At 32.1% G+C, this 72,089-nt stretch overlaps 4 protein-coding genes, 1 long non-coding RNA gene and 2 pseudogenes across 10 annotated transcripts; 3 read left to right on the forward strand and 4 right to left on the reverse strand.

Annotated features, from left to right (window-relative positions):
• Positions 1–11,963: 11,963 nt before the first annotated feature.
• On the reverse strand, positions 11,964–14,096 carry LOC146950415 (chromatin assembly factor 1 subunit FAS1-like). Of its 3 annotated transcripts, none has more exons than XM_085746338.1 (4): positions 13,968–14,096; positions 13,515–13,582; positions 12,677–12,999; positions 11,964–12,423 (listed from the first exon to the last, which is right to left on the reverse strand). In XM_085746338.1, the coding sequence occupies exons 2-4, from the start codon at positions 13,565–13,567 to the stop codon at positions 12,362–12,364; spliced, it is 438 nt and encodes a 145-aa protein (XP_085602464.1). In that variant the 5' UTR covers positions 13,568–13,582; positions 13,968–14,096; the 3' UTR covers positions 11,964–12,361. The 3 variants fall into 3 exon arrangements, with proteins under 3 accessions (XP_085602464.1, XP_085602463.1, XP_085602462.1); XM_085746337.1 differs by having other exon boundaries at positions 13,515–13,664; XM_085746336.1 differs by having other exon boundaries at positions 13,515–14,096.
• A 3,794-nt stretch (positions 14,097–17,890) lies between these two features.
• Positions 17,891–19,035, forward strand: LOC146950416 (uncharacterized; annotated as a pseudogene).
• A 472-nt stretch (positions 19,036–19,507) lies between these two features.
• On the forward strand, positions 19,508–22,063 carry LOC146950417 (putative dehydration-responsive element-binding protein 2H). 2 transcript variants are annotated; one of them, XM_085746340.1, is made up of 2 exons: positions 19,508–19,646; positions 20,441–22,063. In XM_085746340.1, the coding sequence occupies exon 2, from the start codon at positions 21,218–21,220 to the stop codon at positions 21,815–21,817; it is 600 nt and encodes a 199-aa protein (XP_085602466.1). In that variant the 5' UTR covers positions 19,508–19,646; positions 20,441–21,217; the 3' UTR covers positions 21,818–22,063. The 2 variants fall into 2 exon arrangements, with proteins under 2 accessions (XP_085602466.1, XP_085602467.1); XM_085746341.1 differs by having other exon boundaries at positions 21,229–22,063.
• A 10,251-nt stretch (positions 22,064–32,314) lies between these two features.
• On the forward strand, positions 32,315–33,912 carry FLA21 (FASCICLIN-like arabinogalactan protein 21 precursor). The gene has a single exon (XM_085741565.1). It carries the CDS (start codon positions 32,629–32,631, stop codon positions 33,688–33,690), a length of 1,062 nt encoding a protein of 353 aa, XP_085597691.1. The 5' UTR covers positions 32,315–32,628; the 3' UTR covers positions 33,691–33,912.
• A 3,215-nt stretch (positions 33,913–37,127) lies between these two features.
• On the reverse strand, positions 37,128–37,804 carry LOC146950419 (calcium-binding protein KRP1 pseudogene; annotated as a pseudogene).
• A 13,243-nt stretch (positions 37,805–51,047) lies between these two features.
• LOC146950420 (G-type lectin S-receptor-like serine/threonine-protein kinase At4g03230) lies at positions 51,048–55,574 on the reverse strand. Of its 3 annotated transcripts, none has more exons than XM_085746344.1 (9): positions 54,263–55,574; positions 53,607–53,783; positions 53,313–53,474; positions 52,859–52,975; positions 52,553–52,755; positions 52,274–52,484; positions 51,893–52,130; positions 51,606–51,756; positions 51,048–51,516 (listed from the first exon to the last, which is right to left on the reverse strand). In XM_085746344.1, the coding sequence occupies exons 1-9, from the start codon at positions 55,539–55,541 to the stop codon at positions 51,217–51,219; spliced, it is 2,838 nt and encodes a 945-aa protein (XP_085602470.1). In that variant the 5' UTR covers positions 55,542–55,574; the 3' UTR covers positions 51,048–51,216. The 3 variants fall into 3 exon arrangements, with proteins under 3 accessions (XP_085602470.1, XP_085602469.1, XP_085602468.1); XM_085746343.1 differs by having other exon boundaries at positions 53,313–53,486; XM_085746342.1 differs by having other exon boundaries at positions 53,313–53,783.
• Positions 55,575–61,589: 6,015 nt separating this feature from the next.
• On the reverse strand, positions 61,590–63,084 carry LOC146950421 (uncharacterized). The gene is made up of 3 exons (XR_015027533.1): positions 62,663–63,084; positions 62,092–62,217; positions 61,590–61,994 (listed from the first exon to the last, which is right to left on the reverse strand). It is a non-coding gene; the product is annotated as an uncharacterized LOC146950421 (long non-coding RNA).
• Positions 63,085–72,089: the final 9,005 nt, after the last annotated feature.

The raw sequence follows: 72,089 nt of genomic DNA on the forward strand, positions 1-72,089 counted from the left end.
TTTTCTAATGTTTCTTCTTCTAACTTCTTTACAATTCATATGACACCGAAAATCAATTCCGTTTCTCATATCTCTTTTAAAAGAACATTGTTTTGTTATTATGATATAGGTTAATCTTCGTTTAACATTTGGCTGTCATTATTTTATAATTTTATATATCAATTTTTCAATTTCTCAAGGAATCTTTATTTTTAGGGGTCAATGAATCGTTTTTTGTTATCTATAAAATATTTTTTTGAAGGAGTTATCTATAAAATATTGAAATGTGTATTCCTCAAGGAATCGTATTTTTAAATTTTTTTGGTTTTATTTTTTTAGATCTTTTTTGATATAGTAGATAGTTTGTTTGTCTGCTTTTTATTTTACTATTTATTTGTCTCAATCAAATATTACATCCAATGAATTCGTTCCCGATATCTCTCATTCGGAGAAAGAATTTCGGAGTATCATTATTGTTCGAATCATGTGCTTAATATTTTTTAGATTTTTTTTATTTAGTTTCTTATTTCTTGGTTAATCAAATATGACAATAACTAATTGAATTTGTTTTCGATATGTTTGTAAGTCAATGTGAAGACGTTACAATGCTATGATGTGCTATGATGTCAAATTAAATGTGGTTGTTTTACCAAATTAATCAGTGAAAAAACCTATAAAATAGACCTATAGTTTAGCAAATTTTTCACATCAATGATAGCTCCTCCATTTGTTTTTCTATTTGTTTAGTTTTTCTAATGTTTCTTCTTCTAACTTCTTTAAAATTCATATGGCACCAAAAAGCAATTTCATTTCTCATATTTTTCTTTTAAAAGAACATTGTTTTGTTATTATGATATACCTTAATCTTTGTTTAACTTTTGGCTGTCATTATTTTACAATTTTATATATCAATTTTCAATTTCTCAAGGAATCTTTTTAATTCTTCGAAATTTTATATATATGGTAGTTTTTTTTTTTCTCTTTTGATTCAATTTCATTGATTTGTTATATATTTTTTAAGTCGAATTTTATAAATATGGTAGTTTTTTTTTTCCTTTTGATTCAATTTCATTGATTTGTTCTATTTTTTTTAATTCATATATATTCATTCAAAGATAAAAGCAGGAAACTTCAAGAATTGAAATTAGATACTAGGGTGATTTCTCATAAGAAGAAAAAAAAAAGTGTACAGTTGTATATCCTTACATTTGTAGAGTTGTATATGTATTAATGTACGAGATATGTATTAATTCAAATTATTATCATTTTATGTAGTCAATCACCTTCAAATCAACATAAAAACAATTCTCTTTTCTTTTTACTAACATAAAATACATACATTTAATTACATTAAACGTAACAAAGAAATTAGAATATTTGCCATGCGCCAATCAAGACTATCTTAAAAAAATCATGATATGCTTTAAATAATATATAGTAAGTTTTCCTTTTTTTTCATAGTCAATCAGTAATCACCCTTGAATAACATTTAAACCATCATAAAAAATATCTCTTTAATTTTTTCAAAATAAAACTCAAAAATTAATTGCATTAAAGGTAAACAAATTGTAGAAACTTTGAAATGCTTAAGTCACAAAAAACAAATTCACGGAATATTTAAATTACTCAAGAATATATAGTTAGGTCTCATTATCTTATTTGTGTCTTATTACTCTTGATCCTCATGTCATCCATTAGGATTAGTTTTACATTGTTTAGTAGGCCAAATTCCAGGATCTTATATATATATGGAGTTAGGATCCGTTGACACCAGGTGTCAAACTTTATATTGACACCAAAATCTAGCCCTTCATTTAAGTTTAATCAAAGGCTCTCATATCTCATAATCTCCTTAGTTTTGATTCCCATCACATATTAATTTTACCCTTTTTTTCATTTATTGTTGATGAATCGAGAATCACATCACATATTAATTTTACCCTTTTTCATTTATTGTTGATGAATCGAGAATCACGTTGACCATATCCTTTCCTACCTTTCTCAATGATTCCTCTCTATCATTATCTCCTCCTCAATGTATAATATTTTTTTTGTTATGCTTGATAAAAATTTAAACCCAGAATGCCGGAAGCACCCGATTTTGTTCTTTGCTCAAGGATTTAAAAAAACTAGCAAGCATTTTCTGGGTGAACAAAATTAAATCGGCATGCACTAATTCTAAAGATAAAAGTTCATATTTTTCCATATTAATGGATGAAAATTTCCAAAAACTTTGTAAATAAAACTTTGAATAAAAAGTGTTGACTTTATCTATCCCTAATCAGTACTTATTTTATCTATTTTTATGATCAAATGGAAATTCAACATCATTTTGCCATTGATCATGTTTTCAACAAGAATTCTTTTATTTATTCATAATAAAATAACTATCATGAAGATGAATTTTACTAACACCAGTTCTTAGCATCCATTTAGATTTCTGTTTAGAGGAGCATGCATTTAGATATCGATAAAGTTAACCTCCATTGTTGACCATGATAATTTTTTATGTGTTTGAAATAATTCTTTTTCAGCACTTGAGTAATATAATTAAAGAACAAGATTTGTTTACCATAAAAGAAATAAAAGAGCGAGATTCACCTACACCAAAAGAATTGCAGATTTCTTGAGGCCTTAAATGAGTAGTTATAAGCCTTTGATTAAACTTAAATGGATGGTTGAGATTTGGTGTCAATATAAAGTTTGACACCTGGTGTGAACGGATCTTATCTCACACACACACACACACACACACACACACACACACACACACACACACGTTAATTGAATTATAAACTATTTATGATTGAAGAAAAAACAGTTATTTGTTGTTCAATTAGATCTCATCATTTGTAGCTATTTTTCATGTTTCTACAATGACTCGCTACATGTACATGTGTTCATCACATTCTTTAATTAAGGTTTCTACTATTCTTTGATAACCAATAAATAATCAAACCATCTTTAAAATAAAATCATCAAACCAAGCAAGTTCTAGATAACCAAGAACATAAATCAAAGTTTCTTCACAAAAAAAAAAGAATAAATCAAAGTATGGACAAATAACTTTTTGATATCATGTGGTTGCTAATTTAAAATTGAATTGGAAAAAAGCATATAGTCAACCTCAAATCAACAATATAGCATGTCATTGTTTTTTAATGAAACGAAAAAGTTCCATTTACGAGGGGAATATAATCAATCAACAATAACTGACCAATAATACTAAAAATAGAATCATTCAATTGAAATATACTAAAAATATAGCATGAAAGCTCATTGCTGCAAGAGTTGAAGTTTGACTACAAAGATTTGCAGAGTTCCTCTAAAAAAACAAAGAATTTGTAGAGTTGTAATTTTTTTTACACGAGTTGTGTATTTTAATCAAGTTTTACATTTGTAAAGTTGTATATATATTAAAAATTTGATTAAAGTGTCTAATGTTATGTGGATTATAAGTAGTTTTGTTCGTGTTGAGATTTTAAAAATGCAGCAGTAATATTGTAATTGTTGCAAGTGTCTAACTAATGACACTAATGATGAGTTATGAGTGTTTAAATCTACCGATTCAAAATAAAATATTATTGCATATGTTTGAATGTTCTTTTGTGAAACCTATCGGATTAGATCATATTTTGATTTGATTATTCGATAAGTTTTTATCTTAAAATTGATCGAAACCGCATCATGAACACCCATATGACGAGCCACTGTTTTTTTCTTAAATGAATATGTATGAGTATAGATTTGACTAAGTTTGGTGGTTACTTTTCAATTTCAATGAAATTTGGGTATCAGAAGGTAAAGCTTTCAACGACAAAAAATAAAAAATAATTCTCATCATTTTCCTCTTCTACTTTACACTTACACATTGTATCTTTTGAAAATACTTTGTAAAGTCCAATCATTGGCCTCTCATTGCTTCTCATGTTTTTGCTTACATAGGTTACCCTCATAAAGTCACTCAAATTCAAATAAATCAGACACTTTATTATGCAATCAATGTTGATGATATGCATTAATTTAAATATTTATTATTTGCTATAGTCAATCACCTTTAAATCAACATAAAAAATCATCTTTTAATTTAAATCATTCAACAATAACTTATGTATCTGATCTATACAGTGTTGTCAGATAGATCGATTATTTAATGAATCTAAAAAATAACATTTTTTTCTACTTATAATGGTGATCGAGGGAAGTATATAGTTATGTCTCACTCTCTAATTTGTTTCTTACTCATGATCCTCATCACATCTATTTGGATTAATTTTACGATGTTGAACAACCCAAAATCAAGTAGCATAATTTTTTATTTTTTTTTGCAAATTTTTATAATTTTTTCTGTTTTATTTTGTTTATAATTGAAGAAATAACAATGATTTGTGTTCAATTAGTTCTCTCATCATTTGTAACATTGTTTCATGACTCGCTGCATGTGTGTCAAAATAAGCATGTTATGGACTTTTAGTGCAAATGTTTTAAAAAATTGTTTGTGGTTGTTTATCTGTGTCAAAATAAGTACCGTCAAGCACACAACTGATAGATGAGATCTCTAGAAAAAAAGTTGTTAACTTAACGTAAATTTTCACACAAAAGCGCACACACACTTAGTCAAGAAGAAATGCATCAAATTTTAGGAAATACCAACGCTAAATTAGAGCAGTTTTTAACTTCATAGGAAATTAAGCCTCAATAAAAATCATGGGATTGACTTTCTACCGTGTTTGATAAATCATTGCTCTTCACCTCATGTATCTTTCTTGGTTTTTTAAAGTTGAAATTTTTGGGTTGTCTTGATCATATATATAGCATCTATACTCACACAATAAAATATTGAAACATGAGTACATGACATAATTTCATTATTATTTACATATGTCATGCGTTATTAGTATATGCTTGGGTCTTTGATTTTAATCCCTCCGTCCATGTATGTAAGCACCCTTTGCATTTTTCATATTTCTTAAGAAAAGCTGCAACGAAGTATGTCAACCAAAATCTTTTACAAAAGAATCAATCAAAGTATGGACTTCATAATGAAAGTAAATGTCTTTTTTGTACATTATGTCTTTTAATAACATAATAATGCACTTAAATGTATTTTAATACAAAAATAAATTAATGATCATTGAACCATAATGATTCTTGAGGTGTGACTTTTAATGTCATTATTAAAAAAAAATAAAAGTCCCGGTAATTTTTTTATGGTAAAAAAAAGTTACGATGATTGAATTTAATTTTGCACCACGTAGAAAAGATCTTAGAGATAAAAAAACACTCAGTGTAATATTTTCATTACCTATCCCCAAGGGTACTTGAATGGCTCACAACCTGTAACCTCTAAATCTACAGTATGTATTTTTACTACTAGACTAAACCCTTTGAGTTAGAGAATTGCAAAGAACTAGAAAATGAATTACTATTTCAAATTATAATCACGACAAATGACATACTTCTTATACCCGAACCATATTTCATCTTATTTTTTTATTAAAAGCAGTTATTGGTTGGTTTAATTGTTCTTGCTGATTGGGATTGCTTAGTCAAACACATTTGTTGGTAATTTAATGGGTTTGTTGAAGGAATAGAAAATTTTGGATAATTAATTTACCATGACAATAAAGTGAGTTGTTGGTAATTTTATGATTTTGTTGAAAGAGATAGAGTTTTTTTGGTAATTATTTTACCAAAAAATTAGACTCAATTAAAAACCAATATTTTTAAAATGTCTCATAAGCATATATTTCGTCAACTTAGAAAAACACACCTGCATTTCAACCAATGACCATATGTATGTAGGAATTTGAAATGATATAGGTTGACTTAAAAGGGCATGAAAGTGAATAACATCCAAAAACTAAATTTTAAGATAAATAATTTAAAAATGACATCCAAAAAGTAACAAAATAGGTCGTTAATAGTTCAGAGAGGAGCATATACTGGGTTTGATCATCAAATTAATCTAAAATCAACCACACCAGTGAGATTGATACCACATCTTCACTTAAAATGTCTAATAAGCATGTATTTTGTTAACTCCACATATCACATCTATATTTTGTCATTGTCAGATGTCACTGAAGACCATATAAGAAGGAAAGTGAAATAATGGAGGTTGGATTAAAAAATAGAATCAAAGCGAATGACATCTAAAAACTAGATTTTAAGATAAAAAATTAAGTAAATGACATAAAAAAGTTCATCATAACGTTGGGACTTCCAAAGGGGCATAAACAGGGTTGGATAATCACATTAGGTTAAGAGCAACCACAAAAGTGAGGTTAATACCACATCCAAATTGTTAAGGTACTAGGTATCTGGGTCATCTCATTTATATGTTTCATCGCTTAAGTTTGATACTATCTGCATCTATGATCTGGTAGCATAGCTAAATAAGACCAGGGAAGGTGTAACATGGTAAAAAAAGTGGGTTGGTGTTGAGTTGATTTAATGGAGGAAATTTTTTGTTCCTTTCATACGAAGATAAAAAGAATTTGAAATGAGAGAAATGATAAGGAATAAAGGGGTTTATGCTTTTTGATAGTGAGAATATAGAGAATAAAGTTAGTTGATGGTAATTTTACACGTTTGTTGAAGGAGTTGCAGTTTTTTGGGTAAATGCTTTACCAAAAATTTAAAATAAAAAAGAAGTTACGTTATTTTAAAAATTCTAATAAACATGTATTTTGTTAACTAAGCATAATATGTATCCAATTTTCCATTGTCAAATTCCAACAAAGATCAAAAGTGAAGGATTTTGAAACAATAGAAGTTGAATAAAAAATATAGCATGAAAGTCAATGATATCCAATAAATAAAATTCGAGATAAAGAAGAAAAAAAATTACTCCCAAAAACTAACAAAATAGTTTATCATAATGTTGCGATAATATTAGGACTTCTTGGTGAGCCTACACTAAAATGGATATTAATATTAGGTCAATATGAACCGTACAAGTGAGATTGAAACCACATCTTAACACAAAACCTTAGGGCATTGGGTACATGGAACATCTCATTATATGTTGTTGAAAATTTTCTCTTCCATCCAATGTAGAATGTCAACTCACACTTGACACATTAACATCTCTTAATGAAGTGAGCAAACATTTGTGCCTGTAATTATATGGCATGGTCAAATAAAGTCAAATAGAGGAACAACATGTTCAAGAAGGTGGGCTAAAAGCGGTTTCATAGAGGGAGATTTATGTTCATTTCTTTCATAATAATAGATAAAAGAAGTTATAAAGAAAAAAATTAATATGAAAAAGGATTTTTTCTGTTACATATGTAAAAGGATTTCAAAGATGAAAGAAACAATAAAGGAGAAATATATGTAGTGTGTTTTATTCGTGAGAGTATATTAAATAAACTAAGCTGTCGATAATTTTGGGTTTGTTGAAAGAGTTGAAGATTTTTGAATAATTATTTTACCAAAAAATTAGGCTTGATTAAAAAAATGTCACGTCATTTTAAAAAAAAAATCACATTGTTTTAAAATAATGTAAGACATGCAGATTTTTCCATTGTCAGATCACACCAAAAACCAAATGTGAAGGAATTTGAAATAATAGAGGTTGAATAAAAAATAACATGAAAACAATGACATACACAGATTAATTTTTAAGATAAATTTTTTTAAACAAATGACATCCAAACACTAACAAAGTAGTTTATCATAATGTTAAGACAATAGGGATCCTACATTGGATTGGATCACCATATTAGACCAAGAGCAATCACACATGTGAACTTAGCATCAAATCTTCACTCAAAATGTTCAATGAGCGTGTGTTTTGTCAACTCAACATAATACAATTATAATTTTTTTAGTGCGATCCCACCAAAGATCAAAAGAAAGAAATTTGATATATTTGAGGTTAGACAAACAAATTGTATGAAAGTGAATGACATCTAAAAACTTATATTTAATATAACAAAATTAGCAAATGAGATATCAGAACTAAAAAAAATAGTTTATCATAGTGCTTGAATTTCTGAGGTAGTCTGTAATGAATTTGATTGTCAAATTTAACTAAGAGAAACCTCACAAGTAAGATTGACACCACATTTTCACCTGAAATCTTAAGACGTTAGGTATATTGGTTATGTCACATATATGTTGGTTAGTGTGTGTATGTGTGTGTACACACACACACACACACTTGCATCAAATGTAGAAGTTTAACTCACACATGAAACATTAACATCTCTCTCTTAAATATTAGACTCCATGTGTTTGTGATTTTGTGAGATAGTCAGATAAAGGCAGAGACACATCATGGTAAAAAATGTGGGTTGATAGCGGTTTCATCGATGAATGTTTTTGTTCCTTTCTTTTAGATAAGAGAGAAAGTAAATTAGAAAAACAAAGAAAAGAAACATGAATTTAAACATGAGAGAAATTATAAGGAGAAGAAAGTAAGGAGTTTGTTTTATCTGTGTCAGTATAGGGAAAAGAGTGAATTGAAGGTAATTTTATAGATTTGTTGAAGGTGTTGGAGATTACTGGGTAATTATGTCACCAAACTATTAGATTCATTAAAAAAATGTCACATCAATTTAAAATGTCTAATAAGCATGTATTTTATCAACTCACCAAAACACATCTATGTTTTTCCATTGTCGGATCCCACCAAAGACCAAGAAGAAAATAATTTGAAATAACAGATGTTGGATAATTGTTTTTACATGAAAGTGAATGACGTTTAAAAACTAAAATTTAAGATTAAAAACATTAAACAAATGACACCTACAAACTACATTGGATTGTATAATCACATTAGGCTAATAGCAACCACACAAGCGAGATTGATATCACATTTTCATGTCCTTATATGTTGCTGAACATATACTCTTACATAAAATTTGAAACTTTAACTCACACTTGACACATTAACATCACTCTGTTCGCCCCAAAATGTTGAACTAGGATATCATGCCACTGTTGGGCCTTCTAAGGGAGCCAACACCGGTGTGGATAGTGTCAAACTTTATGTGCCCGTGATCGACCACCAAGAACCACTCCGTTCCCCCCAAAATGTTGAACTGGGATATCATGCCACTGTTGGGCCTTCTAAGGGAGCCAACACTGGTGTGGATCCACACATTTTAAAAAGAGTAACCACATAAGTTAGAATGATATCATCTTCATCCAAAATTTTAAGCCTTAAGTATATGAGTTATTTTTTTTACTTATAAGTTGTTCAACTTACACTCTTTTATTCAATGTTGAACTTTAACAATACCAACTTTCTCCCTCAAGTATGACGAAATTCTAGCCCGTGCTTGGTACGGAATTTCTTAATGGTATTAAGAGCTCTGGCATTCCAAATCACCGGTTGAAACTAAGGGTGGGATGTCCAGTTATGCTGATGAGAAACATCGATCAGGCCAATGGACTGTGTAATGGTACGAGGCTGACAGTTACACATCTAGGAAAGAGCACGATAACTGCTACCGTAATTACGGGAAAAAGGGCAGGTACCAAGGTATTCATTCCCAGGATAAATCTTATTCCGAGTGATCCAGGACTACCCTTCAAATTCAGGCGTAGGCAATTTCCATTGACGCTTTGTTTTGCAATGACAATAAATAAAAGTCAGGGTCAATCTTTATCTCGAGTGGGAGATTATCTTCCTAAGCCCGTGTTCACGCATGGACAACTCTATGTCGCTATCTCTCGAGTTACTTCTAGAAAAGGTTTGAAGCTGCTCATGTTGGATGAAGATAATAATGTTTGGAAGGAGACCACAAATGTTGTGTATCGTGAAGTTTTTCAAAAAGTATGATCATTGGTTATGTTTTAGAATTGTTGTTGCTATAATTTAGAAAACCAAAGTTGCGTATTGTTTGGAAGTCGTTTTTTTTTAATTTCTTTGTAAGGCGTACTGGTCATTACAGGACATGCAATTTCTATATAAGCAGGTCCTCCTGCCATTGACTTTTAATTGATGCACTTTTCAAGTATAACAATACGCGAAACATTTTTTTTACATTATTGTTACCCTAAAATACAATAGTACATTAGACCATTCTTTTTGTAAAAAATAAAAACAAATAACAGTCGGCGTTTCTGTAGCCCAAACTATATTTATACACACCTATAAAAAATTTAATGTTTGCATTCACAGACGCTGACTATTATATAAAAAAATACAATTTTTTTAGTTTTTGTGATTAATAAAATACATTATGTCAACAAATAATAATATACAGTACGTCAGCGTATTTTTGCAAAAATATTACATATGCTAAGTTATGTGCAATGTTTAGATATTTCAAAATATATACAAAATTAACAAAATTAAAATGATATTTTTTTCCATATCAAATTTAAATTATAACCACACTTATAACTTTAAGATAACATAATATAAAATCTATACATTTGATCAAAAAAGTTTTTTATTTCCCCGTGCTTGGCACGGGTCACTATACTAGTATATATGAATTTAGCTTCTAAAATAGAATGAGAACAGGTTTCACGAAAAAAAAAAAGATGGGAACAATAAAAAGGAAATAAATTTAAACACAATTATTGGCTTATATATATGAATTTAGCTTCTAAAATAGAATGAGAACAGGTTTCACGAAAAAAAAAAAGATGGGAACAATAAAAAGGAAATAAATTTAAACACAATTATGAATTATTTTGCAACTGCGTATAGTATTAATTTTAGATTTATTTATCAACAGAGAAGAAAGAAATGTCAATTTTTACACTTGATTTTTTTTTTTTTTTGGAACAATTTTTTCACTTGTTTGATGAGTCGAAAAATGTTATGCTAGCAACCAATAACATCAACACAGAGGATTAGATGCAAGACAAATATAGATAAACATAAAAGTGATAGGTTTATTTTATTGTCATTTGAATTTAATAGTTTAATATGATTAAATCAATTCATATTTTTTTGTTGTTGAAATAAGCTAGATGTTGATCTTAACAAACGTTGTACTTGCCATTCAGAAAAAACAAACGTTGCATTATATATTTATGTGGAATTTGTTGTGGCAAATTATGAATTCATCCAATTTACACACCAAGTAGTTGAAAGAAAAAAGAGGTAGAACCTAATAAATATGGAGACTTGCATTATTTTGTAACGGCAAACAAATGTATTTATTTAATTGGATAAAGTATTAGTATAAGTGGTACTAGATCCTTCACTAGAGATTTAAAATAAACATATACAAGCTATCCACGCATACATTTTAATGGATTTGCAAACCATTCCATGGACATCCCTTCACAAGAGACTTGTATTGAGTTTTCTTCATCACAACAACACTAGTCTTAGTCTCTTAGGGGAATTAGGGTTCGAGTAGTTGTGTGCCTTGAGAGTTTGCAATTTTTTTGTGCAAACATTGTGATTGAGGTTTGCAATTTTGTGTGAAAATTGCAATTGTTTGGGAGTTTATTGGTTGAGTAATAAAATGTTATTGAGTTTTTTTTTTAGAGATAAGAGCAAATGATTCGATCAAGGAAGGAAGAGAAGAAAAGGAGTGTCACACTATCACTACAAGAATTTTCCTTATTACTGGTGGAAATAATCCCCCAGTAATGCAAAAAATCCCTCAGTAATACGCATTACTGGCGGATTCGAGTCCCTCAGTAATATGAGCGTCAGAAATGTTACTGGCGGAATTTTCCCTCAGTAATGGGGAGTTAGTTTTGACAAAGCATTACTGAGGGATTATTCCGCCAGTAATTACTCACGGATTGCAATCCGTCAGTAATTACTGGCGGAATAATCCCTCAGTAATGCTTTGTCAAGACTACCTCTCCATTACTGAGGGAAAATTCCGCCAGTAATGTTTATACAGATTTGCATTAGTGACGAAAAATTCCGCCAGTAATGTAATGGACCTTTTTTTTTGTGATCCCTTCCTACTTTTTAATTCTAATTAAAGAAATAAAATTAATTCAACACAAATAAATAAAAGAAATAAAATTTTAATTTAATAAGACGCAAATTAATTAATCAATATATCATAATATTTGTACAATCCTTAAATAGTTTTCGTAAAAAATCATAAATATTTAAATAATATTCATACAACCTATAAAACTAACATAATAAGCTAATGATCATAATATTCAAACAAATTTGTTCCTGGTTTTGCTGAGATACAATCTGCTACCACCAGAGCATCAGTTTGGATTTCCAATTTTTGAAGACCTTGATCACGCGCCAATTGAAGACACCACCTAACACCAAGCGCTTCTGCCATACAAGGATCAGTCACAATACTTTCTTTCTTGCACACAGCCATCGAAATGTCACCAGAATTGTTTTTAAACACACAACCCCCAAGTAGTGTAGCCATCCGAAAAACATCCAGCATCCACTTGAGCAATACACACATCAGTATCAGCAATGCTTCCGTCCTGGTTTTGCTGCAATCTTCTTGTACTTTCTCTCTTTGGATTGGCCTGGTTGAATTCAAAAAGGGGAAAATACAAATCTCTTTGTTAATTATATCTAAAAGGGGAAAATCAAAACCATAAGTCATTTATATATTCTGCATTTAATTTAACTAAGCAGTGAACCTTTATAAGTAGTGACTAAACATTTGCATAACTAGAGGAGACAAACAGAATAGTTGATTTTTGTAGTTTCCATTTTTTAAATAGACATAGCCTACTAAAAGTCAATATGAAATACATTCATGAAGCATGATCTAACCTTTTAACGGGCCAAAAACCATAAAAGGCTGGTCTAGGGGTATTATCAAACTGCAATAATTGCCTTCCTCGATGGTGTACTTCTTGGCATCAAGATGGGCACTGTCTGCATTCATTGAGCATGAATTACCATCTGGACTACTTTCTCCTAATCGGTCTGCATCCTTTTCGGTGCCTAACTCATCCTCATGAATTGCAGATTTAGTATCTGTGAGCTTAGGTTTGTTAAAAGCTTCAGTCTTGGGATTCTGTCGTAAACCCCATCTCTGTTTTCTGTTTGAGCGAATTGATTGTCCTAAAGAGCGCCATGTATGAAAGTGTGACCTGCAAAGTCAAGCATTTTTCATAAAATCTAGAACAGCATGAGATGAAAGAGAAAGGTAAAACCTAATGTGTGGATATGTTGAAAATAAGGAAACCTTTTTTAAAGTATAACATTCAAAAAAATCAAACAGACAAGAGTCATAAATTTTACAAAAAATATAATTAAGAAATATAAATGCAGAATCAAGAAAATTATAATAGGAAGATAATATTTACAAAAGAGGAGTCGGAAAATGTTATCTATGTAGTACAAAAGGGGGAAAGAATAATACCCGTAAAACAGGGAAAAACATACATTATAAAAGTAAAGGTATCAACATCACCAAAAAAAATAATTAGAAAATGCTAATTATATTATTTTGTAGTAAAAAACATATATTTACTCAAAAAGTAATCAAATTATGTACCCAAATCCAATTTTTTATTTTAAAAATTAATTTTGGTACCATGTATATGTACAGGGCACAAGATTGATTTTGGAGTACCCATGCTAAAGAGGGTAAAACGGTACTTACTTGCGAAGATCCTCAGGCTTAATATCACTACTTGATGCAAGAACACTATCCATTGATGAGGGACACAGCTGCTAAATGAACATAGCACAGCTGCTAAATGAACATAGCAGAACCACAAAATAGCAGCAAGAAAACCTGCTGCACCAAAACCTACAAAATAGCAGCAAGCAGAACCACAATCCCCAAAGGAAAAACTCTAAAACTCTAAAACTGATATTACACATTCAAGATTGGTCCATATGGAGACACTAAACGTAAGACCAATTGAAACTATTGAAACCCTAAAACTCTATTGAAACTAAACGTAACACATTCAAGATTTTAACATTCAAGATTGGTCCACATTCACCTATTGAAACTCTAAAACTCTAAAACCATAAAAAAATCCCAATTCAAAACCCTAAAATAAGAAATTGGAGAATGAATGAGAAATTAGAGAATCGGTTGGCTTACCGTGGCTTAAGGAGATTGAGAACTGAGAGAAAGAATCAGAGGCGGCGAACTGAGGAGAAGCTTCAGCGGCGGCGAACTGAGCGATTTGTTTGTGAGAGGGGAGAGAACAGAGAAACACGATTTGTTTGTGAGAGGGGAGAGAACTGAGCGATTTGGTTTTTTTAATAAGTGTTATGTCAATACTGGCGGATTTGGTTACAATACTGGCGGATTTTTAATCAGAGGCATCCGACCATTACTGGCGGATAAGGGAGACTACTGGCGGATTGTATGCTTTAATTACTGGCGGATTTTATTCGTTACTGACGGAATATTAAATGACAGTATTACTGGCGGATACTTTGCATTACTGGCGGACTATTTAATCCGTTATAAAATTACTGACGGATATATATCCCTCAGTAAAACAAAGTCATGTTGTTTACATTATTGGCGGAACATTTCCGCCAGTAATAATTCGATGGTTCTTTATTGACGGATTTATCCGTCAGTAATGTAAGTCATGGAATTATTGAGGGTTTTTTCCGTCAGTAACTTTACTGAGGGTTTTTTTTATGTTATTGGAGGTTTATTCCGCCAGTAATTACTGAGGGTCTGAATCCCCCAATAATGCAATTTTGAATTGGCTAGTATATTGAGGAATTCTTGTAGTGTATTTAATTGAAAAGAAGTTAATTATCATCTTATTCGTGTTTTTTTAAAAAGTGTTACGATTACTTTGAAGTTGAATGTTCCTTTATTTGATGGGAATGCACAATCCAAGACTATTCAGTGAAACAGGATCTTGATTGTTCTTTCGAAAAAGAAAAATCAAGTGAGGTGAAACAGGATCTTGATTGTGCTCCATAAATAAAAGTGACCGTGTTGAAAGAAACTTGTCCAAAAATACAGGGGGACAATACCAAAGATGAAGAGCAAGTGTTATTTTTGTTGGCTTCACTGCCCAAATCTTTTAAGTCGCTAATGCAGTCAATGTTAGGAAAAAATAGTATACCACCACTAAACGGGGTATGAGAGCATTGAAGGAGAGTAAGCAAATAATGGATGTAGATGGATCTTCATATGGCAATCAAATACTAGTAACTAAAGGTGGTAAAAAAAAGTATTGTGGGGATTAAAGTGCTTGTTATATGTACACAGTGAGTGGTTGCTCAATAAATCCTTCAAATTACTTAATAATTCTTTTTTTTTTTTTTACAAAAAATTACTTAATAAGTCTTAATAAGTTGTTTAAATTGTTTAATCTATTGGGTCATAACTTTCGATTGACATTTTTTATGAGTAAAACCTGGCCATATTGTAACTTTCAAGTGATTTATTTTAAAATTGTTAGCAATTTAAGGGATTTATTGAGCAACAATAACCTAGTCATATCTCATTAAGTGGGATCAACTACATAGATCAAATTACGCCATAATTGTTTTTTTAAAACTCGGTATCCGATCCAAGAATAGACTAATCCGAAGGGACCAATCCCACCACCCACTTGCGGGGGACCCGTTTAAAGCCAAGCAAGCTCTGTATGGACTTTGCCCACCAAAATTGGCACCAGAGGGAATCGAACCTGAGACCTTTGGAGGAGCAAACAAATTACGCCATAATATTTTATCATAAATCATATTTTGGTTCAACTCATCAATCTCCAAGTCTTTCGTAATAGTTTCTCTTATAATTTTTTTAGATCTTTATCTGCCTTTAATGATATGACTATCCTCCACTTGATCTTTCTCTCCATTGCTCAAATTACCTAAACATATTTTCCACCATTTTTCTATTATAGATGTTACTTCAACTCTCTTTCAAATAGTTTCATCGTATCCCGGGGATCACCTAAAAACATTAAAATTTTAGATCTTTCATACCATATGGATTCTCAATTTTTTTTTGACGGTATGGACTCTAAAACTTCACCTATAAGTCCAATGTACACAAACTCCTTCAATTGGGCCCATGCTAAAAATTCAACATTCTTTGTATATCTCTTAGAAAATTGCTCTTCTCTCAAAGGGAATTGCTCATTCTCATAGAAAATACCCAAACTACCCTTACGTGACTTAAGTCATGCTCGGTCAGCGTGACTTAAGTCACATTGAGACAACGTGAGTTAACTCACGCTCGGTACATACCATTACTAGATATATTATCCTTATAACAACATTTCTTTTTGAAAGATTGCAACATCTTTTATTATTATGTTATCTATCTTTCTTATTTGTTACATGTAAAAACCACTCTTCCAACCTTGCTACTACTTTGTTGCCGCCAATTGCTGCTTCGTACCTCCTCCAACGTGAAATGTGAGTAATTCATTATCTCATTGTCTACATCTTGTTGTTATCGATTACATCGTTATTGTTTTGTCTGTCTATAAAATCGTAAAAACAAGCATTTCGTATATTTAATTAAGTTTAAGAATAAAACAGTAAATTAATTTTAAAATCCCTCCCTTTTCCTCGTGAACCAAACACATTTTTAATTAAAATATCTCGCTTTCCCTTCCATCCCCTCCGTTAAAATCCCTCCCCCTCCCATTCTATGAACCAAACGGACCTTTATGCGTGAGATCCACATCAATATCATCCAACAAGAAAATAGTGTTGGAAATAAAATGTGAATTTTTTTTTTGTGCCCTACTTTATTCCCAAAAATACAAAAATACCCTACTTTTTTGAAAAATTGCAAAAACGCCCTACATTTCAGTACCTCGCAACTCCAAGTTGCAAGGTACCTAAAATTTTCTATACCTCGCAACTCCAAGTTGCAAGGTAGTTTCTTATTTATTTTTTTTTGAATTTTTTAAATACCAAGCAAGATGGACTTGCGAGGTATTATTGAGTTTTTTTTTTTTTTTAAAAATTAAATACCCCACAACTTGGGGTTGCAAGGTATTTTTTTTATTATTTTTAGCTTCCACACGCAGACCACGTGGAAATATTTTGAATTTTATAATTAATTAAAATATATTATTTCTTCTACTATAAATACTTCATTTCATCTTTCATTTTATCACACCATTTCATCTTCTATTCTTACATCTATCTTCTTTTAACCTTATTTTCACAATGCCAAATGCAATACGTTCCAGCGTTAAATTTGCGCATATAAATCGACCGTTCAGCGGTTGGATGTTAGATCCGGTTGATACGCTATCCGAATTAAATGATGTTTTTAACTACTTTTTCTACTTGACAAATGATCCTACTTGAAGGGTGAAACGTATTGTACATGTAGAACTGTACTACTCGTTGGATGATGTCCACAATGACTGGAAGTTAAGGTATGATTTTAAGACTCTTGAAAGAGACATTGAAGTGGAGCGCATGTTTCGATGGAGAACAAACACAGGAGACCCGTTGTACTTGTTCGTTGAAAGTGTAATTAATGTCGAGTAGCTTATGTTAAATCATCTTGTGTTAGGTTATGAAATCTTATGTTTTATGAATTTTAATTTTTGTAATTTTAATTTTGTGTTGTAATAATTAATGTTGTATTGTGTAATTTCCATTTTAATATGTTTAAAAAAATTATTATGTTTTTTTTTTGAAGAGAAAAAAAATTATTATGTTATTTACATTTTAATAGCAAGTATTTTTAATAATTTGTTGCATTATTTTATTTTGGACAATATATTTAGGCATTAATACAAAAGTAATTATAATAATAATCATAATAATAATAATCATAGTATTTATAAAATAAAAAACGAATACAATACAATAAATATGAAATAAAGACTAGATTTCTACTGATGTCTAATATTAATGCAATCTTTGCGGGAATGACCATGCATCCTACATACACCGCATCTTCTCTCAGTTTCCACATCGTCCATCTCGGTCCTAATGCGAGTAATTGGTGGACGGCCTTTCTTTGCCCTACGCATGGACTTGTACACTAAATTTTCTCTTTTGTGTCAGTTTAAATGGAGACCATACAAGAAAGTTCCACACGATTTGCCTGGTGACTATTGGGATTGTACCGCAACAACTTACCTTATATGTTTTGACAAAGTGGAATGGCATCCAACTGATAGGGTCAAACTCCAATTTGGTTTGCCACAAGAAATACCAGGGGCCCCAATAAACATGCAGCAATTCCATAAGTTGGACAAAAGGTACAAGACGTGGTACGAATCAAATGGTTTTCGCTTTCCACAAGAGAGCGAACATTGGGACAACCGACGGCGTTATACTTTACCTCGCTTGCGGCCAAGATCTCTCACCCCAACTCATGCGTATATTAATTGGTTGACAACCACTTGCAATCCACGTCTAAGGATTTCAATTGACAGAATGCCAATAGTTTCAGATCCAAAAGAAGAAGAAGATCCGGAGATAGAACTAGAGCATGAACCTAAAATTCACAACAACCAAGCACCAATTCATGATGAGTTTTGGGATGAAGAATTTTTGAATCGACTAGATGATCCTCAATCCCAACCACTTACAACACAAAACACTCATGGTTCTATAATGTATGATTTTCTTGACACCTCACAACAAAATATCATCCAACCACCACCATATACCATCCCAAGAAATGCATATGAGCCCCATTATCAGTCAACTTACCAACTTAATTCAATGTCAAACTTTGGTTACAATGACCCAAACCAAGCTGGACCGTCCAGCAGTAACTACTTATCCTATAATGACCCAAACCAAGTTAGACCTTCCAACACCAATTACCCCCCTACAACAACCCGCAATACCCAATGTACACCAACCAAAACTACAACAACCGACCAACACCAACAAACCTACTATCTCACTTCTCTCCGGATGCGTTGAACTCCAATGAACAATTTCTGGATATGGGATGACCAACAAGGGAACACGATGTGTCGTTGACGTTGGGTCATGGTAGTCAGACACAATCAACTACATATAACAATGACGAAACCCAACATGACGCTCAAGTAAATCGTGGAAGAAATCGTCGAAGACGAGGGTGTGGGACAGCCGGGCATTTGTAATAATTGTAGATTTTATGGTTATTTTATTTGTTAAATAATTTTTATTGTTTTATTAAAATTAAGTTTTTTTTTACTCAAAGTTGGCGTGGAATGATGCATGGTGGCGTGGAAATAATAAAAAAATACCTTGCAACCCCAAGTTGTGGGGTATTTAATTTTTTTAAAAAAAACCCAATAATACCTCGCAAGTCCATCTTGCTTGGTATTTAAAAAATTCAAAAAAAAAAAAAAAAAGAAACTACCTTGCAACTTGGAGTTGCAATGTATAGAAAATTTTAAGTACCTTACAACTTGGAGTTGCGAGGTACTGAAAAGTAGGGCATTTTTGCAATTTTTCAAAAAAGTAGGGTATTTTTGGGAATAAAGTAGGGCGAAAAAAAAAAAATTTCATAAATTGTTTTCTATCGCTTCACTTATCTACTTTCTACTCTCACTCTTTCCTTCCACTTTCTTTCCTTCCCCCCATTTTCTTTCCAAAACCAAACAAATAACATACACGTCTAGTCTCGAAAACGATGATGTAGCGGCCCCGAACAAAACCCTAGTTTCTTGTCGGTGTCATCTTGTCTTTGAAAAACACACATCTCTGTTTTCTTCGTCATCATTTTTCTCATCCCAATATGCACCCATCTTTTTCACATTGATTCTTTCTTCTTTGAAGCTCTCTCAGGAGCGCTTCCAATTTCTCACACCTCTTCACTCAGGTAATCTATCTTTTTCCCATTTTCTTTTCATTCTTCAAATTATGGGTTTTTGTGTTTGTTTTCTTTTGATTGAATTAATTTTCACACTTTTGATTGAATTATTCATTTTGTTTTAGAAGTTTACATGCTGTTTGTACTTTGAATTGGTGCATGTTTGATATCATGCCGAAATCACGGTGGGCCACCGTAATTTTGCAAAAGTGTGTTTGACTATGCTGTGACTAAAATTGATTTTGATGAATTGATTCTATAAAATTGAAAAGTGAGTTGAAGGTAAAGTGATTTATGTTTGGATAGTTGAGTGTAAAAATTAATCTAGAATCAATTCTGGAGGCAAAATCAATTCTACTTGACGGTAATCAAACTTGTCGAAATCAATTCTATACCTCAAGAATCATTTTTGACTCCTCCAAAAGTGGAACCAAACTTACATTGAGCTTTCGCAAAACCACTATGGCTCACCGTGATTTCGGAAATCTAACTGTGATACCTAACCGGGTTAAAAGAAACATGTTTAGAGGGGAGTGATCATTAATGTATGATGAAGGTGGTTATGGAATGACCAACACATTAATGAAGGTTATGTTGTCAGTGTCATGCTATACTGGTTAGCGAATTGGGTTACGTTGTTTGATTTATTGAATTTGAATTGATTATACATGTTGATCTAAATTTTCCATTGACATTTCAGATTTTTCTTGCTCATTATTATGTAAATGTAGTGCTGAGATTTTCTTTTATTCATTATTATTCCGATTTTTCATGTTTATCTAAATTTTACATTAACTTTTCAGATTTGATCACTTTTTCTATTCATGTCACAATTTATTTTTGGTGAAACTTCCTTGTCGATTCAATTGTCTGACATATTACTGCTGATCCTCGTGAATAAGAACAACCAGTTCAGGCATATCGTGGTCTATGGCATTCATGCTTGTAGAAAAAATCTTTCCTTTGTATAATCTGACAAGTTGCTAGAAGCATTAGAACAATGCTCTACATCGAACAACTTCTGTATTGGAAGTTTGGAACCTCCCTTATCACAATTATTACACATCATTCTGTTCTGAAATTTTTTCTTATGGTTTTGACTATTTTGATCTTCACAATGGAATAAATTGTATGTTTCTTGCTGCATACTTTTGAACTCCACTCTGACCATGACAGAATTATCACTTCACACTGCATCGAAAAAGAGTGGTGTCGGTTTGTAGGCTAGAATGGGATATGGATTTCCTGCTGTGGTTAAAGCACACGTTTTCACGCAGTAAACAGTCTCGGCTGTTAATCAGAGATCAGATGGTTTAGATTACACAATAACAAGATCAGTTTTAAACTATCTCAGTCATTACTTTGAGATCTGATTGTTGAAATCGAAAATTGCTTGACACAGTTACTGCACCAAATTCAGTGGGATAGGAAATTATGGTTCACAAGTACAATTACTAAAATACAATTCCAATATGAATTGTAGCAGAAGACATGTTCATTCCAATATGAATTGAGTGATTTATTGAATTGATTAGATATGTTTGCCTCTTAACATTTTCAGATTTTTCTTGTTCATTATTATGTGTTGTAGTGCTACTTGGATTGAATTGCATATGTTGGCGAAAGCTTGTGAAAAAGGGGATGGATCTAAGTCCCTGGGTAAGATACTGGCAAGATGGAGGGAATATAATGCCCAACTTGATGCCGGCAATGATGTGGATAAGCCTGTTCGCAAAGTTGCAGCCAAAGGATCGAAGAAAGGGTGTATGAAAGGTAAAGGAGGGCCGGAAAACTCGCGGTGTAATTATAGAGGTGTGAGACAAAGGACTTGGGGGAAATGGGTTTCTGAAATCCGTGAGCCGAATCGAGGGAGTAGGCTATGGCTAGGTACTTTTACCACTGCCATTGGTGCTGCTCTTGCTTATGACGAGGCAGCCAGGGCAATGTATGGTTCTCGTGCCCGTCTCAACTTTCCTAACGTTTCGGTTACTAGATTCTCTGATGAATCTTCAAACGATTCTCCAGATGCAAATCACTTGGCAGTATCAACAAATACCGAGTCCATGATAATACCAGATAACTCAGGGATAGGAGTAGAAGACAGTAATGATATGGAACCAATGTCCTTATGCTTAAGTATAAAGCAGGAGAATGAGGAAGGTGAGCCGGAGATAAGTTAATCGGTTCCTTGTTGATGATGTACATTTTGCTTACTGGGATTTTGATATGGCATGAATATTTAGCTCTTGTTCTTGCTAATGATCAACTTAGGAGTAATGAATCTCGATGTTTCGTCCTTTTGATTAGCTGTTGCAATAATTTGTAAAACTAAAATGAACTTGGTTGGAAAGTAGCCTTATGCACTCTTAATATTCAGTCAAGTTTTAACTTATAAGATGTGAAATGTATTTTACATTTCTTCTACATTTTGTTTTTGCCTCTAGGTATACACTATACACTGCATAATATCTTGTGATCTGCCCTGGTAAAATTATACTAGAGCACTCTGATCTGTGGATTATTGAATTTGAATAGTTCCATTTTTGCTGGAAATGTCAATTTCTTTAACACTGGATTTGGCCTGGATGGTTTGGGTTATAACAGGATTGAGAGTAGGATAATGAGAGCTTCATACTTTTGTGTGTCAAGAAATTTAGATTTTACTAAATTTCACTAGAAATGTTTTTCATGATGAATCTATGAGATTGATACATGTCTTCTTATATCTTTTAATTGAAACATTTTATATTTAATGGAAAATTAAGAACTAAGAAAAGTGTTGACATTTATAAGAGACTATTTGATGTGGATATGCTATTTTTTTTAATTGACATTTATAAGAGACCCAATTGAAAAGTCACTCCCACTAGTGGACCAACTATGAATAAGCACCAAAAGGAACATTCAGAATCCCATCTAGCTCCAAGATTCTGTGCTCCACAAATGAGGTTCAGAATCTAGAAGCATGGAGCAGAGAATCAAGTTTGTTAGTACAGTTTGCTTTGCAAGGAGTATGTTTTGAGCTGAGTTTGTTATTTAACTCGACATTTCATCTTTGCAAAGTACTATACTTTCCCTGTATGAGTCATCAATGAAATTTGCATCATCACTCCCCTTCTTTAACTGCTTTAGGAGAGGTTTTTTTTTTAGTCCAGAACTCTAAAGAGTGTGTTTGGATAGAGAGTGATGAAGGAGAATGACTAAATTTTCTTTTTTAAGTTACATATATCACTAAATTTTATTTAGGGACTATAAAAATCTTTTTTAAAAAATTGAAACAGTAACAAGATAAATGATCATATAATACTTCAAATTCAATTACAAATAACTTATTTAAAAAATAAATAAATTATATTGTCAGTAATTTTATAAAAATGTAAGTTCTCCTTACTTTTCCTCATAGGTCTGTCATTCCAGTATACTCTAAAAATTATTTCTCAGTTAACATTGATGTTTTAATCGAGAGTTTGACCATAGAAAATGCTACTTCTTATAAGTCGGTTAAGGTGCCCACATATGCTAATAGGAGAAGGAAGCCTCTAAGTAAGAAAGGGTTTCCATCAAATCAATTTTATAGAGTAGAGTTGTCGTGGACATAACTCTTAAATACAAGTTCTTAATGTGGAGTCTAAGGTACAACGTTCTTCCATCTAATTGACTAATATTTTGGATTATATTTTCTTCATGTGCTTAAGTTCTAACATGGTTGAAATCTCATTGAAGTATTGAACCTGCCTAGGTTTCTGGCTTATTTGTATATCAAAAGTGAAGAAATAATCTCTTTAGAAGATTTAAATATAAATACAAGCAAATCTAAACATGCATAAATTTAAGACTCTGTTTGGTTAGACATTAATATATTCAATCTAGCGTTTCACTGCATTCACCATGATTTTCCAAAGCTATGAATTGGATTGGTAAGTAGATACACATCGTCACTCTGAAACTCTCATTTTCCAAACAAACTATATTAGCTTTAAATAAATCACCAACTTAGCGAGAATAAATAGGTTGTATCAATTACTAATTTAACGAAAATAAATTGTCAAATAAATATTTACTGGTTACACACCAACATTTATTTCTAAAAAGAAAATGGTCATTTTCTTTTTTGAAATAGAGGACCGACATCTAAAAGAAACGAAATCATTCTAGGAGGAACTAAGGAAGTAAACTAACTTAAACTAGAACTTTCTCATAATAAGCATTAGAAACCTTAGCCTCACAATCAATTTGATGAAGTCTTCTAAGAGCTTGGATATGTTAATGTTGCACAACCACTTTTGAATCAAGCAACTCTATTACCTTGAAGTCACACCCTTTGCAAATGCATAATCCTCGAGCACATCCAATGTTCCATGACGAAATCTCATAACCACTCACCTTCATTGCCTCCCAAAAACCCTAACCACACTACAACTACTTAAAGGTTCTGGAGACCTTATTAACCCTACCGCACATGTAAAAAACTATCTTATTTTGTTAATGAAAAATGCTAACAAGCACTCTAAAGAAACTTGATGCCTTTAGAGAACTTGTCAGCATGATCCTTAGTTAATTAGTTAATATATTATCTTATATATGAACTTTATTTTTGAGAAAATGTCTTACCAGCTTAATAAAAAGAACTAAGAAGAAATGTACAATGAAAATAGAATATTAATAAATTTTTGTTTTCTAAGTAGCTAATAAAATGAAACAAAAATAAAAAAACGGAGATAATGGTTAATGAATGTTTTTATTGAATTGAGAGGTTAATAAACACAACAATAGATCTTAACGCCTCAATTTTTTTTACACATATTCAACGCTTTATTTTCTCTCTATATCTTCCTTCTTATAACATCATAAACATATTACATTTATCATATTATTCTCTTTTATCTCTATCTTTGCCATGGTATGCAAGGTTTTACAACTCGAGAGTTTACTCAACTTGTTTTACCTAGGCCACCTAGGTAAACATGACTGGTAAACTCGTACAAGTTTATCTAAAATTAAAATTATATAAAATTTATTATATACATGACATATGTAAGCTAACATAAATATTATAAGTAAGTCAATAGTGCAAAATATGACTTAATTATAAATGCGAAGTATACCTAACCACCATAATAAAACATTATGCTTAATTTAGCATCAAAATACAAAATTAACTCACAAAATCACAGATGTTGTGTTGTGTTGTTCGTTTAGGTAGGTTTCAGAAGAAAGAAAAGCAAGACAAGAGAGTGTTAACTGTAAAGACAAGACAAGGAGCTACTGAGCTTGAAAAAAGGAAATGGATTTAAAAAAAAAAAGAGGGGGGGCCTAGAAAAAAAATCCAAAACTAAAAAAAATGTGTTTTTAAGTGTTAACTCGTAAACTCGAACGATTTTACCCGAGCTCATTTCGTGTTAACTCGCTCAAAGTCGTCAAACATTCTGATTTCAATAAAAAAAACAAATTTAATTCCGATTTAACATGATTTTGACACCTAAAAATGTAAATTCGTTTAATTTACGAGTTAACATTTTTTTTGAAGAAGCTAAATTAACTCATCCAAATTGATGCCGAAGAGAATCGAACCTGAGACCTTGAGGATGAGCACACTTCTAACACTCAAGTCAATACCACCAGGCCAACCCAAGTGGATTTTACGAGTTAACATTTGATTCGTGGAACTCTGACTGTCTCCAAATGTATAAGAACATATATTCCTGATAAACAGTGAAATACTCTCTCCGGTCACATTTATAATCAAAAAAATATTTTTTAGATTCATTGAATACATTATATATTCAATGAATCTAAAAAGTGATTTTTTGATTATAAATGTGACCGGAGGGATTAGATTTTTTCTGCCGACTTTTTTAAAATGAAAATGCTTGGAAGTAGTACACCGGCTTTGAGTCCCACATGTTACCGGTGCCCATGTTACGAGTCAAAAAGATGTGTCGTGGGGATTGAATCTCTTGGTATCACAAGTCAAGATATTCTTGGAATCATACCAAATATATCAAAGTATCATCTCGATCACCTTAACGGCTTAACCTCAATAAAAAGAAATATAAATTTACTTACCTTTGTTGAAAAATGAAATATATCAATATCACCTGCCGCCTCAATTATTTTATAAACAAATGGCTGGTTCATATCTTATATGGATCATACTTTTCTAAAATTTGGATTCTATCAAAACACTTTCAATTCAGAAGGAACAGTGTACCACAAACATTCTTATTTGCTGGGAAGATAATGGTTGACACATTTGATGAGATGAACTTCCTTTTTTTTTTTTAATTAAATTATAAAATAGGATTTTTTTAGGGTTCAGTTGGTTTATCAGCTTATCGCGTCCCTTAATTTTCTTGTTTTGTTTTTCTTTTTTCCAATGATACCGGTTAGGTTTGGCCCTTCATCTTCTATTGTATTTTTTTACTTATATATGCGTGTATGTGTGATATTATGAGTATGCTTGTAGATGATATTTGTTTGTTAAAGGTGTCAATTTAGTTGAGACGTCTAACAATCAAAATAGATGTATGTCACATTTGAACATAATATTCAATTACGTGCATATAATTCATAAAAATAAATGTGATACTCTTTTTAGAATTTTTTTTGGTTGCGAATGTGGCAGGTATTATTGGATAAGAATTATTATATTTTATGATCCAATTTGTCATTGATAACACCTGAATCATACTAGTATCATTTTTGGCTTGTAGCAAACACTAAATTCATAATTAGCTTTTAATAAATACTCCCTCCGTTTTAAAATGAGTGTCGTTTTAGGTGTTTACACACGTATTAAGAAATGCAATGATTAAGAGAAAGGGAATAGTCATTTTACCAAAATATCCTTATTAACTATTGGTTAGTTTTAAAAGTAATACTTTGGAAGTAGTGTGCATAGTATTAATTGGATGGTACAATTGAAAAGAAAAAGTTATTATTGCATTGGAAACTGAAAGCGACACTCATTTTGAAACAATTTTTTTTTTGCTAAAGCGACACTCATTTTAAAACGGAGGGAGTAATTATGTTATTTGGTTTGTTACAAATCAATAATCATGTCACCTTGGCATCTTGCAAACGCTAGATTTATGCCTTTAATAATTGTTATAGTATGCTTTATAAACTTTGACAAAACTAAAAGTTACTCCCTCCGTCCCGTTTTAAATGACCTAATTTTAAAAAGTGTATTATTCATACAACATGTTTTGACCTCATTTTTCTATTAATACATAAATATAAAATATAATATATATGATCTTGTTGTATTCGTCACGATGAATATTTTTAAAATATCAAATTTTCATAATTTTTTATAATAAATTATTAAAGATATTTAAGTTCAAAATTGTGCATTGGTATACGTGACATGATCAACTAGGTCACTTAATATGAGAAGGAGGGAGTATGTAAGACTATATATATTTTGCTTTGCCACGTACGCAAAATTACGTAGTATGAGGTGTGAAACAGCCAAATGCCTAAGATTTGTTATATTCCATGCTATGATGATTACAGATCCGCAGCTATCTAGTGTTAGTTATGCCCAAATGTTAGAATGGATCGATGATATTTATGATGAAAGTGATTGGAAATTAATGCATTATCCTGCCATCTTCTAATTTCCAGCTGCAAAATGATGCAACTGTTTTCTTCCAAGCATTCCAAACTCTGTTTGGAAAGTTAGGAAAAGGGATTCTATGCATTTCTATTCCTCATAAGGAATTTGACATAAATGTGATGACGTTTTGGAAGAATTAACCAATACGCCATTGCAATCCTAACTGGCAATCACTAAGCAGCTAGTAACATATTTAACCTTTGACATTCAAGGAAAATGAAATTAAATGAGGGCTAAACAATTTAAGAAAATTTATGATTTTGTAAAAAAAAAAAAAAGAATTATGATAAAATGTGTTTAACATTTTTTTTAAGAAGTTAAGCTAACCCACACAATTTGATACCGAATATAATTGAGCATACTCCAATGTCCCAAAATAATATGAAGTTGAACACTTTGGCATCTCAAAATTGGGCCAGATATGTGTTAATTGTCCAATCATTCAATAGTAGGTCATATTTTTTTTTGGTACAAAAGAGGGCCAAAGACCATAGTAGGTCATATTTTAATATTAATTATTTTAAAATAAATTCAAATTTTAAATTAATTTTGACTAGAGAATATCAATATCCGACCAAACATCAAAATATCTAACAATTTACATTAAATTTTTGTAGGAAAATCTTAAAACTATGATAATGAATTGCATAATGTATTAGGATCATAAATAATTTGAAGCACATCAAGCCTAAGTTGCTTTGAGACCTTATAGTGTTGGATCACGACACCTGATCCTACATCTCATGGTTGCTCTTTAGACACCTTAAATCCGTTTTCGATCGGATCGTAACTCTCAATTAATTATTTTAAGCAAGGTGAACAATTTTTAGGTGTTTAAAGAACAATTTTCCTACCTTTTGAAACTGAGGTTCTCCATTCCACTATTCATATATCCGTTGAGGCCATAAATTTGGATCTAAAGTTACAAATGAAATCTACAGACATTTCGACCTCACACTAGGATGGCTAACTTCCAGCTTAGAATTTTGAATGAACATTAAATGAAATAAAAATTACGGTGAACAATGACAGACAATGAGTTGAAGTGAAAATCAAAAGTATGCATAAATGAATGAAGGAAAAAAGAAGATGCATAATAAAACAGTTCGGTTGAGAGGGTATTCCGCGTTAGTTTTTAAATGCAAAAATTAAGTTGATCGCTGGCTTGAGCTATGCTATCAACCACCAACTCTAAGTTGAGTTTTGAATAAAAGGATACTAGCTCTTTCACTAGACTAATAATTAGGGTAGGGAAAAAAATCAAAAAACTGAACTGAATTGTTGAACGAACTGGATTGAACAAAAAAAAAAAATCATTACTAACAATTCTGAAATTAAACTGAAACAGTTTAGTTTATTTTAAAACAGTTCAGTTCGATTTGAAACAATTCAGTTCAGTTCGGTAACTAAAATTCGATTTCGTTTGTTCTTTTTATTTTTATATTTTTTCAAGAGTATCAATAATAACAGTTCGGTTCAGTTTGGATTGAAACAGTTCAATTCGAAATACTAACAATTCGGTTTAGTTATTTTAAATTTAGCAAACAGTTCAATTTGATTTGGTCAGTTTTCATCCTGAACCAAACCATACCCACCCAATATTTAGACATTTTTTTTATACATGTGACATCTGATTAATCATGTTTCAATTATAACTAGTTTAATTAAGTGGATGAGATTAATCACAATTTTAAATTCTTCAACATTGTCTAAATTAACCATAGTTCAGTTAAATTAATTAATTATAATTTTATATGTGATTAGCCAAGTGTCGCAGTCTCATGAGCCAGGTGTGACAGTCTCACATATGTACTGAAAATTAAGTGTACATTCAATATTTGAAATATTTTTGTTTCTATTATTTATAATCCCAAAACTAAACTCCTACTTCCTTATTTCATACATCCTTCGGTCACTAATATTAGCAAAAATCCAATTTTTAGATTCATTCAATTAATGATGTATGTAGTCTTTATTATAGGCTACATACATCATTTATTGAATGAACCTAGAAAGTGGATTTTTGCTTATATTAGTGACCGGAGGGTATAAACCTTATATAAGTGGGCCCAATTACTGCCAGATGAACCTCCTATCAAACAAGTTTCCAAAAACAATAAAAATATTGGCATTTATTCCCTCTCTATAAAACCCCCTCCATCCACTGTCCATTACCCCACACTCCTATGCTTAACACTTACTCTTCTCAGGAAACTAGAAACCAAAATCTTTACTTGTCCAATACCTTATCTCTTACAACCTCACACATTAATGTTCACAATGAGCAAAGTTGGCTTGGTTTTTCTCTTGATAACTCATATCTTCTTGGTAGCACTTCAAGCCATGGAAGAAGTTCATTACTCTGAGGCTCCAACTCCAATGGAGCTTAAAAATCATAGAGAAGTTCAGCTAAGTTATCATAAGAGTGATAAAATTTCTAGCTCATCAAAGGAAGAAGGAGAAAGAGAATCAAAAGAAGAAAGCGCTATGGCTCCAGATTATAGAAGGATGGGAAAACACCATTCTTCATCATCAGAAATGGCTGGTGGAGGTGTTATCATTGGTGGGTTAGTTAGTGCAACTTTTGCTGTTGTTTTTTGCTACATTCGTGTTACAAGGAAAAAGGATAGTGATGGTGGTGGTGTTGGTCATTGACATGCTCTGTTTCAACTTTTTTGTTTCTTTATGTATACATTTTAGTCTAGGAACTAGGAAGAAAATGGTGTAATTCACAAAAACAAAAAAAGTTAAAAAGAAAGAATATGGTCATTTTGGAACAAAAGCAATGGACCTATGGTAGGAAGATTCGGTACTCATGAAACCGTTTTTATGGTGCAGTCGATTACGTGCTCTTAGATTAAAAGAATATGTAATTTCTTAATCCATTAGCAAGCAATCGGTTGCACTATAAATTCAGTTAAATTCAGTTGTAAACCATTCTTTTTTTATTTCTTTTCTTTTATGATTGTAATATGATTATAATTTTTTGTATCTACATATATAATTTGGTGTTGTTGAGTAGGGATTATATGAGACTCAATTTAATTTATTGTTAGATAATATTGTTTTATTTTGCTACCACTATGTTTGTCTTAATTCTCATTTTTAGAGAGAAAGGAAGGTGCATCCAGGTTACATTTTTGTTAGAGTAAAAGGAGAGTACTTTCTTCCACATGAAAGCATAAAAGGATCCCATAAAAAGTGTCTAAGAAATTCATATCCCCTTTTGACCAAATTTCTGTTCATGATTTCTTTTGGTTTCCTTAATGGTTAATTCATCAAGCACAATTTTTTTTTTTTTTTACTAGCATATGGTGTATACAACGAGCTTTAGATTGTGCATTGATATGTATGATTACAGTAAGAAATAATTTTTTCTGATAAAGATTAAAGAACAGGAGATCCAAATATTTTATAAAGCAAGAAGATACAAGTCAATATATTATAGTATCTGCACTCCTTTACTTTTTAAGCAAAAAAAGTAAAATGTAAAAGTTTATTTTAGTTTTGTTTTTGGTGGTGTAAATGTAAAAGGTTTAGTCCTATAAGAAAAGGTACTACGTAAGAAGAGTCCCTTAGAGTGGTCCCATAATTATATATTCAATTTTAAATCTCTTTATTTGTAATTTAACAATTTTATAGAACTATTTTAGTTGTCCAAGAGGGTGGTGGGGGGGTTAAATATGGCCAAATATTGAAGGTTCTAGTTACTACCTCCGTTCCTTTTTAAGTGTCACTTTTTAACATTTTACACAAACCAAGACACTCAATAAATGTTACTTTTTCTTATACAATAATCTATACTTTTACTATAATAGCCTTAGTCATTTAATATCTTATTTCATATATTTCTCTCTCCACAATAAATAACTAAGGGTAATGTTGGTAAAACAACATTTATTGTTGCATTGAACTTTGAAAGTGACAGTTAAATAGGAACAAAAAATTTCTCCAAAAGTGACACTTAAAAAGGAACGGAGGGAGTACTAGTTAGTAAAAGCTATAAAGTAAAGGTCGGTGCCTCTATCACCTTGTAGAAGGAGCCACCAATTATCTAACAAATCCTGCATTACAAACTAAAGATATATATTTTCTCTCTTTTTTATTATTTTGATTTCTTTTGGAGTGTGGTTTGTAATAGTTTAGTTAGAAGCAAAAGTAATGCCAGCATCTCATTAGCTGTGACTCACTAATTGAGATTGATTTCGAAAATTAGGAAGTTGACCCCTATAGTAAGAACATTGTTATTAAAAATGACATTATTTCAATGTCATGACTTCTTGACCGTTGTTCCTTAAAGATTTTAGTTTGTACCGGCTACAAAAGAGTTACCAATTGCAAATTACGGAAAAGGATTCTCTCATGTCACATAAGAGTCGACTTGATTTTTGATCCTTAATTTGCTAGGTGTGAAAAGGGAGACATATTTGAATTAAAAAATAGGAGAAATGGGATAAAGGGTTAAGATATCCCACACTTGAAAAAGAGAGAAAAATAAACCAAAAAGAATCCCCTCCCGCCAACCAACTACTTGTGAGATATTGAGATTTGAAATAGATTCGACAATTGTATCATAAAGTGTTGCATTTTGGTCCTCCGTTTTGAATCGATGATTGAGATTGATTAATTGTATGTAATTGACTGTGTAATTTGAATAGTTCGATTTTCTAATTAATGGTTGAAGTCACTTACAACGTGAAACTGCGTGATGAGTGACCTTAACAAATCCTGGGATGAGTTATTGACTTACCAGTCCTTCCTAAAACGAAGAGGCACCCTTGCAATCAATATTCCTCACACTCACATATTTAAGATATTAGCATTCAATTAATCTAGATCGAATTGTCCAAATTTAAGATCCGTATTTTCAATATACAATCAAAATTAAAATATGCATTTTTTTTGACCGTCCTATCAAATATCATTTATATGTGTTCTTGTCTGATTATGTAAAAAATAACTACACCATATATTCATTCTTCATTCAAGATTGTACTTGCTACAATCAAACTCCTCTAGTTATGAGTTTTTAACTTACAGTAACTTGGTGGAGTCATAATTCATTCCATTACAACTTGGTCAAACCTCTATATAAAGAGAATATCCTTGGAAACTTCACATGATTAATTCATCTATAGTTTGAACTAATCCCCGGGTTCAATTATCTTAAATTGCCCCATTCTTAAAAGGCCAAAATTTTATCTAGCCCAAAACAGCTTCCACCAAACAAAGCAGCACCCACAAGAAAAAAGAAAGAAAACTATTCTTTCCTCTGCTTTCTCCTTTTCCCTCCAAAAAGAACCATTCTTTCATCATCTTTTTCTTGTTCTTCAAGACACAATCAATCTCTACATTCATCAAAATTCAAACATGGCTTCATCATACTCATGTTGGTGTTGGTTTCCAATCTACTTCATTGCATCTGTAGCACTTGGTGTCATAGCAATCACCTCAGCAATACACTCAAATTCCAAATCCTCACCTCAAGTAATCCCTCCACAAACTCACACACTCTCAACAAACGCAACAGAAGCACTCAAAAAACAAGGTTTTGTTCTCATGGCTGATCTTCTTCATCGTTCACCACCATTCTTTCTTCCACCTAAAAACTCAACTTTCTTTGCCATCAAAGATTCTGCTATCAAAAACACTTCACTCCCTCTTTGGTTCCTCAAAAGTCTTCTAATGTATCACACTTTCACTACCAAACTCACAATGCAAGAACTCTTAAACAAGTCGCAAGGAACTTGCGAAACAACCCTTTTTCGTCAAAAGAATGCATCACTCACTAAGGTTGATACTTTGCAGAAAACAGTAGAGATCAACCATGTTTTGATATCAAACCCTGATATGTTTCTTGGTGAAGAATTCAACATTCATGGTGTTCTTGGACCGTTTTCTTCTTTGCAACGTGAAGTTTTACAAGGTGCTGATTTCATTCGTTCACCAACTTGTCCTTCATTCAAGAGCAATTCAACATATGAAGTTGGTGATTTCAAGAACTTTGTTGAATGGAACAAGGTTGTTCAGTTACTTGGTTCAGAAGGGTATTCTTCATTTTCAACAGCATTGCATTCTGTTCTTGAAGGGATTCTGAAAGATTCATCAAGTTTTGGTTATGGTTCTGCTACAATCTTTGCTCCTCCTGATGTAAATTTACTTCATTACCCTTCTACTTTGCTTGATAGAGCTGTGAGGATTCATATTCTACCTCAGAGATTCACTTATAGAGAACTCAGTTCTCTTCCTGTTAGGACTCTTTTGAAGACTTTGATGCCTGATGATTATCTTGAAATTGATGGAGTTCTTGATTTTATGGAAGGTGTTCTTATCAATGGGATTCAGATTGTGAAACCTGATATGTTTGTTTCAGAGAAATTTGTTGTTCATGGGATTTCAAGAGCTTTTAAGATGGCTGAGATTACTGCTTGAAGATGTTGAAATTAGTTAAGGGTCCATTTGTCACAATATGTGTATGTGTATAGGTTTTACATTTTGATGCAATCATGTAAATTTGCATCACTTTTGCTTACTTTTAAATTTGTATCATTTTTACTTGCATTCTTATAGATGCAATCCTAGAACAAGTAAAACCAATTTAATATGTATGCCTAGTTTTTCACTTTGATAGTTTATGAATTTTATTTGGTGTTATTTGATCTAAAAAATATATGCTCTATAGTTGCTACTTTTGAGAAGTGTGTTCTTTCTTATGCTTGCTTCAAATGTTTTTTTTCTTTCCTTCCAACAATTATGTCCCTGTGACCCTGTGTTATGTGCAGTATGAGAGTTTGGGACCTGATAGGGGATGATTTATTTACTATGTCTTTAAGGAATTTCATGAAATCAAATAAACAGGGTGAAGAACACTAGTTGTGAAGAAAAATATCTGCTTTTATTGCAAAGAAATAAAAATGCATTTTCTCAAATAATTATAGATCATTGGTAGTGTTCAAATATTGGCCACTATCGATTCATCCAAATATGTCAATATTTTACAAGAAATGAAATGTTTCACTAACTAACCCCATCCTTTTAAAGGAGGAACAGATTGAATATGTTGACAATAAATTAGTAGCATATCATCATAATTTGTAATGAATACCTTTGGGACAAATCAAATTGCTAAAACTCAGTAATCACTTTCCAAGCTAAATCTTTAGAAATTTGCAACCATTATATATTCAGTACTTTTACATTTCATGTCATGTCATGTGTGAAGATCATTTCATGTCACATGTTTGGGTGTATGCGGGGTTGAGACGATATATGATTATAAATCTCTTTTATATGTGATTTTTATTTTTATCACTAGACCGACAACAATCCCTTTTACATTTCATGTCATGTGTGAAGATCATTTCATGTCACATGTTTAGGTATATGCGGGGTTGAGATGATATATGATTATAAATCTCTTTTATATGTGATTTTTATTGTTATCACTTGACAGACAACAATCCCTTTTACATTTCATGTCATGTGTGAAGATCATTTCATGTCACATGTTTGGGTGTATGTGGGGTTGAGACGATATATGATTATAAATCTCTTTTATATGTGATTTTTATTTTTATCACTAGACCGACAACAATCCCTTTTACATTTCATGTCATGTGTGAAGATCATTTCATGTCACATGTTTAGGTATATGCGGGGTTGAGATGATCTATGATTATAAATCTCTTTTATATGTGATTTTTATTGTTATCACTAGACCGACAACAATCCCTTTTACATTTCATGTCATGTGTGAAGATCATTTCATGTCACATGTTTGGGTATATGCGGGGTTGAGACGATATATAATTATAAATTTCTTTTATTTGTGATTTTTATTGTTATCACTAGACCGACAATAATCCCTTAATTTTTTAAGGGGAATGTCCTAATCTTTTATTTGTTTTATAGGTAACTTTTTTAATTTTTCATAGGTTTTCTCTAGCAAAGATAATACGATTAGAGACGTCTTACACATTAAATATAGTTATTTCTCTTAGTTGAAATGCAAACATTGATTAAGTACGTTATAAGAATCTAACCTCTATGCAAAAACCAACTAGTTAGTTGTTTTATGGTTAAATTTAACTATCAATTTGAGTGAAAATAATAATAATTTGGTTATTTTTCTATTTTGTTGGCCCCCAGACTGTGGGGATATACATGAATGTGAACAAGGGAGAAAAAAAAAACTTTACAAGAAAGAAAATAAAAACCTGAACGGAGGGTATTTTAGATGATGGAGAACATGGACGCCCCTGCTCCCGTCCCAATGTCAGTGGCTATATTATGTACACATTTTTTTATTAAGTTGTCTAATTACTAAAAATTCATCATTTTAAAGTAAATAAGTGAAAAATCGAATGTTCTAATCTCTATCTTAGTATATATAATATAATGTCTCTGCGAACATATTTAAGTTCATGGTTGTGTGAAAATATAAAAGAGACTTGGACCATGGAAGAAAAGATAGGATATTATCTGCCATAGGACAATCACGAAGAGTATGCATATCACTTTATGTAGATCCACCACACCTATGACAAGAAGTATAAGAGGTAAGATGTCTTGAACCACGAAAGACATTGGTAGGGAGGCTAGCATGCATCACTGGCCAACAAAAATTTCTTAGTGAATATAGAAATTTTTTAAAGAATGTTCTTAAGAGGAACAAAAATAAAAATATTGTGTTAAAAATGATAAAAACAGTGAATTTAGTTTTTTAAAAATGTAAAAATTGTAGTGTCCTTAAAATACTTGTTAACATAACCTAATATCTAATATTATATAAGAATGATAACTTGACAGTTGACACAATAATGCTCAAAATAAAAAGTATGTACGTCAAGGATAAAAATACAAAAACATTTCACAATGCACCCAAGTACCAAGGCCAAAACTTCAACAAAACAAACTAACACTATCGACAACATAAAAAAAAATTCCGAAAAGAATAAAATATAACAGTCAAGTCAAAGATCTCAAATACAAAATAAGATATATCCATCATTCATGAAGTTCAAACTTAAATCCTTTGACATACATATATTTTAAACCACCGCCATGATTACAGTTTAATAGATTCCATAATTTCACTCAAGACAAGCTATGGTATTCATTAATCATGTTGTGAAATTTAACCCCGTCCACTAAACTCATGTTGTGTGCTTGATATAATTATAATAATGTCATTTTTTTTAGGGAAATAATGTCATTGTTGTTACTAAAAAAAGAAGAAGTCATTTTGTTGTTTTCAACATCGACTCAGGCCCTCACTTTACGTTTCCAGCTTCTATCCCAAAAGTTGTAGTTATGTTTCTCAACATTAGCAAATGGAAAGGATCTCAACTCCTTTTGTTGTGTTTTAAAGAAGTTAGGATCCATTTAATTTATGATTCTCTTCATTTATTACATTTGGAGAGATAAAGATAAAATTCACACACACAATATTAAAAAGTGAGAAATCACGGTTTGATTACTCCCCATACCATATCAAATATTTCTACAACTTTTTACCATATGAGCTGAAGTTTCAAAGTGAACCACAACCCATTTAGGACATTTGACTTTTAATTAATCATTGACTATTGGGTTATTGAAATTAAAACGTGGGGGCAAAAATAATTGAAAGTAAAAGAAGAGTCAAATATTGACATTTTTCAAGTGAAATTGAGTTTGTTTTTAGAGCCAAGATTTATAGCTTTATCTAACTTAAAGCCAAGATTTATAGCTTTATCTACAAATGTGATTTTAACTCTTAAGTTTATGATTAATTTTACTTTTACGTAAACACATCTAAATATAAATCAAGTTCCATTCAACTCAATTTAAAAAATGAATCAATTGTCAAAATTCATAAATGCAGAACATTGATCCGATTAAATTTTCATTAGGATGAATAGTTGTAAATTGTGATACAAGTATAAGTTCTATTTCTCCTTTAACCCATTTCAAATGTAAAAAAAGAATCAAAATAATCAAAAGAACATGATAAATGTGAACAAATGAATCCCTTAAAATGAATGGTTGCTATTGTTTGAGTTCATGATCCAATGCTTCTTCAAGCAAAAACCATGATTCCTCCATCAATTGAGGACTTAATCTAAACATCAAAACACAAAACTCCATCTCAGTGAGTGAACCATCACCATCAAGATCACCTTCTCTCATCATACTCACAAGCTCATCTTCCTTCAAATCTTGCAAACCCATCAATGCTGAGTTTTTTCTTAAACTCTCTAAAGTGATCACACCTTTTTCTTTGTCCATAAGTAACTTGAAACCATTACATAGTTCCTTCATTAAACCTTCACCACCTAGCTTATTCGCGATTACCGGTAACAAATCCTCAAAGTCAAATCCTTTGCCAATTCCAGCCATCCCTTAATATCAATACAAAAAAATGTTGAAGAAATATGAATATATATGAATATGAATATATATGAATGTGGAATGTGAGTATTTTTCTTTGATGAAGGTGATGAATGAATATTGAACTGTTTATATAGATATATGAGATGAGGGGGTTCAAGGAAAGTGGTGAAGCAATTTGATGAACCCTTATAAGATGACAGCAAGGGAACAGAGAATTATTAGCTTTTTGATTGTGAAGAACAAAAACAAACCGCAATTGCTTCCTTGTTTCCTAGAAGTTTGTCGGGGGTATTTCTGTCAATTTAGATTATTAATCTAATCGACTTTGACTAGGTTCTTTCAAACAACACACTGCTTCTACGTAGTTATTCACACATCTTTTCTTTTCTAATGTGGCAACAAATTGTGGTATTCCTACCTTTTATTCAAGAGACAATTTAAATATTAAATATAGTACTAATTAAAAAATTACTTTTATTAATGGGTTTGATTGAGTAGATATACTTATAATGATTAAATTAAGGGTCATGCTTGTTGGCATTTCACTTAAAGTAATTGTTAGATTGAATGAGGTGGTATGATTTGCTTACTTATTCAAGGTTAACTAATATGAGAAATTATTTTGATTAAAATTATCAAAATAAAAATGTTTTATGAAGAAATGTTTTATTGAGTAAAAAAAATGAAGAAATATTTTATGAAGAATATTTAAATAAGGTAAAAGAATATTTCCTTTACCATGAAGAGACAATTTTATTTTCTTTTTTGATAAAGAGTCTAACAGCAAAACTCGCACACTAGAAGACACTTTTTTATTAAAAAAATCATTAAAAATTACACTTTTTTGTAAAGGGGATAATTATTATGTGATAGAGAAAATATTAACAATATTAAAATTGACGGGTTTTAAAAAAATACTCACTCTGATCATTTTCATAATAGATAAGTGGATCAATTAAAGTTTATGTATTTATTATACATTTGAATTTTTTTTTTTTAAACTTATTTGTCTCTTATATAAACGACTAGAAGAAGTAGTTGATAAGGGTAACTTTACAAAATTGTTATACTCAATTATTTATTTTTTGAACCACTTATATATATATACTCCCTCCGGTCACATTTATAAGCAAAAAAACATTTTTTAGATTCATTCAATACTTAATGTATTTGGTCAATATATAGACCAAATACATTATGTATTCAATGAACTTAAAAAATGTTTTTTTGCTTATAAATGTGACCGGAGGGAGTATATATATATATATATATATATATATATATATATATATATATATATATATATATATATATATATATATATATATATGGGTTATGATAGAAGACACCTTTTGTGAAGGTGTCTTTTATCAAGTTACTCTATGAGCTTTTGCGAAAAGACACCAACTTACTTTTATGAAGGTGTCTTTTAGCAAAGTTATAACTAAAAAGTGAAAATCACACCTTAAGGTGTTGCTTGATAAAAGACACCACCAAAGGGTGTCTTGTAACATAACCCTATATATATATATATATATATATATATATATATATATATATATATATATATATATATATATATATATATATATTCAAAAACTACTTACACATGAATAAAAGGCAAACATGCAACAAATTGCGCTGCTAGGCATTTTTTTGATGGCAAAATCAATCCTTGCAAACACAACATTCATATTTTATTATACATTTGAAATATTTTTTTTAACTTATTTGTCTCTTATATAAACGACTAGAAGAAGTAGTTGATAAGGGTAATTTTACAAAATTGTTATACTCAATTATTTATTTTTTGAACCACTTATATATATATATACTCCCTCCGGTCACATTTATAAGCAAAAAAACACTTTTTAGATTAATTCAATACTTAATGTATTTGGTCAATATATAGACCAAATACATTATGTATTTCAATGAACTTAAAAAGTGTTTTTTGCTTATAAATGTGACCGGAGGGAGTATATATATATTCAAAAACTACTTACACATGAATAGAAGGCAAACAGGCAACAAGTTGCGCTGCTAGGCATTTTTTGATGGCAAAACCAATCCTTGCAAACACAACATTCATATACCTATGAGACATGATATTGCTATGCATGACCTTTTGAACTCTATTTAGAGGGTCAACAGCCTCTGATGCTAAGAAACCGAAAGTGTCAAAAGCAAATGGTACAAAAGCATGTTGATTGTGAGAACACGTTTTCTCGTGTTTGACCATTTTATTTTACGCAACTTTTAGGGCTGTCTGTTCTACCGTAAAAGTCACGACCCGTAATCCAACAAGTGGTGAATCCCCAGTCAAATCCACACATACATGTTTTCCCTCTCCCCATCCGTACACCATAACATCCGGAGGCTGAAGTTTCGATCTTTCATCTAGTGGATCAATCAAGAAGTTCACAGGCGCCTCCTTCTTCACTGATACTCTCTCCCGCCCGAATATATCAAAATTACATCCTAACAAAGTCATGCATGTACTTAAAACCGGGAAGCTTTTTACAATAAACTGCATGCTCCCCAAAAGTATCCAGACACGCCTTAAGACTAACATGGCACACTTCATCAATAGAAAATAGTGGAATCATAACGCGATATCTAAGGATAGTACGATACTCCACTAGTGACATATGCTGACATAACCCATCAATCGGGATAGCTAGAAGAAAGTCATGAGCATGTGCTACTTGCAAACATTGGAAACTGTCTTCCGTCTAGTGGTCATGTCAAACTTAAATTGGAGAATTTTAAGCAAAGGCTAGGTTGAGTACTTTTTCTTGTTAATTGTTTTTCTTTGTTGACACATTTTATTTTTGTGTTAATTATTTTATTAACGAAAATATTGAGGCAATTGAAGAAAAATATCAGATGGAGTCTAGGCAGTTCTGCCTTTGTGGGTGTCCATGTGAAGGCTTGTTTCCCATTTTGTCATTAAATTGACTTTCACTAATTTTGACCAAGGAGATCATGTCAAAGGGAGACAAAAAGATTGAATCAAAGGAGTAAAAAAACCATATATGATCACATCATATGTTTCGCAAGGAAGTATGGACCTACCGTCATTTACCTTTTGAAAGAATAAATAAATGGATCATGTTAAAAATACCTAAAGATAGCAGTTAAATAAACTAAAAGTAGATTATTATTATTTTTTTACTGAAAATAATATTTTTAAACTTTAAAAAGTTTGAATAAACAATTTTCAACAGAGTATTGCTATGTTAATAGCAATGTGAACATATATACATATATACTAGTATATACATATGTTGAAAGGGTTGAAAGTTGAAACATTTGTAGTCAATAACAGTATACGTTAAAAAAATACTAATCCTTTAAGAAAAGTAGAACTTCAAGAAGAATATGAGTAGAACAATGAAGAAAACTTCAAGAAGAATAAGTATATTTTAAAGAAAAATAAATTTGAATGAAAATTGTTCGAAGTAAACATACTCTGCAATCTGCATGATAATCAACGAGTAATGCTTGAAGTGTACTTTTCTTTTTAGGTTAAATATCAGCATAATAGCAACAAAGAAGATTGTTTGACTGGACTGGGACCTACCACAACCATGTTTTCGAACCAAAAGTCCAAGATGGATTAAACCTTATACTCCAATAAATGCAAAAACATGTGGTTTTTGGAATGGATTGCACAACACAGACTTTTTGGAATGTAATCCATCTTTCAATACAACAATATAACATAACATGGTTTTTCTGCAACAATACAACAAATTCTTAAGTACAATTACATATAGTCGATTTTTTTGTTTTAACCCTACCGATTCTCAGAAGTCATGACCTGATAATCTGGAGTTCTATCGATAGGTAAGTAAAACCTGAAAAAAATTGTTTCATTCAAGAATCGAACTCAGATTTCTTTTAAACAATTTATCTTTAATAAAAATTATTAATCACTTAAGACCATTTACTTGGTTCAATGACATGTAGTCTAATGTACAATCGCATATAGATATAGTCTACGAGATTTTTCTGCAATAATACAACAAATTCTAAAGTATGTTAATATAAAATATTTAAAAAATATTTTTGAGTGAATTAATACCCTTTGATGTTGTAAAAACATTAGTTGAGGAAAAAAAGTTCAATCATGATAAACAAAATAATACAATACTATTTGTATTTTAACTATGTGTTTAACCACACTTCTATCATCATGTTTAAGGGATTTACTTTTTTCTACAATACTTTAGTCAAAACTGAGAGAGATAATTGAAATATAATAAAAATCTAAATATTTTAATCTATTTTCCCATCTCTTACACGTTTTTGTCGTTTCTACCATCCTGAATCAACCAAATAAAAATGGATACAAATCGGTATGCACGATACGCACTATACACATATATGATGTATGTGCGTACCCGACATCCGAATTGGATACTTTACCATTTTAGGAGCACCCATGCTTGAGAGCCTATAGTAATAAGAGTAATGGTAGCAACACTCTCTTTTGAACACCATCTTAAATACTCTCTTATTGGTCTAAATCATTTGAACCCACACAAAGTGGTGGGACATACATTGATTTCATCTAATAAAAGAGTTAATGTTATAAAGAGTGTTGAAAAGTGAGTGTTGCTAGCAGTCCTCTAGTAATAATACAAACCAAAATTTCAAAGTAAAGCAAAATGAAAATTTTCAGCTTAAACCCTGCTTTACACAAGGGAAATTTTCCCTCCATAAGTTATGAGCTATGCTATTTCTTACGAAGAATTTTGTTCTAGACCAGCTAAAAGCTCAGTCCGTCATCAATTAGGGTCCATTACTGCACAAGCCCAAGTGAGTTGAATCTTCTTCTCACCTCGGATCCTTTTCATCTCATAATATTGCATAACAATCTGTAACGGCTAAGTATTGATGGGCATAGTCCACAACAGCTGCCCCATCATAACCCAATGACTCTTTTCTGAGTCTATCCAAGCATCTAACATCTCTCAAGGTAGGCATTATTTCATCCTTAACCTCTCATTCTTGCTTATATACTTACTTGAACGTCGGAATGCTTGCTACACTCCCTCCTTCCTTCCCGCCATCTCCTCCTCAGATTCCGGCCACCACCTCCATCCACAAAGACATCCTTCAACGATTTACCACCACACTGAGTTTTTTTATTCTCTTAAAGTAAATTCTTTGTTTGTTTTGAACAATCAACAAACAAGAAATGCAAGAAATAATGTGGCACATTTTTTATTTTTGGGAAATGCTAACGAGTGTTTTCGAAACTCTTTTTAAGTACTTTATGAAAGTTTGTGTATTCCATGCATTGGAAATTGAAATATCTGACTTTTTTAGAAAATAATTTCTTAATTTAAAATACTTAAAAGAGTATCCCATGGCACTTGTTAGCAAGACTTTGTTTTTAACTAAATCTTTTTTTTTAGCAAATATTAATTTGAAATGGAATAGCAAGACTTTGTTTTTAACTAAATCTTTTTTTTTTTAGCAAATATTAATTTGAAAATGGAATAAAAATATAAAGGCGGTTTTCATTAAATACACGTTCGTGCAGTGCAAAAAAGTTCTTTCGTAACAACAGCATTATTACTCATAATTTATTTGGTTTGAATTTTTTTTTTTTAAGGAAGTGGACAGATTGCTATTGTGCACATAATGGATCTTGTTTAGAAGTATCTAATATCAAATTATATTACCCTATGTGATTTTGGAAAATCAAAACAAGCAACATGCTTATAAATTAGATCATCTTTTGCATGGGATATGGTATTGCTAGATGTTGAAGAACAAACAAAGGTGATGGAAGAAAGTGAAACACAATTGGGTAATAAAGACACATAATAAAGACACAAAGTGACAAAATACTATGTACTAAAATTAATTTTTGGGTTTACCTGTTCAAAAAGATGTACTATATGTACTATAATAGTAGTACATTTTTAGTTTCATTTTGTATTTTACAGTTTTTTTTTTTAGTTTTTTTTTTTTGGTGGTGGCCGGTTTTGGTGGTGGCCGGAGTTTGAACCCCAGACCTTGCATATATTATGCATTGTCCCTACCAACTGAGCTAAGCTCACGAGGACTGTATTTTACAGTTTAATAATATCTTTAAAGTATGGAAAATGATAAAACCCACGAAAAGTCAAGCAACGAAAACAACGAAGGTTCATTTTTACGCCCACCACATCCCATGAATTCCGCCAAATTTGGAAATTAAATTGTACTCCTTAATCAATTAACGCATAAAGTTATACTAATTCTTAAAATTCGTAGGTTGACTTTTTCGTAGGATATAGCAAGCATTGTGATTTTTTTTAAAAATTTCAATAATGAGGTTAAATAAAGTCAGGTAAAATCCAATTGAAGACTTATAGAGAATTAGAACCTTATGATAATAGTACAACAATGTATGTCTCTTTGAATTTGATTCGAGAGAACTACAACACTAAAATAATTATCAACATAAATTAATTACGAATTAACATATCACTATCACCATTCACTAATTAGAAAAATAAAAGAGTACATAGGGGCAGACCTGGACTTCCAATACCAGTGGAGCTATATTTTTGTCAAAAGATTAAATAATAAATTTTTTAATAAGAAGCTATATTAAAAGAGGTTGTAGCATCTAAATTACAAAGCAAATGCTCTATTTTCCATTTGTTGAAAATGAGTTAAAATCACATCATTACGAAACCTTCTTCATCCTAATTCAATTATACAAATACAATAAAACAAAATTCAATCAAGTTCAATCAAATGGATTACTATTACAATTCTCTCAATAATACAAAATCAAATGGATTACTATTACAATTCCAAAATCAAATGGATTACAAAATCAAGTTACGGAAAAAATCCAAAATTTCTTTTATGGATTACTATTTACTAGAAACTATGAATGATAAATTGAAATGGAGTTGTATTTTTAATTTGTTCATAAATATTAAATTTGAAACACAACATAACACGATCCAGGTTTGCCACACAAAGGCAGATATGTGAAAAACATATGTTATTCAGTTACATTTGAAGGCACATGACAATTAGAATTTAGCACCTCCGTGTTATACTTATATGTTCAACTCCAATTCCAAACAACCTAACTCAATTTTAGTAACCAAAACAAACCCTAAAAGTTAAAATCAAATTCAATTTCACTACTGCCATCACTACTACTCTTACTATCTTAATTCAATTTCTATATCATGATTCAATTACTCTCACATTTATAATCAATTTCAAAACTGACCTGAGACTGAGAGAGAAGAAGAGAGGAGATGGGCATGGGTTGTCGGCTAAGAATGGAGAGGAGATGGGATGATCATGACCGGCTGAGAGAGGAGAGGAGATGGGATGAATCGCATCTTTTGTTGTTCGTGATTCACCAGAGGAGAAGGAAAAGCGTGTTTGTGTTTGTGCTGAGAGGATAAGAGAAAACGTGTACGTGGTGTTCTACTACTGATACTGTAAAAGAAAAATATTGGGCTGGACTACATATAAAAAAAAAAATTTGGGCCTGAGCTGGTGTGGTTATTGCCACACCTTGCCCTGCTCAGGTCAATGATATAGACCAAATACAACATTTAATGAATGAACCTAAAAAGTTGATTTTTACTTATAATAGTGACCGGGGGAGTATGTTTCAAAGTCCATTATATTGATTTGGTATTAGGTGCCAAAGTGATTATGAATGAATCTAGGATGCACATTTTCTATGAAATGCACGAAATGATTTTCAAATGTTATATTTGGGTAGTTACTCAAATTTGCATAATTATTATATTTAATTCACTATTCAGTTGGCGTAAAGAGTTTTTACACTCTTAATCAGTCATAACCTTCATATTATTAAAAATGTTTGATTTTTCCTATAGCAATTTCTAAAATTTCACACATTACTTGTGAGTTATTACGAAATTAATGTGTATTTTTAATCTAAAAACCTAAGCACAATTGCGTCCATGTAGCAATTTCTAAAATTTCACACCTCTCTTCCACCGGTGCAGGGTGGAGAGGCACAATTGAATGCAGCAATAAATGACGGAATTAAAACTGTAACAGCAGAAAGGAATGGAGCGGTTACTGGAGAGGAGAATACAAGGAATGATATGATGGCAGAATTAATTAAGCAGCAGACAAAAATGAAAGCATTGAAGAAGGAAAGGATTTTCAGTTATGAGCCAATAATTGCAGAACATTCAGTGGGGCTGGTGCAGCCAAACGTGGTCAGAGGAGTGGAGGAGGATATTGTTGAGTCTGATAAAAAACGCCTTCGTGATGGGAGAAACAAAGATGTTGGTGGAACATGTGCAATTGGTGAACAAAGCAAAAATCATAATACAATGCAAATTGATGAAAACATAAAGACGTTTCAGAGTACAACAGAAGGAATGCACACTACAGCAACAAAAAATAACCATTTTTTATCGGCAAGTCCTGGCAGCCAGGACTGCCGGGAGCAATGAGTTTCATGAGCTGGAATTGCCGGGGATTGGGCAACCCGAGTGCAGTTCCTACACTTAGAGACATGGCCCGAAAGTATCGTTTATATGTCTTATTTCTTTGTGAAACTTTGGTACACGCTAATAAAATAGAAGAAATCAGAGTTAGATTGGGGTTTGATGCAGCTTTTGCAGTGGATAAAATTGGGAGAAGTGGTGGATTAGCAATTCTGTGGAAGCAACCATTTGACTGCAATCTTATAAACTTTTCTCAAAATTTCATTAGCATGGAGGTAGTTCATCCACAGTATCCAAAATGGAGATTTACAGGCTTTTACGGTTACCCAGAAAATGAAAGAAGACGGGAGTCATGGGACTTGCTTCGAACGCTTTCACAAGACAATGCACTTCCATGGTGTATAATGGGAGATTTCAACGATTTGCTGTCAAATGAAGAAAAAAGAAGTCGAGTTGACCATCCACCGTGGAGGATAAGAGGATTTCGGGAGGCTGTTCAAGATAGCAGATTAATTGATCTTCACTTGCAAGGGTATCCGTTTACATGGGTGAAAGGCAGAGGTGGACATGATATGAAGGAAGAGAGAATCGATAGAGCTATGGCAACCCAGGCGTGGTGTGATATTTTTCAGCAACATCAACTCCATAATGTCGTATCACATAGGTCAGACCATTTTCCAATTTTACTCAAGTTATACGAAGCATCCCGAAGAAAGACGGTGAAGGAGTTCAAATTCGAAAATGCTTGGCTGATGGAAGATGACTTTGAAGGCATAGTTGTAGGAGGATGGGAGAGAGGTCAATATGGTGAAGTGCTGTCACGATTAGAAAAATGCACGGAGGCGATGAATGAATGGGGTCGTAAGTTGCGGTACAGGTATAGGGATGCCATTGAAGAGTGTAGGGAAGAGATGGAGCGACTTAGAGGGTGTGTGCAGAGATCGCAAGTGGCAAGATATGAAGAAGTCAGAAATAAGATGGGTGTTTTGTTGGCACAAGAAGAAGCATTTTGGAAACAGCGGTCAAAGGTGTATTGGCTCAAAGAAGGAGACACAAATTCACGTTTCTTTCATGCAACAGCAAGTTCGAAAAAGCGGCACAATAACATAATGGCGTTGAAAACGGATGAAGGGGAGACAGTCACGACTCAGCAGGATATTTGTGGAGTTGCAAGCAACTATTTCTCAAAGCTGTTCACGAGTGATATAAGTGTGATGAATGCTACGTTGCAGCACATAAATCAGAGAGTGGCAGATGAAGACAACAGTATGCTTCTAGCCCAGTTCAATATTGCAGAGTTTAAAAAGGCATTATTTTCAATGCATTCAGACAAAGCACCGGGGCCAGATGGTTTGAATCCGGCGTTCTATAAAAGATTCTGGCACTTATGTGGAGTGGAGATATTTCATGCAGCAACAACTTGGTTGAATAATGGGGAGTTTCCGTCTCAAGTGATAAATACAAATATTGTGCTTATTCCAAAGAAAGATAATCCAGAGACCATGCGAGATCTCAGGCCCATTTCATTGTGCAATGTTATTTACAAAATCATTTCAAAGGTACTGGCTAATAGACTCAGGCCTTTGTTGCAGAAATGTATATCTCAAGAACAGTCGGCGTTTGTAGAGAACCGCTCAATTATAGATAATGTGATGGCTGCCCATGAGATAATTCATCATATGAAGTGTAAAAGAAGAGGTAAAGTAGGAGAAGTTGCGTTGAAGATAGACATAAGCAAAGCCTATGATAGAGTTGAGTGGGAGTATGTGAAGAAAGTAATGTGTCGATTGGGTTTTCATGACAGATGGATAAATTGGATGAATATGTGTATGGAAAGTGTTAATTATCAAGTGCTTGTCAATGGAGAGAGAGTGGGACCAATTGTTCCAAAGAGAGGTCTTAGACAGGGTGACCCACTGTCACCTTATTTATTTATTTTGTGTGCAGAAGGCTTATCTTCTTTACTAAAAAAAGCTGAAGCGAGAGGAGATATTCATGGTGTAAAGGTGTGTCGAGGAGCGCCGCTTATCACACATTTATTATTTGCGGACGATTGTTTTTTGTTTTGCAGGGCCAATATGCGGGAGGTTACAAAAATAAAGGAGATATTGCAGGTATATGAAGCTGCGTCGGGACAAGCAATCAATTTCCAAAAGTCGGAAATATTTTTCAGCAAAAACACATCAGAGGCGGATATGGAGGAAATAAAAAATGTGTTTCAGATCACTGCTACTTTGGGAAATGGAAAGTACTTGGGAATGCCTTCAATGATAGGTCGAAACAAAAGAGCTATGTTTGGTTATTTGAGGGACAGGGTATGGAGAAAGATACAACAATGGTCTGGAAAGCATCTGTCAAAAGCTGGGCGCGAAGTACTTATTAAATCTGTAGCACAGTCAATTCCAACATATTGTATGAGTACATTTCTTTTACCAACTACCTTAGGGGAAGAGATCCAGCGGATGATTAATTCGTTTTGGTGGGGATCAAATAGGAGGCAAGGCAAAAGGATTAATTGGATTAATTGGGATAAATTAACAATGAGGAAGGAGTATGGAGGTATGGGCTTTAGGCACTTTTTTGGCTTTAATTTGGCTATGCTAGGGAAGCAAGGTTGGAGACTTTTAACTAACCAAGATACTATTGTTGTTCGCATTTACAAAGCTAAATATTTTCCAAAGACTGATTTTTTGGGGGCTTATCTAGGCCACAACCCAAGTTATATTTGGCGTAGTATCATCGCTTCACAGGTATTAGTTAGAGGAGGTCAAAGGTGGAGAATTGGGAATGGCAAAAGCATTGCAATTTGGACAGATCCATGGTTGCGAGAGGATGGGAACTCTTATGTTTCAAGTGAAAAAGTGCAAGGGACAGAAAGTATGAAGGTTGCGGATTTAATGGATATAAATGGTGCAGGCTGGAATTGGGAGCTGATTGCAGGAATTTTCAACGATCAAGATCGAGAGGCTATATCCAAATTGGTGCTGCTGAACCGAGATAGGGACGATAAGCTCATCTGGAAGTTCAATAATCAAGGAAACTACACAGTAAAATCTGCCTATAGGTATGCAATGGAAACACTTGTTGATAACGAGGAGTATCGAGTACCGGGAGACTGGACAAGAATGTGGAAAATGAAGATTCCGCAAAGAATTAAAGTATTTCTATGGAGGGCACTGAGAGGAGTACTCCCCACGCGTATGCGTCTTCAAGATAAAGGTGTTCCGTGCACGGATAGCTGCCCTTTTTGCGAAACAAATTATGAAAATGATTGGCATATTTTCATTGGGTGTGAAGAAGCAAAAAAGGTTTGACGAACAGCAGGATTGTGGGAGTTGATTAAAGACACTGTCGATGCTGCTGCAAGTTTTGCAGATTGTTTTTTCTCTTTACTGTGCAGGTTATCTAGTGCAGAAAGTAAGGATGTGGCTGTGATGCTTTGGTGCCTATGGCGTCGTCGGAATGACAAAGTATGGGACGGTGAATTAAAGCCAATCAACATAGCGATACAGCTTGCTCGCGAGGCGCTTTTTCAATGGCAAGAAGCTAGGAAAAGATCTGTTGAACCTGTACAAAATCAGCAGCAACAAGTAGCAATTTGGCAGCCACCAGATGAGGAGTTCGTTAAATGCAACGTGGATGCAGCCATATTCGAGGAGCAAAACTGTTTTGGGATAGGTATGTGCATTAGGAATCATCGAGGTCTGTTTGTAAAGGCAGCCACAATCTGGTATGAAGGTAAACCTCTCCCACAAGAAGCGGAAGCAGTTGGATTGCGTGATGCCATCTCTTGGCTTGGCAGATTAGGACTGTCGAAGGTGCTTATAGAACTAGATTGCAAACTAGTGGTTGATAGCATTTTTGATAGGAATAGCAATCAAGCGGAGTTTGGTAGTATCATAACCGAATGCCGGTCGCTTTTAAAACATTACCCAAACTTTAAGATAAGTTTTATTAGGAGACAAGCTAATTTTGTCGCTCATACGTTAGCTAGGGCGTCTAGATTGAATGCTCGTCACCAAGAGTTTGATTTGATTCGATCTTGTATTGAAACTATTGTGAGAAATGAAATAATATGAGTTTTTGTTTGTCAAAAAAAATTTCACACATTACACTTGAGTTATTACGAAATTAATGTGTGTTTCTAATCTAAAAACCTAAGCACAATTGCGTCCATGTACTAGATATGCCAACCAACTTTGGCACCGTAACATAAAAAGATGGAAATGGATTAATTTTTTTTTTTTGGTTAAAGCTCAAATCTACTAAAAAGATTGAACCTTTTGCTCAAAAAAAAAAAAAAAAAGATTGAACCTACACTCACATGGTGAATAAAATTGGAGTAGTGGATACATACACTTCGTGAGGTTTTCTATTTTCTTCCTAGTTGCTAAACTCACAGTCATGAGGTTTTGCTATGAGCTAAAAAAATAGCTACTTTGATTAGATGTCATTATCAGATTGTGACCTATTCAAATTGGAACACGATATGAGCTTTTTTTTTTAAATAAAAAAAAAAAGCTCAAATGAGCTAACTACTAGTCAATGCTCGTTTTTTATTATTTATTCATCTGCTAAAAAATACAAATAGTAGTATTTTATGTTAAAATAAAATAAAAGATTTGCTTTGAAAAAAATATCAAATTGTACTCGATCTCTAGAGTATTAGCTAGTAAAACAATTAGTTTGATTTAATCATGTTTTATTTGAGATTTAGCCGTACGTAGCAAATGTTAACGAGTACTTTCAGTGTACTTTTTAAGAATCTTAAATTGTGCTTTGTAAGAATCTTAAATGGCAAGTTTTCATGAAAGTTTGTATATTCAATGCATCAGAAATTCAAATGTTTGACTTTATTAAAGAATTACTTAAATAAGAATGTTTAAAAAGTATTCTAAAGACACCCGTTAGACCCTTATTTTATTAATTATTATCCAGTTCATCCAATTGCACCATAATATAGAGATTTCCCTTGTTTAATTTCTAAAAATTACATGGAGATATGGTGTCACAGATTGAAACCACAAAGAGATTGAAATCACATGGAGATATGTTTACTAACTATATAAACATAAGAAAATACTTCTAATTAAGAGTTTAAGCTCTATCGTGTGCACTATCGACCTTCTTGATAGCTAGTATCAATTTGCATACTTATTTCTAGTTTGCTAGAAGAAGAACTGCATGATTGGTGTTTGATCGTAAAAAAGGTTGGTTGTGATGGAATTGGGATGGTTGCACTCTCACTGTCAAGCATTGTCAAGATATTTGACATGGTGGGTCGATCACCTGGTTCATCTTGTACGCATAAGAGTCCAATTTGTGCACACTTAACAAATTCATTCTCATTGCATGTTTCACTAAGAGCTGAGTCCATTAAATCCTGCAACTTATTCTCTGTCCATAATCTCCATGCCTAATACAATGCACATGAAAATTATTTAAACTCAATATATCACCATTCATCAAAAGAGAAAAGTAACAAGAGTGACTAAAATAACATACATATCCCAAGAGGCTAGAAATTTGTTGGGACCGAAAGAAACCCGTGTTCTTTTTACCACTGAGGATCTCTAGTAGGACTACGCCAAAGCTAAAAACATCTGATTTGATTGAGAAGAATCCATCCAAAGCATACTCTGGAGACATATATCCACTACAAAAAAATTGTTACATGTAGCATTTTAGCAAACATGTAAAAACATCTTGGCCTAGTGAATATTTGAATAAATAAATAAAACTTGGGAATTATGAATTAAACTTTTAAAATAACATTTGCATAAAGAACTTACTAGGTTCCCATTACTCTTTGGGTGCTTGCTTCAGTCTCTTTCCCCCCAAATATTTTGGCAAGACCAAAGTCTGATATCTTTGGATTCATCTCATCATCTAAAAGAATGTTGCTTGTTTTAAGGTCTCTATGAATCACTCTCAATCTCGAGTCTTGATGGAGATAAAGCATCCCCCGGGCAATGCCAACAATAATGTCAAACCGCAGTTTCCAACCCAAAAGTACCGTTCGTGTTCGGTCTTCCAACATTTCACATTTGAAAGAACAAAGTCAGTAAATTTATGAATGCAATAATGAAAGTACACTTTAAAGTTATATTATACATTGCCTCAAAAAAAAAAAGTTATATTATACATATAAATATGGAATATGTGAAACTAACCAAATATAAATGTGTCCAAGCTCTTGTTTGACATGTATTCATATAGTAGGATTTTTTCGTCTCCTTTAACACAATAGCCCCTTAGCCTAACAAGATTTCGATGTTGAAGTTTGGCAATCAAAACAATCTCATTTTTAAATTCTTGTAAGCCTTGAGTTGAAACACTTGAAAGCCTCTTGATAGCAATCTCTTGACCTCCAGGAAACCTTCCCTGAATAAAAATAATCATGAATAAATTCTTGCATAAAATGAATATTTTGTAGCTGCTTAACCATTTACCTTATAGACAGGTCCATAACCTCCTTGTCCAAGCTTGTTTGAATCTGAAAAATTATTTGTAGCTGCTTGAATGCTTCGAAAAGTATAATAGGGCACTTCAACGCTTTCACTGTCATTTTCTTCTAAATTTCCTAAGCCAATCAATTCTCTCACGTGTTTTTCACTGTCGTGCAAGCTCTCCTGAATTTGAATGCTCACCTTATCTGAACTCAGTAAAGAGAAGTTTAAGTTATAACTTTGCTTACATTAAATGTGTTTTGATGCAATGTAACACTATCAATTTAAAATGCTAAACCATAATATTACCGAGCTTGTGGCCTATTTTCTTTCTCCGTTTATAAGCAAACACCGCCGTACATGTTAAAATAATAATGACTATACAAATTACTGCAAGAGTCAATGGCTTTGGATAGGTTCTTGATCCTGTCCAAGAAAAAAAAATACAGAAAATAAGAGGGCATATATATACCATTTGATCACAATTTGAAAAAGTTTAAATCGCTTTGAAAATTTAGAGATGAAAAAATACTATTTCGATCTCTAATTATGTGGCAAGTATTAGAGACGAAAAATGTACTAACCAATGTTAAATTTTTCGTCTGTAATTTTTGTCGTTATTTCAACTGTTTTTAATAGTGATTTTTACCACAGTCATTCAATTCAACCTTTTTTCAAAGAAAAGTCCAACTTTTTTCTTCATTTATTCCAACAGAAAATTAAAAAAATAAATTTCTATAGATATAACTAATTAAAAATCAACCTTTGATACAGCTTAAACTTGAGGGGTTCCAGATATATTTTGAATCACAATGGCACCTATTTTCTCCACCACTACTGTTTGCAATGCACGTGGAATGGGGCCAACTTTTGCAGCTAAAATACTCATCACATTGTGGTTCTGGTGCTGGTGCCCAATTGACCTCTATTTCATCATCTTTAAAACACCAATTAGTCACATTAAATGGTGAACTAGGTTTATCATTTTGATAACTACTTGAACTGGAATCATCACAGTGATTTGTATCATTTGTTTGGATATAAAACTTTCTACCACCTTCATCAATCGAGGTAACTCGATAGGATTTTCCATCTGGCATCATGAAACTAACTTGGCCTGTCAATAAGCTACAATTGAATTTGCTGTACGTAGGGTCTCCACATGTTGGCCCGGTGCTTAGAGGATATGGAATTATATATGTGCCACAAGGTCCACACGATTTGGCAGTTGATTCTGCAAAATTAATTTATTTATTAGCTACTTTATATGTCAATGCCCCTAATAAGTAAAGATTTTTCCATGAGGAAATTACGGGGCAATCGCGCATTCACACTTTTGGTCCTTCTGTTAATTTGTAAGAACTAGTTTGATGGTAAGTAATATAATTCAAGGACTAATTTTCTTGCAACTGATATAATTCAAAGTTATTTTGCTATTAAATGATATATTTTATAAATTAAATTGACAGTAAATTAGATACAAATTAACAGAAAGATGAAGTTGCTCGACATAATTTAAAACCTGGGTCTCTTTTATCCATTTCCAAAATTGAGCGGTGTAAATGTCCTATCCCTACAATTTCATGGAGCGACTTGATATTTTACTCATTTTTCTATTGTAAAACCATTTATCATTTCAAGATTGCAGAATAGTATTTCTACTCTTTCTTTTTTATCTTCAAGAATATGATAAATTAAGAAGATATAAATTACCTATATCTGAACTCTTGACTAGGATCGAAAAATCACGACCATCATCCTGCTCCTCTTGAAGTGTAGGTAATTCTCGTGTCCATATCCAACAAGAAAAGTAACTACGATCATTATATGTAGCATTATATGAATAAGCATTGCACTGACACGTGTTACGGCATAAAGATTGACACTCTGCTTCTGTTTCAGATAAGAATCCTTGGTCTGGGTTTCCCACTTTTATCTTGGTTAGATTGATGAATATCATGTTATTGTTTGTAGTGGCTGTGGAACACTGTTTGGATGATTTTCTAACACACCCTTGGAAGCCTTCAGGGTAACCATGATCATTATCGGATAACCTGCGACGGAATCCTGGCAAACACTTACATAGTTTCCCATTATTATTTTTGTTGCAGCTGCTAAAGTCACCACAATAGTTATGTATGTCACATTTGTCAGATGGCTGCAACCACTTGTTCATCCATTGAATGTCATCATCCCACATCCAAAATTGTATCTCCCCGGTAGAATTCATCAATAACCTTGATTTATCGTAATTAAAAGATCGTTGTTTGATGGTTATGTCTCTATACTTGTGCAATGAATTAGAGGTCGAGTTCTCCAACAAGTCAAGAATTTTGTTGAACATCTTATCTGAATTGTGTCCATCAAATGCCCAATAAAGCTGTGACTGATTGTTTACTGTATAGCTTCGAGGGCCGCCTGTTTGTGCCTTCTGAAAGGTGAAGCTTCCACTTCCTGGATCGTTCTCATTTTTCCAAGAACGCAAAGTTAAATTTATGTCCATTTTCATACCTGGAAGAAATGTATCTGTTGGATGTTGGAAGCTTTGCCACAAGTAACCATGATCATCATCCATAAGCACTAGGTTTCCAGAATCCAAGAGCTTCACTACCCTCTTTCTTGACGAGGACGTTTCTAATTTTGTAGACCAATAACTCTGTGATGCATCTGCTACTACCATATTTCCATCCTTTGCAATTTGGAAAACTCCGTCGGAACCTACAATAGGGTTGTTTCTGTTGGCTACCCATACCACTGTTTGTGGTTCCAAATCGTGATACCATATCCCCAAGTATTTTTTAAGATTCTTGGTGTTGCTACCACTTTCAATTGGTAAGGAGAAAAAACCCAGTTGAAATTTCTTTTCAAGTGAAACAAGGTTATTTGAGTTGTCCTGAGATATATTATTGCCAAAGTTTAAAATATATGTAGCAGAACATAGTTGAAAGCATATCAGCAAAAAAGGGAGGGAAAACATAACAACGTTTCTCATATTTAGTTCTGCAAGTTTACTTGATGAATGATAGGCTTATTATAACCAATTAAAAGGGTTATATTTTTTAATACAAAGACAATTTGAACCACATGTTAATTTACATGCCACTTTTGATTTTCTCGCCTACTCAATGAGTCAATGATAGGGCTTGCATAATGGTACTACGAATGGAAGACAGCTGATTTTGTCAGTGTTCTAAATTAATTAGTTTCCACATCTAAAATGACAAATGGAAGAATTTTTTAAAGAAAACAATAGGTGGATATTGGATCGTCATTTAAATTATGCTAAAATAGTAACAATATATACATGTATAATAAATAAATAATTGACTGAAAATTAATTAAAAGTTTATTTATTTGACATTTCAAAAGGAAACAGTAAAAGGGTTGCGATAAATTGATAATGCGACAAGACAATAAAAGAGAAAGATAGAAATAAAATGATGTATTAGATGAGCGTAGGAAAAAGTGGAATGTTCAAAATTCAAATATTATGGATTAATTTTTTTGGTTACATATAAAAGAAAAATATTACGTAAAAGAAAAATAGTTTGTCAAAGTCTAAACAATGTATGAAAAATATTGTAAAAAAAAAAAAAGATAAAAAAAAGAATATTTTCATGACAACATATAAAATGAGACAAAATGAATTTACAAACTGATCATCGTAAGATGAAAGGAGCATAAAACTTTTTTTTATTTTTTTTGTTATTTATACATATGTTTCTAAAATTTTGTTGCTTATATTGGAAATTAGAGGGTGTTTATACTTGGATTTAATGTGGTCTTGTGTAATGGTCAATGGTACGTAATATCCAAGTCAATGTAAAAATCTTAGCCATTCGTTGTTGCTATGTGCAGTTAGTCAAGCCACCTTACTTTTCTTCTTCAATTTGTCCTTTCCTTCGTGTGGCATAAGCTGATCCATCGGTTTTAGTCTTTGGTATATTGTTGTTGTTTTGGAATTGGAAACATATGGATGAAAATTCAATGCGGAAACGAAGCCTTGAATAACAAACACAAAACAGAAATTTAACATTCAAAAGAGAAAAATACTACATAACGACGCATTTAGAACCCCTGCTGTAAAAGAAGCCCACACTTACATGTGGTACTCGATCTCGGTCATTAATTTGAGATCGATTGGTTCACATAACGCTTTTACCAAATTATTGCTAAACAGTTGATTCAAGATAAAATGGCACTAAGGAAAAACATTAGATCAGTTACTGGTCAATTTAAAACTTCAGAGAACAATTTAGTAATAAAATTTTATAGAATCAATGTGATGATAGCTTCAATTTTATGAAGAATACTTTTTTTCTTTAAATAACACTTTCATTGTAACTAGGATGAACTTGGACGAACAAAAGTGAGGTATCTGCATGTGAATTTTGTATTTGAATTCCATAGATTTCTAGCTCACCAAGTCACAATTTCCTTCCTTAAAAAAAAGAAAAATCACAATTTCCTATTTTTCAAAAAAAAAAAATCACAATTTCCTAATACTTACATTGCCATAATATTCTCTCCTCTCAAAAAAACAATTTGTCATAATATTCACCGAAACATACTTATATGTCACAACCTTTAAAACACATCATTTATAGTAACAACCATTTAAACACATCATTTGACACACTGACTCGAAAATACATTTTAATTATTTTAAAAATACATTAATTTTCTTATTAAGAATATTTTAAAAATACATATTAATTGAGTTCTTTTTTCTTTCTATATTGCAAAGATGTGTGTGCCTAATAGTGTGACCAAATAATTATGATAGACTTCATAATATTCTTAGGAGTGAGGACTAAAGAAACTTCCCTTCCTAAGAACCAAATAATAATAGTGTGAAGAGTGTTCTTACAATCGGTTTATTGGTCAACTATACACTCCACTTACACAGTAGAATATGCTACAAACACTCATTCATGGGTTTCATAACCAATTTTAATTGTTTACTTGCTCGTTATTTCTGAATTACTCAGATTGCTTACCTAATTCTGGTTTAGAATGTTTTCTTTAGAATGATAAATGACAGAATATATATATATATATATATATATAGAGAGAGAGAGAGAGAGAGAGAGAGAGAGAGAGTCAGGATCCGTTGACACCTGGTGTCAACGGATTCGTTGACACCAATCGTATCCGTCTATATATTTAATCAAACGGCTAACACTAATCGACATGATAAATTGAGTGGACTTCTTTTACAATCACGTGTTGCAGGTTTTCTTTTATCCTTGCTGGTTATTGTGTTTCCAGATTTATACCTCCATCTTCAGCGTCAGATCAAATTTAACTTTTATCCCAACAAAACCTTATAGGAATTATAATTGTCTCCTTCCCCCTTTTAACATCAATTGACACGGGATACATAAGAGATTATTTCATCCTTGTTATTTGGTTATATAACATTGTAAACTATCTTTAATTGAATTAATTCATTGAATTATAATTGTCTTCATTATTGGTTATTGGCACGGGATTTCACTTTTTAATTCAATGAATTGATTAAGTAATTTATTTTTTATTGATGGTGATATGAAATTGTTAGGAACGAAAATGGAACTTGGTTTGTTGTGAGAGAAACATGCTTGATTATGGTATCACGAGACCAGAGTTGGAGATGTAACAATCAGTTAAAGAAGACGAAGGATAACCACTTGTTTTTCGGCAACAAAAGATATGAAAGAGAGAAAATCACTGGTTTATTATGGAAGTCAATCAAAGAGAGATTACAATAAGGTTTAAGTAAATAATTATGAACCTTTAGATCAATTTGAATGGATGGTTGTGATTTGGTGTCAACGAATCCATTGGTGTCAACGGATCCTGACTCATATATATATATATAAAGTATGATAACCAAACAACTCAGCAAATTTACACAAAACCAAACTCTAAAATGTATAAATGGGCAGGTAAATAAAAGATTAGATATAAGATATAAAACTGCAATTTATGGCAAGAGCTCACTTACAGCAACAATAGTGTTTACATTATATTATACCATGACATAAAATAATACAAAGTACTTCAAAACATTACACTTTTAACAGTTAGTCTTTTCCTCTCCGATACAAATTACATCTCCTCTAATTTTTTGTTCTAAGGGGATATTATTGGTTTTCAGGTCTCTATGTATCACCCTCGCTACTATCAATTTGCATACTTATTTCTAGTTTGCTAGAAGAAGAACTGCATGATTGGTGTTTGATCGTAAAAAAGGTTGGTTGTGATGGAATTGGGATGGTTGCACTCTCACTGTCGAGTATTGTCAAAATATTTGACATGGTGGGTCGATCACCATGTCTACTCGATCCACCCCTTGAACCGTTGAATCTTTTCTTCCCACTTTAGAAATTGCATATCTCCACAAGATCGAGTTCATCAATATATTATAAGTAACAAGAAAGTAGGTAGTGTGTGTTTAAGACCCTTAATTCACAAAAAATTTTGTGCAACATCAACACACAAGTGAAATTAAATGTAAGAAAAGACGAGGTGAGTTTGAGAGAAAGAAGAGGTTTGGAGCTTTTGTGCCATTGGAGTGTGATGATGATTTGGAGCTTATATAACGAAGCATCAAATGGTCTTGATTATTTGTAGAGGAATGCTTGTTGAATATGGTAGTTGTTGATTGTTTGTTGTGGACTCTTTGTACAATGTATATTTTAACTTTAATTTGAATTGAACGGTGTTATAAAGAGAATAATTTTGGTTTATGATCCTTTGAGATGAGACATGGTTATATAGAGAATAGTGTTGTTGGAATGTAATAATCAAATTCATGGGAGTGGTTGTGGCCAATTTATAGATAGGTATTGGACCACCTTTGCGTCAATTTTAATTTCTTCTTTCGTGTCTAATAACATTGCACCAAATTGAGCTTTCAAACAAATTGAAAAGGGTGAAAAACTCTCAATGAATTTAAAATTATAGAGGAAATTACATTAACCAGCTCCCCTCTCTGAATGACACATAGCTACCCCTCTAATTTTAAATGGTAATAGAGGTGATAGTACTTGGTGTGTAATTATAATGTGCTTGAAGTTATTTGTTTGGACTTGGTGGTCAATTAATAGATAGATATTGGACCACCTTTGGTTCTTCTTTCGTGACTAATAACTTTACACCAAATTGAGCTTTCAAATAAATTGAAAAGGGTAAAAAAGATTAAAAATTCTAAGTATACATTTTTTACATTAAGGAAAGAGTCAGTAGCATGAATGACTTGCAAGACTTGGGCATTGTAATAGCTATTAGGGGAGGCTTGAATTTATTGTTTTTTTAGCTGTTGAGGATAGGGACCACAGCAAGAAATTATGTGCTTCAAATAACAAGCATGAACAAATAATTGAAATAAGTAGGAATCTAGTGCAATTCATTACTCAAGAACACTTTCATGAATTGGTCAAAAATCATTTTCAATTTAAATCATAGGTCCTGAATTCGAATTCAGCTTTAGAAATGTTGTAGTGCTAAAACTCTTGAGAGTACAATTTAAGCCTTATAGACCAAGGTGAGATCACTATAAAATTTGAGCCACTTTAAAATTTGAGAGAACAATTTGGTAATAATACTTCATAGAATTTATGTGATGATATCTTCAATTCTATAGAGAATTTTTTTTCTGACAATTTCATCGTGACTAGGATGAGCTTATGTTTGTATTCGGTTTAGCTCTCACCTGACTTTTATATTTTAGTGCTTTGATAAAAAAAATAGGATGAGCATGAGCTTATGACCAATGTGGCGTCTACATGTGAATTTCACATTGGAATTCCATTCGATGTCCCATCCTTTATTCATTCAATTTTGGTCTATTTTACATCTCCACAACTCCGGACCCAATTCAATTTTGCTAATCCACCATTCCAGATACAACCCTGGAAAAAATATCTTTCTCTCTTGCCACTAGCTCTTTCTTCAACTACGAAAACAATGTTAGTAGCATATAGCAGAAAGTCGAGAGCCATAAGAAGACAATATGTCGAGTAGAGGTTCGGGCGAGAGATAGTGTGGAAACAATCCTCAAGGCATTAGATGTTCACTCAAAATTCAGTAGTCTCCGTCCTCACTCGCTTGGTTGTACGATTTCAGCAACGGAAGCTACATTTAAAGTGATTTGGTTACTGTTGTCGGCGCCCTACCTGCTTCGTCCAGTAAATCGAATACTGCTTATCTAAAAACCATAGGACAATGGCATCATGTATTGGTTACCGACCAACTTTGGTACTACTAGTAGTACTTAGTAACAAAATCATTGAAACAAATTAGTAACATTATTTAGCTTGACACTAGTATAGTGGAAAACAGATGCAATATTTAGCAGCATGCACACCAAAAAGCAACTTTAGCACTAGAAATACAATGCAAAAGCTGATGCTGCTACTATACATAATTCAGCAGAAAGAATTCAACGTAAACATTTGTTGTGAGATCTTTTATTGGAGATTGCTGCAAATACTTGAACAGGAAGAAGATGAAGAACATTAGGATGGTTGCACAATTAAATTCCAAAGCGTATGTATACACTAAGTTTATGCAAACTGAATGCAAATGGGTAACTCGCGATTCTCCTTCACGATACTTTGAAAATCTTGAAGTAAATTGCACACTCACTGATACAACCATATCAATCAATGATAATTTAAAAAATATTGAAAATAAAGTTTCTTCAATTACTCTTGTGTGCTAGAGAAGAGAAGAATTGATTTAGAAATATTTTCGGCAGGATTTTGACTATATAAACATGAAATCTCATTCTATTTTTTGAAATCTCATTCTGTTTTATGAATAAAAGGTGACTATTTATAAAGAAATTCATGTCATTTGAATAGAGTCAACTTTTAAATATTTTTCAGCCCTGTGTGTATATGATATAAATTGAAACTCTGAAAAAGATTTGTTGAAACAAGAAGAGAATATTCTAATTTGTGTTTTCAAGCAAGTTTGGGGCATGAAGAAGTTTAATCCATTACGACCCTACCATATGATTATGTTATGAAATAGCAGAAGTTTAATGCAATTGTTTTTCTTTTTAATGGAAAATATAATATATATTTAAAAAATAGAGAGAAGAGTACAAGGAGTATTTGACCAATTACAAAGGATAAAAGAAAGAACAAAACTCATAAAATTACAAGGCTGGAGAAAAACCATTCCAAAATACCTAGGCAAAACAACACGCTATCTACCTAGACAAAGACATGGTTTCACTAACACTATATATAGTAATTGTCACTTGCAAACTTATTTCTGGCTAGAATTTGTCTATTTTGGAGTTGGCGCGTGGTTGCAATATCACCATCAAGCATTGTCAAAATATTCGACAATCATCTGGATCGTCTTGTGTACATTTATTGAACTAATCTTTGTTGCAATCTTCCGTTAGCGTCCGGTCCATTAAACAATCAAATTATAATGTTCATGCCTGATACAAATTCCAAATGAATTAATTACAAATCAACGTATCACAATCATCATTAGCTAATTAGATCAATAACAAGAGTGAACTAGAAGAAACGTACATAGTTGAAAACACTAGTAGAACCTTCTTGTGTTCTTTTTACCATTTAGTATCTCCAGATCCTTCAAAAAATTAAAAAGTACCTCCAGCAGAATTGCACCATAGGTTTTTTGGTTTGGTGGTGATTCTGTTCAACAAAAGAAATAAATTATTTTTTTCTATCAGAAAGTAACTTGAGAGAAAAGTAATTAATACTTTTGAAAATATTTCTAAATAAAACACTTTCCCAACAAACAGAAAAGTAAATTTCTAGAGATAACAAAATTGTGGAGATTTCTCTACTGAAAATTCAACAGGCCATGTCAACTTCACGATGCCGAGTGGAAAATCATATCAAGTCAGGTGGATCGATGAAATTGCAATACTTTTTTACATCCAAGTCAGTGGAGGAGGAAAAAAAATGTAGTAAAAAACCTTTGAAAAATGCATGCAGAACCCATTTCATAAAAAGATGTTGGATATTGTTAAAAAAAATGCAGGAAGAATTATTCCTAATTTTTCTTTTGTCAGAAGTAGTGAAATGTTGAATCAATAACAATTAGATGTATAGATTAAAAAGACATATAATTTACCTGTATCCAAACTCTTAGTGAGGATGGAATAGAAAGGTTACGTCTCCACCCCTTGAACCATTGAATCTTTTCTTCCCACTTTAGAAATTGCATATCTCAACACAAGATCGAGTTCATCAATATAAAGAGACTGGTGTATAAGTTTCATGGGATAAATATGTATTTCAAGTAAATAGTGTGCGTTTAAGACCATTAATTCACAATAAATTTTTTGTTTTTGCTACATCAACATACAAGTGAAATTAAAAGTAAGAAAAACAGTGGTGAGTTTCAAAGAAAAAAGAGATTTGGAGCTTTTGTACAATTGAATTTGATGGATTTGGAGCTTATATAAGGAAGCATCAAATGGTCTTGATTGTTTGTTTTGGAATGTTAGTTGAATATGCTAGCTGTTGAATGTTATAAAGAGAATAGCTTTAGTTAATGATCCTTTGAGATTAGACATTGTTATATAGAGAATAGTGTTGTTGGAATGTAATAATCAAATTCATTAGAGTCGTTGTGGCCAGTTAATAAATAGCTAGGTATCAGACCATCTTCGGGTCAATTTTGATTTCTTGTTTAGTGATTAATAACTTTGTACCAAATGTTTGTGATTAAGAACTTCTCGCCAAATTGAGCTTTCAAACAAATTGAAAAGGGTGAAAAACGCTCAATGAAATAAAAAATTTAGGGGAAATTATATTATCCTCACTTGAAGTCTCTTTGACTGACAAATAGACCTACTCTAATTTTTAAACTTGAACATTCACCCCCTTCATTGTTTTAACTAATGACGCACACCTCCCTCACAAAAAAAAAAAAACTCAGAAGAAAATCAGACAGGAAAAAGAGAAGGGATATGTCGTCTGCACTTTTAGAACATGATTATCGCCACCATAGACTTAAAAAACCATGTCACCACTTCTAGTATATTGACTTCTCGGTCTATCTTTTATGTGGCAGAAATTTATCTCGCAGTATAGAAGTTATAGGCAGACGAATTGGTGGGGATAAATGGGAATATAAATGATAGTACTTGGTGTGTAATTATAATGTGCTTGGTGTTATTTGTTAGTAGCATGAACGACTTGCAATGTCACCAATGCTAGGGTTTAATGCCAGTTTATTTCAACATTAAGGAATGAATCGAATCAGTCCCGCTAGCATACACGATTTGCAAGACATTGCATTGTATAATAGCAATTATGAGAGGCTTGGATTTATTAATTTCTTTTAGCCGTTGATTATAGGAACTACAAAGAAATTATGTGCTTAAATTAACAAGAGTTAACAGCTAATTGAAATAAGTAGTAATTTAGTGCAATTCAAATTACTTTTTTTTGGTAACAAGGCTAATTAAAAGAAAACAGAAAAAGGATGAAAACAGAAACAGAAGAGAGAACAGCTAGTTCCTAATGAAAAGAGTTCCCAGCTCATTCGTCCTAAGAAGCGGTATCAGGCCTTCAGGAGGAGAGGAATGAACTGACAATTCACCATCCGTCGATGCTCCGAGCTTCGCCATAAAGTCTGCACACTGGTTGCCTTCTCAGAGGGTGTGATGAAGCGAGTAATTTCTAGAAACCAACATGTCCTTGATATCCTGAATGATCACGGCATAGGCATGAAATTGAGAGGTGTCTCCATTGATGAGGTTAACTGCGAGCAGCGAGTCAGAATAGCAAACCAAATCCTCAAAATTCAATCTAATTGCCATTTTTAAACCTTGGTACAGTGCTGTCAGTTCCGCAAACAGAATGTCGTTGGGGCTATTTATGAAACCCGAGAAGCCAGATAAATAAATGCCTGAATAGTTTCGAATAACACCTCCAAAACCTGTGCGAATTGGATCTCCGATGCAGCTACCATCGACATTTAGGATAGAACAGACATGATCATCGTTGTTCCATCGAACCAACCTTGCTGGAGAAGAAGTACTTGCGTTATTATGCAGGCAGCGGCTGATAACTTCTGCTGTGCTGTTAATAATAATGCTGGGAAGGTATACTGACCATGTTTCATTGTTAAAACACATAAGATTGCGGTGCCTCCAAATCCACCACAGACCCGCGAGAAAGGTAGTTAAACGGTGGCAGTTAATTCCCTCCGTTAACCAATCAAGCACAGATGTGGACAAGAAGAAAGTCGGACTGTTAAAGCCAATTTTATGCCAAATAATGCTGGAAAATCTGCAGTCCCTAACGCAATGAAGGAAGGATTCTTCATGGTCTCTGCACCTATTGCAGATGGCTGAAGTGGCCATGTTCCTATGGTTGAGCAGAGATAGAGTGGGAACAGCATTGTGACAAGCAAGCCAAACAAAAAACTTATATTTTTCCGGAATTTTCAACCTCCAAATCCAAGACCAAGGTGTGTTGCTGAAGGTGTGTTGCTGTAGCTTTCAGTTTCAGATTGGGATAGAATCCAATTGTAGCCGCTCTTTGTAGTGTAAACACCATTGTAATTTGGTCTCAATTAAAATTACTTTAATATCACACAGTTCATAGCAAGTCGGAAATATTGATTTCAATTATGTGCTTGAAATAACAAGCATGAACAAATAATTGAAATAAGTAGCAATTTAGTGCAATTCAAGTTACTGTAATATCGTTGTACCCAAAATAAATAATAGTAAAATATATCGCATAATTTAAATAAGGGCTATAACTTTGGGATATGTACATTAATATAGATTCTTTAATAAGAGAAAGTATCACTAAGCAAATCAATCAGTCAGGGTACTTCTACGGTGAAGTCAAGGAATTGATTTTTTCGGTGCAGTTATTCAATTCAGACAATAGACTATTGTTGATACCATGTCATGGTGCTTCACTATAAATATAGATTTCCTTCATCACTTTGATCCACTCTCTTGCATGTTTTGGTTTATTTATAGAGAATGAAGAAATAAGAAATAAGCCTAAGAGGATAAGAAGTGGTTGATAAGACTAAGCGGATAACATAGTCTTAGTTATTTGTAAAGAAGGAAGAAATAAGAATCTTGTTTTTACTAATTGGTGGGATAGTCCACTCTCTTGCATGTTTTCAATGTATTTGACTTGACTCTTTGTCGTGGGTTTAAGTATCGGTATACCCAAAGTCACAAAATCATTTTGCTTATAAAAAAATAAAAAATAGGCTTGACTTAGTCTAAGAATTTAAGGTTCGAATTTGACTTCTTACTTAATTATCACAAGTTTTCTTCCTATTTCCGATTGAGCTTTCAAATAAATTGAAAAGGGTGAAAAAGATTAAAAATTCTAATTATACATTTTTGACTTGCAAGACTTAAACATTGTAATAGCTATTAGGGAGGCTTGAATTTGATGATTTTTTATTATCCGTTGAGAATAGGGACCACAACAAGAAATTATGTGCTTCAAATAACAAGCATGAACAAATAATTGAAGGATCATGTTAACTTGTGCCCTTAGGGCACAAGTTAAGGAGCTTAAAATGGAAATTAAAAATAAATTTTATATTGAAAATATAACTTTTGCAACTTTTAAGACATTGAATGTACAAGTTCCAAGAAAAATCTTCTACATTTGATTTCTTAACTTATGTCTCAAAGGCACAAGTTAACATTCCCCATAATTGAAATACGTAGCAATTTAGTGCAAGTCAAATAATTAGCCAAGAACACTTTGATGAAATGGTTAAAGGTCTTTTTCAGTTTAATCGTACGACTATTATGTACGTTACAAATTACTCAAATTATTACATGCCAAATAATCCAATACCCTTTCCACAACTTTTCGTTTGAGGCTTCACCACTCCAACCATCCAAGTGAACGAACAAATTTAGAGGGGTAATGAAAGTAAAATCTAACCACTGCATAACCAAAGACCACACCTTTCTCGACACCTCACAAAACAAGAAGAGATGTCGAGAAGATTCCCCTTCCACATCGCACAAGGCACAATTCATGGAAGCCTCTACCGAAATAATGTTGTGAATTGCAAAATTCGATCTAGTTGGAATGCAGTCTAACAAAAGTTTCTAAATGAAAGCCACTATTCTTGTAGGCGCTTGGTCAAGATAGCCAAAAACTCTCTTCACTATATCACCCCATCTATCTTCCAACACCAACAATTTTTCCAATAAAACGTACATCAAATTCATCGAAAACAAACAATTTTCTTCCGGTTTCCAATTCCAAGAATCCAACTCTTTTGAACAAAAAAAATCCATCCAAGACCTCCGTCAAATCATTGTGATAAATACTGTATTGGCCTTTTCTAATAACTATGTAATAATAATAATAATAATAATAATAATAATAATAATAATAATAATAATAATAATAATAATAATAATAATAATAATAATAATAATAATAATAATAATAATAATAACCACTGCAGTCACTAATTGACTCATTATAAGTAGATAACTCTCAACAAACAGAAATTTGTATGTTTAAAAAGAAAACAGTCAAAGAAAGAAAAAGAAGAGACTCACTTTAAGTTGTTGGTGACGAAATGAAACATATAATCAGGCTCCTTTATTTTAATCTAACAGTTGGTATTTATTGCTCTCATCTCTCACTCTAATACACTTCTCTCACTTTGGAATATGTTTTGCCTTTTTATTGTTTTTTTCCCTTTTCTTGTGGTCATTGGTGTCGAAATACAGTGTTGGATTTTTTACATTCGAATAACGTCAATTACTATAGAGTAATGATATTTGTACAACCTTTTTGAGACAATTTTTGGGACAACTTTGTTATTCTCTCTTCTCATTGGTCAAAAACAATAGAGAGAAAAAGGAAGAGAGAGAATAAGAATATAATGTGAGTATGAGAGAGAAAATTGTTCAAAAGTTGTACCAAAATGGTTGTACAAATATCATTTCTTCTCATTTCTATATAGTAAGGGGAAATAGTGGAAACAAGGCATAAATGAAACAATATTTTGGACATAATGGAGGAAGGCGGGAAAAGTACAAACTTTTGGGAAGTGTTTCTTTCCTTTTTACTTTTGAGATGAGATGAGATGAGATTTGTTCTTTCCGTTTCACTCTTTCACATCAATTTAGCTAATAGTTATTCAACCATATATTATATCACGAACTATTTTACACACCAAATGGAACCTACAAGTTCTATAGAACTATTTTATAAAAATTGACCCCTAAACTGGTTTTATAGAACTATTTAAAATGTTTTTTTAAAGAATTTAAAATATGTTTGGTAAACACCGAATCTGGTTCTATAAACATACTCTCCGTGAGTAGAGCGCAAAAAATGTAATTTAATATCCTCTTCGGGTATTATTCTAATCGGTTCTTTAAACAAGCATAGGTTGAAAAAATTTCCAAATTAAGTCCAAATGCAAATTAACAAAACCAGTTTTGACACCCGTGCCAAGCACGGGCTAGAATTTCGCTATATTTGAGAGAAATAATATTGTTATGTATCCAGTGTCAATTAAAGACGAACATTGAATAAAAGAGTGAAAGTTCATCAACAAATAAGTGAAAAAATTCATATGCTTAGACTTAAAATTTTGGATGAAGATGTGAGGTTGTCACTTGTGTGGTTTCTCTTTCTTTAATGTGTTGATCCACACCAGTGTTAGCTTCCGCAAAAGGCCCAATGATGGTATCATATCCCGATTCAACATTGTGGGGGAGCGGGAGTGGGTCTTGGTGGTGGATCATGTACATAGAGAGTAGATGTTGAAGAAACATATAAGTGAGATGACACATATACCTAATATCTTAAGACTTTGAGGGGAGATGTGATATCAATCTCACTTGGGTGGTTGTTCTTAGTCTAATGTGATGATATATCCCAATGCAGGGTCCCACGAAAGTTCCAACATTATGATGATTTGTTTGTCATTTGTTTATATTTTTATCTTAAACTTTAATTTTTGGATGTCATTTGCTTTCATGTAGTTTTTTATTCGACCTTTATTATTTTAAATTTAACCAACTTTTTTTTTGACAAAATTTCTACACTTTTGTTATTCGGTGGGATGTGACAATGAAAAAATATTGATGTGTTCTGATGAGTTTGTAAAATACATGTTTATTAGACATTTTAAATTGATGTGGCATTTTTTATAAAATACATGTTTGTAAAACACCCTTATTAGTTTTTTCCCTTATCATTTCTCTCATGCTCAAATTCATTTTCCATCTTCTTTCTTTTTCTAATTTGTTTTCTCTCTTCTCGTGAAAGAAAGGAACAAAAACATCTCTTTATGAAACCACTACTAACCTATATTTTCTACCATATTGTGTCTCTGGCCTTATTTGACTATCTCACCAGATCATAGACACATAAAGTCACACAGTTACAGAGTGATGTATGTTAATGTGCCATGTATGAAACTACCATCAACCCACAGTTTTGACTATATTGTTTTTTCGTCTCACCTTATTTGGCAATGTCACCTTATTTGGCAAAAAAAAAAAATCTTATTTTATATTTATATTTGTCGTTTTGCAAATCACCAACTTATCAATCTATCACTTCTCTCTTTATTTCTTTCTCTCTCTCTTCAGTGGTTGGTTGAGGTTTGGGTGTCCAATAATCATTTTTGTTTAATATATTGTGCAATTGTAAAGCAAAAAGGAAAAATAATCAAGAGAAAAAGAAGGTAAAAAAATAAATGAAAATTCTACTTCTTGATCCACAAATTCCAGTTCAATTGAAAATTGAACCCACCAACATAGTCAAATTTACAACATATGTTTCTATGTAAGAAAAAAAAAGTGGCTCGTCAATAGGCTTCTTTGTGTGCTTTGAATTAGTTTTGAGTCAACAATCCATCGATTTAAAATTAAAATTACATGTAGTTTAGATCGTTTTGTAGATTTTGTGTGATTTTCTACTTTTTATCACACCTGTGGTTTTATTTTAGATTTGTCTGGATTTGAGTACCCATAATCGTCATTAGTGAAACAAATTGTGGAATTTGAGTACCCATAGCTCGTCATTAAAAGAAACAAATTTCACCAAGAGAAACAATCTGGGAATGAACACACCTATCACGATCAAGTTTAATTCAAATCATTCTTTTTTTAACCTCTTTTCTTTTATAATATTGTTGCACATGAACTCCATTAAGCATTTCCATCTCATGTTTAAAAATAAAATGTAACAAATTATAAAATCAAATTGATACCATCAAATTACACAAATCAAACTCAATGTTTGAAAATTTATGTATATTGATCAATCAAAAGGAAATAAATAAATATAGATATATTATTAATTAAAAATTAACTATAATAATAAAAAAAATTAAAAATGCATCTGTCATCATCGTGTCTAGTGAGAATGGAGGCTTGAAGTTTGATACATCAAGAACAAAGCAAAGGTGAACAATACAAACCATACTCCATGATCCTGTCAACGAATTAATCTATTAAATTAAACCAATTTTTGGTTTTGGAGCTTTTGAAAAAAATGAGAAAAATAAAAAAAAATGTTGAAACACGAAAAAAATAGAAAATTTTGAAAGAACTTTGAATTCTTTGACTTAATGTCAAAGAAGTGGTGTGAGGTATGGTAAAATGGGATCCGATATTTATAGAAAAGCAATTCAAGCAAATAACCACTGTTATTTTATTTTTTTTTGGTTACAAATCACCAATATTAATGTAAAGATATAAAAATTAAGTATAATTTATAATTTATTACATCATGTGCAAAATAAATATAAAAACGCATAAGTAATGACAACATTTTAAGAAAGTATATGAGTAAATTAAAAGTAATTAAGTTCATTCTTATATCCTTCAAAAAAAAAGTTCATTCTTATCACTTCCTTTGGAAAAAAAAATTATTCTTACCACAATTGTTTTAACTTTTTTTCGATGAATAATATGTGATCGTTTTTTAAGCAATAAACAATTTTTTTTAACAAATTGAAGCACTAAATAATATGAAATTAATTAGCGTCTTTTATGGTCCATGATTCCTTCCGGGTTGATCTCAAAGATATTATCAGACGATCTCTGAGCCATTGCAAAACTTCCTTTTGTTAATACCAACAACAATATGTGAAAAAGAAAGAAAAAGGCAGATGAAATGATCGAATGTAACATGAACTTTTTATAGGCAGTAACTAATAAATTAATTATTATGTGAAGCAACTAAAAGAAAAAACAAAAAATAAAATGTATGTTGCAATCTGATTGGCCGCCAAAGTAAAATCGACACACTTGTCATACAACAATTGGATCGGCCAACAAAAGAATACATCAATAATATAAAAACGAATGGACATGTATATGTTAATACGTTAATGTAGCATTTGATTGCAAATTAATTATTAATTAACTATTTCCTTTTATACATTGTACTACAACCTCGTATTAATTAATTAACTATTTCCAATCAAGAATACAAATTCCTTTTATACATGGTACTACAACCTCTCTCTCTCTCTCAAAAAAATGGCACTACGACCTCATATTACAAACCATAAAAAAGAAGTTACTATTTCCACTCATTTTACCAACTTAATTATGCCTTGAGTGCGGCAATACCATGATGGTGTACAAAATAACGGAAATAAAATAAAAAAGAAGTTACTATATTGATCACTTGACCAGATTAATTATGACTTGTTTACGACAATACCATGGATATTAAAATATGGTTGAAAATTTAGTCGAAAAAAAAAACTAATTTATTTGTCAGTTTGGTTTACAACTTAAAAACGATTTTTCCTATATACGTACAATATTATTTTCGGAGATTAAAAAAATTCACAAAGATAATACAATAATTAAGTTATTTTTGAGTAATTAAAAAAACATCGGCTAACTGATATGTAAAATTGATCGGTCAATTAGAGTCGAAATTAGAGTGAAAAAGGAAAAAAAAACTTTAGTTTGGTCTGATCACGTGTAAAGGTGGTTTTTTGTTTTTGTTCTAGTCTTTATAATAATTAAGTTTACAGTGATAAAACAATACGGTTCGATTTAAACGTACATAATACATATAGTTATATAGTTATTTCATTTTAAATAAATGAAATGAATGTAATATAACCAAAATGTAATTAAGGCAACTTTCTTGATCAAAGGTAAAATCCATTGTAGCAATTTTTGTGTAAGGAGCATTAAAGGCTAGAAGAAACGTGAGGCGCCACGTGTACTATTGCCCATAGAAGTATGCTTTTGTATTATATAAAGATAAAGATAAAGATGGAAAAGGAAACTCTATGCTTGCGACATGTGAGAGAGAGGAAGTAAACCAGAAAAAAATTAAGAGGAAGAAGAAGCAGAACTTTTCAAGAGAGGAGGAAACATGTGCTTGTTTATTCAAGTGTGCCGAGCCTTTTTTACCTATCTCTCATTTAAGTTACTCTTCTCACTTGATATGTCATATGTGTGTGTGTGTGTGCGCGCGCGCGCGAGCGCGTGCGTGCGTGTGTATCATTACCGTTCAAGTCTTCTTATAAAAATATTTTTATTTTAAAT

This window comes from Medicago sativa, chromosome 2, assembly GCF_051527215.1.
Source record: "Medicago sativa cultivar Bolivia chromosome 2, Bolivia_mono, whole genome shotgun sequence".
Classification (NCBI taxonomy): Eukaryota; Viridiplantae; Streptophyta; class Magnoliopsida; order Fabales; family Fabaceae; genus Medicago; species Medicago sativa.

Excerpts from the sequence above, each read along its gene's own strand:
- LOC146950420 (XM_085746342.1), bottom strand. The coding sequence starts at position 55,541 with ATGAGAAACGTTGTTATGTTTTCCCTCCCTTTTTTGCTGATATGCTTT. Across the intron at positions 52,976-53,312 it reads AAGTTTAAGCTGTATCAAAG|GATCAAGAACCTATCCAAAG; the intron begins GTTGATTTTTAA and ends TTTCTTGGACAG. Across the intron at positions 52,131-52,273 it reads CTTGGACACATTTATATTTG|ACCGAACACGAACGGTACTT; the intron begins GTTAGTTTCACA and ends AAATGTTGGAAG.
- LOC146950415 (XM_085746338.1), bottom strand. The coding sequence starts at position 13,567 with ATGGATAGTGTTCTTGCATCAAGTAGTGATATTAAGCCTGAGGATCTT. Across the intron at positions 13,000-13,514 it reads AAGCCTGAGGATCTTCGCAA|GTCACACTTTCATACATGGC; the intron begins GTAAGTACCGTT and ends TTGACTTTGCAG. Across the intron at positions 12,424-12,676 it reads GGTTTTTGGCCCGTTAAAAG|GCCAATCCAAAGAGAGAAAG; the intron begins GTTAGATCATGC and ends GAATTCAACCAG.
- LOC146950417 (XM_085746340.1), top strand. The coding sequence starts at position 21,218 with ATGTGTTGTAGTGCTACTTGGATTGAATTGCATATGTTGGCGAAAGCT.
- FLA21 (XM_085741565.1), top strand. The coding sequence starts at position 32,629 with ATGGCTTCATCATACTCATGTTGGTGTTGGTTTCCAATCTACTTCATT.